The sequence below is a fragment of the Triturus cristatus genome, chromosome 5_1 (genome assembly GCF_964204655.1).
Source record: "Triturus cristatus chromosome 5_1, aTriCri1.1, whole genome shotgun sequence".
NCBI lineage: Eukaryota > Metazoa > Chordata > Amphibia > Caudata > Salamandridae > Triturus > Triturus cristatus.
In genome coordinates, this window is record NC_140587.1 from 638930936 (window position 1) to 639003024 (window position 72089).

Below are 72089 nucleotides of genomic sequence, written 5' to 3' on the forward strand. Positions count from 1 at the left end.
CAACAGTCCATGCCAGCTCCACCACAGCAGCCTATTGCTGCCACACAAACAACGACACAACAGATGTACCAGACCGCACAGTATGACTATCCTGATTATCAACGATACTCATGAAACAGCCTAGAGAGGGAACTTGGCTTACCCCTTATCGAGGTCCCTGTAGATCAAGAAGGACCTTATGTACACAGTGAACTATTAGGCCAAGATAGAAAATTTTTACTTGATACAGGGGCAAGCCGAACGACAATAAAACGTAGTGAAGTTCCAGGGGCACCCCTCTCAGGCTCACAGAATATTTCCCTTGGGTTTTCAGGAAAACCTATCGTTAACGAAGTATCACAGCCTCTTCCCCTTACGATTGGTCCTTTGACACGAACTACAGATTTATTGCTTACTAAATCATGCTCAGAAAACTTGTTAGGTATAAAAACTTTGAAAGCTCTAGGAGCTATAATATGTTGTTCTCCGGAAGGAGTAAGATTGTTTTTACGTGATTTCAAAGGGCACTATGTGTCCCGAGACATGGATTCCCGACTGCAGACTTTACCCACACATTTATGGGCACAAGGCCCTACAGATGTTGGTTGCATGAACATTACACCATATCGAGTCACACTAAAGGCAGGAGTGGTACTACCACGAATGCGACAATACAAGTTACCCCCAGATGCTGTAGTGGCTTTACTGCAAATCATTGACGAGCTTATTGGCCAAGGAGTGGTTGTGGAGACCGACTCCAATGTATGTAATTCACCGATAATTCCGATTCTTAAACGAACTGATCCAAAGGCTCCGCCAGTATATCGATTGGTTATTGATCTGCGCGAATTAAATAAATGTATTGTACCACAATACCCCGTAGTTCCAGACATTTCTTCATTACTGACAGCTATTGATTCCGAAGCAACATTCTTTACTGTAATTGATCTCAAGAATGCCTTTTTCAGCGTCCCAATAGATCCGGAAAGCCAATACTTGTTCGGATTTAGTTTAAATGGACGAAGCTTTAAATTCACACGCGCACCTCAAGGATTCACAGAAAGCCCCAGCATCTATAGCCAAGCACTGAAACGAGAACTTGACAGTATACACATGCCAGTCAACACTGCCCTGCTTCAATATGTCGATGATCTGCTGATCACCGCTAGAAGCGAACATGAATGTGAAAAAGCCTCACTGACGGTTTTACATTTTTTGGCCGAAAAGGGGCACAAGGTGTCCCCTTCTAAGCTGCAATTCTGTGTCCAGCGAGTTGTTTACCTTGGTCACTCGCTGTCCAAGGAGGGAAGGCAGCTTACACCAGATCGCATCCAGTTAATTGCTAACATGCCAATACCCAAGACACAAAAGGAGGTGCGGGCTTTTATAGGCCTCACTTCATATTGTAGGCAGTGGATCCCTCAGTATGCATTTCTAGCAAAACCACTCATTCAATTGACAACACAGGAGGCAGCCACATCGACTGTCCTCCCTTGGACTCAGGAACATACACACGCTTTTGAAAGTTTAAAGAAAGCTTTATGTCAAGCACCTGTTTTAGCAACACCATGTTACTATAAACATTTTACACTCTTTGTTACAGGACGCGAAGGTACTGCTTTGTCAGTACTCACACAGGAACAAGCAGGATCACACAAACCGTGTGCTTACTTTTCTAGTACATTAGATCCCGTAGCCCAGGCTCTGCCTGCGTGCCTGAAATCAGTGGCAGCAACAGCTTTAGCAATTAGACAAAGCGATGCCATAGTGTTAGGACACCAATTGACAGTACAAGTACCACATGCAGTAGAGGTTCTCTTGAACCGCACACAGACACAACACTTGACTATAGCACGACTCACTGGTTACGAGTTAACATTGTTTCAGCCACATATAGAAATCAGACGTTGTAGTACATTGAATCCTGCCACACTGTTACCAGTAAACGGAACAGACCCACTTGCACATGATTGTATTGAAGTTATCACTATCACGATGAAACCTAGACAAGACTTGACAGACGTCCCATTGTCAGATCCAGACCTGACGTTGTATGTAGATGGTTCATGTATGAGAACAAGTACAGGAGAGTTAGTGGCCGCGTATGCAGTCACAACAGACACTGAAGTCATTGAAACAAATCGTATTAATACCTTGTCCGCTCAAGCAGCAGAGCTCATCGCTCTGACACAAGCCTGTATTCAAGCTACGAATAAGAAAGTCAACATATATACTGATTCACGTTATGCATTCGGAGTTGTACATGACTTCGGCGTGCTGTGGCGAGAGAGAGGTTATTTAACTTCCCACGGTACCCACATCCAGCACGGACCCCTTATTCATGCCTTACTAGATGCAATACATCTACCTACTGCAATATCAATTATGAAATGTAAAGCTCATACGAAAGTTACTGATATCATTTCCCAAGGCAATGATTTAGCTGACAGAACAGCTAAACAGACTGCTCAAACCCACACGTCTGACATGACAAAGACAATAGTTCCGACACCAACACATTGCATGACGGTTAAGGATCCCGCTCTTGACGTAATCGACATACAGACACATGCTACACCAGATGAAATAAAGAAATGGACTGAATTAGGAGGGACCCAAACGGATCAAGGATGGATGACGAAGGAAAAATCTGTGTGGTTCCTTCCTGATTCAATGGTCCAAGTTATCATTAACACTGTACATAGTCCAGCGCACCTAGGAGAAAAAGCTATGCTAGACAGCATTCAACACATTTGGTTCAACAAACATTTACGAGCAGCAGCTAAACAAAAAGTCCGTACCTGTATGATCTGTTGTCAGTTTAACCCAGGTAAAAGCATTCCCGTAGAACAGGGTGGATTTCAGCCTCCTGATCACTCTTTTGAAGTCCTCCAGATGGATTATATCCAGATGGAACGATGTCGAGGATTCAAATATGTTCTCGTAGTTGTTTGTGCTCTTTCCCGTTGGACAGAGGCATACCCGGTTTCAGATTACACTGCCCCGACTACTGCCAAACAGTTGGTTCGAGAATTCTTCCCACGATACGGTTTACCACGTGCTGTCTACTCAGATAACGGCCAGCCGTTCTCCTCCGAACTAATGAAACACGTTTCACTTTTGTTAGGCTATCAGTGGAGATTCCACTGTGTCCGACACCCCGAGGCAGCAGGTCTCGTGGAACGACATAATCAAACTCTGAAAATTAGATTGTCCAAAATATGTAGAGAGAAAGGTGTCGACTGGGTAGTAGCCCTACCAGTTGCACTCTTTTACATGAGAATGGTAGCACACTCTCGAACAGGGCTATCCCCTTATGAGGTGATCTTCGGTAGACCACCAAATATGTGGGGGACGCCTATACCTCGTAAAATAACTGACATTGACTGTAACATGCTGACAGATTACTTGGCTTCCTTGATGTCTGCACTACAATCTTGTCGTTCACAGGTAGCTGCAGCCTTTCCCGACAACACCGAGGTGAAACCCCATGACGTAATTCCAGGGGATCTGGTGTTAGTGAGGAACTTTGACCGGAAGTCCCAGCTGGATCCTAGGTGGAGATCGCCTCAGCTCGTATTGTTAACAACGAGGACAGCCGTGAAGATCGAAGGTCGAAAAGGCTGGATACATTCAAGTCATATCAAGAAATTTCATGGACTACCATCCGATATAGAGACTAAACCCTGTATTTCCTCAAAGACAGACTCAAAGCTTCCTTTGGTTGAACAAAATAACTCAGAACAATATAGACTAAAACTACGGTCCAACAAGTCAGACAATTTGATTGTTTAAGTCCTCTCCAAGGTGAATCGGTTGAATTTGTCTCTGACATGTATCCTCTGGACCGGAATAGAGAAGGAGATAATCAAACCCAGTTGAAAAAACATGCGTACTGTAAATCACTGCGTAGTCATTGTACAGTGACGTTATTAATTTTGTTTTTCTTATGTCTTTTAATAATAGCTGCAAGTATATTGTTGCACATATATTATCCTATTTCTAAACATGTTCATAATGTTACTGCTGAACATTCTTTTAGTGAATTTCCCCCGCATGAGTTGTCATATAGATTTGCGCTGCGCAACAACACTTTTATTAGTATGTTACATCATTCCCATCAGGTTAGCAATGCTACAAATTGTTGGATATGTGGCCGACTCCCTCCCTATCAGAACTATCAAGGAATTCTGCCTCTCTTTCCATATCCGTTCACACACAATGGCTCCTGTGGAGCATGGTTTAGTTTAATTAATTCCCTAGATTCGGATTCCGCAGTTTATCAAGACAACTGGGTTTGGGGAAACCTGAACTTAGTCTTGCTTAAAGTCTGCTACCCTGACAAGAAGGGACTTCCCAAAAGAATAGGAACTGATCTAGAGAATGAAGTATATGGATTAGGTAATTTCACGCTTAATCTCATGATCCTGAATGTTGAATCCGAAGCTGCACCAATTTTGCCCGCTATGTCAGTACTTCCAGTTAAAGGTGAATTATGCATAAGAAAGAATGGCTCTATACACATGGGCCACAGTAAATGCACCACTGTAATATAATTCAGTGATCAAGGCAAGTCTACATTTAGAGCTTCTCGCCATTCCTACTTTGTATGTGGTCAGACTGCATATATACGTTTGCCTCTGGATTGGGATGGTACCTGCTACATTGGATTCCTTTTGCCACCTGTTTTTCTAGCTCCTCCTGATTATCATAGAAATACTCATTTAGTACACAATAGAGAACGGAGAGATCTCCCAATAGTCGATTACACTGAGACAGCATGGGAAAAATACACAGATTTCAATAAAGGTCTCTTTCCCTATATAGGTACAGTTACCAATAGTAAGCTGATACGTAGATTAACCAGAACCCTTGAAGCAGCAGTGAACGAAACTATTTCCGCCTTAGGCAATTTAACAGAAGAGCAGTCTGCTATGCGGATTGTTGTGCTTCAAAATCGTCTTGTCCTTGACGTCATCCTGGCCGATAGGGGCGGAGCTTGTAGGGTCATCGGATCAAGCTGTTGCATTTTCATACCAGAAAATTCGCCATCTGTATATAAAGCCATAACTCGCCTTCATAAGATTGTAAGCCAGATACACCAGAATCCAGGCACCTGGACTTGGTCCAGTTGGTTTTGGAGTGTATTATCTACCTTTGGATGGAGGGTCCTATCCTTCCTAGGTATTGGCTTTCTCATACTATTCAGTTGCTGTTTATGCCTACAATGTGGACCAGCGATTTGTGGTCTGTGTGCCACCTCGTGTATCCCACATCCAAGTTTTCATTCAAGATTCCGGAAGAAGAAAGAAGAACAAATGATGTTATATGAACAAATCAACGGATTGATGAAGATTGATATCTCTTAAGGCAAGTAGGGGACAAGGAGGGAATGTGGAAATATGGATTTTTATGATCAGTTATGTCCCCTATCTTGGACCCCAACGGTTTCATGTATAAATCACAAGTACATGTATGTTCCCTCCAGTTCCAGTTATGAAGACGCAAACACATGTGCGTCCACCGTCAACATGTCCTCTTTCAGATCCGCCATGAATGGGCCGGATATTCTATTTCGAAGTATGAAAGGCCACCGGCTTTATATGGTTCACTTATCCCATTTTACAGTTCAGACGAGTAGGCCCTGATTCTGCCATCAAGTCTTTTCTGCCTTCTGCCTCTGAAAGCTCCAGTCTGAGCTCGCATCTGTACCCATGAACTTTGTCCTACTCCCTGCGCGGCTAACGATGCCTGACTCCAGCCTGTTGCCTGCCAAAAACTGTATTTCACCTTCAAGATTATCTGCTTTGCTCCGCTCCCTATCCAATGCATTCCTGTCTAGTAGTTTAAGTAAACATTCTTTCAGCTACCGAGCAAAAGGCCCGGCTTCTCTGTCTTTACGCAAGTAATTCATAGCCCTGTTACTATGGAAGATTTCTGCCCTCGCATCTAGTGTAGACACTTAGACGCTTGTACACGCACTAACGGACAGTATAGTCAGTATAGAATAAGATTCTATCCTAAGAAGACCTTTCTTTTTGGATAACACAGTTCTTTAAACATAGGATATTAGATATGATTTGGGATTAGGTTGACATAACCCCAGACTTCTGTCTCCACATGTAGAGCTAAATGTCAAGTTCCCTTCATCCCCTAGTTATACGTCAATCACACGTCATACTGCTGCGCGCGCATCTCTGCCAAGTATTTCTGCTGACATTGCGAAATTCTTCCGTGGAACCACCCATTTATGACGTCATATCCAATGACGTTCTTTAAGCTACGCCCAGTTACACCTACTTTAGTGACGCATGTATGTTCTTATCTTTACTATCAACTGTTACGCCTCCTGCATTTGTTTCACTGTAATGCCTATTGTATAAAAATGATTACCTGTCAATAAAGTTGGTCCTTCACTTCCTGAACCTTCGTGGTGATGGAATATGGAGTCCTCGATTCGAATCGATTTTGGAATAAAGCCCGTTCCGAACCTCTAATACCACGGATTCTGCCTCTTATTTTACTGAGCTATTATTATAGATTTTCCGCAGCAAATTAAGTCCCGGTAATTAAATTATTTACCACAGGAGGATTCATGTTAAGAATAACTGAGATTCTTTTCTGTGACACTTTCCTTGTTTCTTTCTCAATGTGATGTCCCAAGTACAGGACTTCTGTTTTGCAGTCTGGGATACTTTGTGTCCATTTTTTGCAGAGTCATTTAGTAGTGCTATAGTATCAACTCTGCAAGCTTCTCTTGTATTTGACTCCACCAGTAGGTTGTCAAATGTACTTCACTAACATTGAGTGATTTGTTATCCAGAGACTCAAGATTCTTTTTAAGTATCTGGTTGAAAACTGAGGGGCTCTCCATATACTATTGTGGGGCTCTGCAGCATGCATAAACACGGCTGCTGAAATAGAAAACAAAAAGGTATTGGCTAGTCTCAAGCAATGGAATTGAGAAAAAGGCCTGACAAATCGATAACAAAAAAACATTTGCTTTGCATGGAATTTGAAACCGTATCACAGCTGGACAACACGGAACAACAATTGAGTGTACCCTGTGTAAATCCTGTACAATATGATACTTGCCATTCAGCTTTTGTAAAATCAAAATTGGAGAGTTTCATGGACTTCCCATTATCTCCTTTAAAATCCCTTGCTCAATTATTGAGTCGATCACAGGAGTAATTCTGGCAATAGTATCTGGAGTCAAATTGTACTTGGAAATTCTGGATTTGGTTTAACAGTGTTTCGGACAGGGTTCAACACCTCTGATTAGTCTGATATCTTTACCAGTAAAGTCCCAGACTTTAGGTAACATGGTGTCTCTCAATTCAATAGGCAAACCCTCACTTGTCAGGAGAGGATACATTCCTACATCAGATTTTTGTTGGGCAAGTTTAAAAACAACGTCCTCATAATTTGTGTGGCAATTAATACCTCTTGGTGGCCAGTAGATGGAACAATTTAACTTGCACAGTAAGTCACATCAAAGCAGGTTCACTAGACTTGTATCATACACCACAAATCGATGTTGATCTTTAAAGGACCCTATTTTAACTGCATCAGGTTCTGAAATTGGGGTGGACACCTTTATGTTCATAACTCCTACAACTTGGATACTTTCCCAAGAGGGGTAGGTTGGGAACCTTTGTAGAGCGGGTAGCACCAGTGTCGACCAGGAACGAGATATGATTCCCATCTACTTCTCCATTCACATAGCGATCACTCTGGTCTACCTCTAAGGCTGCACCAAGAACACCGGCCTACTCCCCTTCTTTCTAGAACCAAAATGTAGCACAACAGTATTTGACTCAGTTAGAGAATTTTGACCCTTTAACTGAATCAAATACTGTTATGCTACGTTCTGGTTCTGGAAAGAATTTCTGTTTGACTGCTGATTCTCGTTGACATTGTACCTTTGCACCTGAACGTTCTGTTGAGGCATCCGAGCTTGGGCCATTTGCATTGACTGAGATACATTAGGATTTTGCATTCTCTGACTTTGTACCTGCCGAGTCTGTACCATGTTATTTCCTTGAGACTGTGCATATTCTACATTCTGCATCTGATTTCCTGTATTATTCATAATTGACTTACACAATGCCCACATTTTCTGCAAGCATGACATGGATTAATTTTCTTCCAAAGCGACATACCAGCACCAGTTCTTGATTCTGCTGGATTACCACATCCTCTACCTTGTGACTGAAAATTCTGTTGCGGTAAACCATTTACATCCTGCATCATCGGAACTTGATAATATCCTCCGTGGACCGGAGTTGTGTTGTCAAAACCCATCTGATTCTGCCCGTTCAGCATCACTCTTATCTGGGCAACCATCAACTTCTCATTGAGCGTCTTCTGCTTCATCTCAATCTCGTCTCCACAAAAAGATGCAAAACCTCATCTAATGCTTTGCTTTGCCAACAAAGCAAATGCTGTTAAACCGTAGAAGTCTCAGGTTTCAAACCAAACTTGAATCTGTAAACAAAATGTCCCATATCTATCAGCAATATTATCCAATCCACTATATTGTTAGAAACCTGACCAATCTATCATAATAGGCATCTACTTTCTCCTTTAGTTCCTGGGTTGTTCTGTTAATCTGCACCCAATCAATCTCTTTGGGGGAAACTTAGTCTTCGGGTGATTTATTACCTGCTGGTGTTTCTTCACCTTCTTCTTCCTGTTCTAGGAGCCCTTTCTTGTTCTGTCTCAAGCCAATCCACAGTAACTTTACATTCAGCCCACACATCTCCTATAACCACAATGTCAAACAGAGTATTCAAATCAATCCACAAAATCTTTGAAATCTTTACAAATCTTTCAATCTATCTATATACCCTTCCACTGGATGTTTTCTCACTTTTGAGAAATCATTTGAAAATGACAAAATGTCAGGTTGTGTCCACTGCACATGGACATAATCTCCAGCAGGTACTTCTCTCATTTGGAGCATCTGTATTTCGGTGCTTCTTCCGCGAGTTATTGGGGATCCTGTGATTACTTTTTTGGCACACTTAGTAGGCCTTTGTGGGTCCCTGGGCTTGTGTGATTTCTCGTGCCACTCTCCAAGCACCTCCGTCGGGCAGCATGGCAGTCACTCTGGACAAGGAGGCCTACTATGGGAGGGTGAAGTACCTTTACAGTAACTGGAAGAACGGTGAAGATTAGTATGAGAGTATTGATGCCATAGTTGTCAGTTGGAGTGGATGAAGATATTGTCTATGCCAAATCTACTGCACTGAAATGTGGCTCTTTGGCTATGAGCTGACAGACACCATTATGGTCTTCAGTGAAGACAAGATCATCTTTATGGCCAGCAAGAAGGTGGAGTTCCTGAAACAGATCGCCAACACCAAGGGCAATAAAAATGCCAACGAGGCTCCTCCCATCAAATTGTTGGTCCGTGAGAAGCAAAGTGACATCAACAAGGCCAGCTTTGACAAAATGGTTGAGACCATCTGCACCAGCAAAAATGGAAAGAAGATTGGGGTGTTCGCAAAGGACAAGTTCCCTGGGGACTTTTTGAAGAGCTGGAATGACAGTCTGAACAGGGAGGGCTTTGAGAAGGTTGATATTAGTGCAGTGGTGGCATACACAATTGCTGTGAAGGAGGAAGGGGAGCTTGTGCTCATGAAGAAGGCCGCCAGCATTACCTCAAATCTCTTTAACAAGTTCTTCAAGGAGCGAATGATGGCAATTGTGGATGCTGATGAGAAAGTGTGTCACAGTAAGCTGGCTGAGTCTGTGAAGCAGGCTATTGAAGACCAGAAATACTTGGAAGGAACCGGCCCCTCTACAGTGAAAATCTGCTACCCCATATTATTCAAAGTAGCGGCCACTACAATCTCAAGTTCAGTGTGGTGAGTGACAAAAACCACATGCACTTTGGTGCCATAACCTGAGCCATGGGAATCTGTTTTAAGTTCTACTGCGCCAATCTTGTGTGCACACTGATGGTAGACCCTCCACAGGAAATGCAGGACAATTACAGTTCCCTATTGCAGCTTCAGGAGGAGATCTGGATGAAATTCAAACATGGTGCCAAGCTCTCAGATGTTTACGGTCGTGTCATGAATGTGGCCAAGAAGCAGAAGCCTGACCTGATGAGTAAGATCACCAAGAACCTTGGGTTTGCTATGGGTATTGAGTTCCGGAAAGGGCCCTTGGTTATTTACAGCAAGAATAATTTACAGCTAAAGAAGGGAGTGGTTTTCAGCATCAACCTGAGTCTGTCAGATCTGACCAACAAGGAGGGGGAAAAACCAGAGGAGAATACCGACTCTTTATTCCTCTGCGACACTGTGCTTGTCAACGAGGAAGGACCAGCAACAATTCTTACCACTGTCAAGAAAAAAGTGAAAAACATTGGCCTCTTTTTAAAGCATGAGGAGGAAGAGGACAAAAATTAGGCGGAAGAGCTGCTGGGCCGTGGTGCTCGTGGTGGAGCTGCACTGCTTGCAGAGAAGAAAAGGAACGAAATTACAGCTGAGGATAAGAGAAGAGCTCATCAAAAGGTGCTTGCTAACCAGTTGAATGACGAAGCTAAACGCAGGCTCACTGAACAAAAGGGAGAGCAGCAGATACAGAAAGCACGCTAGTTAAACGTCTCCTATCGGAATGCCTCAATGATGCGAAAGGAACCAGAAATCCATGAAATGAATATTTTTATTGACAAGAAGTATGAGACGGTTGTCATGCCGGTGTTTAGCATTTCTACACCATTTTATATTTCCACCATCAAGAATATCAGCATGTCTGTTGAGGGTGACTACATCTACCTCTGCATCAATTTCTTCTGTCCTGGCAGTGCTGCTGGGTGGAACGTCTTCTCAAATCCAGATGCTACCTTTGTCAAAGAAATAGCATACCGGGCCTCCAACATAAAAGTCCCTGGAGAGACTGCGGTTCATGCCACAAATCTCCAAAGTGCCTTCCGCATCATAAAGGAAGTGCAAAAGCGCTACAAGACACGAGAGGCAGAGGAGAAAGAGAAGGAGGGTATTGTGAAACAAGACTCGGTAATCAACATGAACCGCAGTAACCCCAAGCTGAAGGACTTGTACATCCAACCCAACACTGCACAGAAACGGATGCAGGCGGCAAGGTGGACATCCTATACAACAACATCAAGCATGCTGTTTTTCAGCCCTGTGAAGGAGAGATGATCATCGTACTTCACTTCCACCTCAAGAATACTATCATGTTTGGTAAGAAGAAGCACACCAATGTCCAATTTTACACCAAAGTGGGTGAGATCACAACCGATTTGGAAAAACACCAACACATGCATGACCGAGATGACCTCTATGCTGAGCAGATGGAAAGTGAGATGAGACAGAAATTGAAATCGGCTTTTAAGAACTTCATAGAAAAGGTGGAATCGCTGACTAAAGAGGACCTCGAATTTGAAATCCCATTCAGAGAACTGGGGTTCAGTGGCACTTCCTACAGGAGTACATGTCTTCTGCAGCCTACAAGCAGCACCCTTGTTAACACAACAGAATGGCCCCCTTTTGGTGTGACATTAAATGAGGTAGAACTTGTGCACTTTGAGCGCGTTCAGCTGCACCTGAAGAACTCCGACATGGTCATAGTCTACAAAGATTACAGCAAGAAAGCGACCATGATCATTGCCGTCCCTGTGGTATCCCTCAACCCAATCAAGGAATGCCTCAACTCCTGTGACTTGAAGTACACCGAAGGGGGCAGTCCCTCAACTGGACCAAAATCATGAAGACAATCATCGATGATCCAGAGAGTTTCTTTGAGTGGGTGGCTGGGATTTTCTGGAGCCAGAGGGTGAGGGAAGTGATGCTGAGGGAGATGGCTCAGAATCTGAGCTGGAAGACAAGACATTCAATCCTGAGGAAGATGGTGATGACGAAGAGGAGGAGGATAGTGATGAGGATTACTCAAATGAGGGAGAGGATGACTATCTACAGCGGAGAATCCATGGCCAGTGAGGAAGAGAACTGGGAAGACTACGACTAACTGGAAGAGGAAGCCAGAAGAGCTGATATTGAGAGAAGGTATGAGGAAGAAGAGAGCCAAATGTCTCAGAAAAGCTAGAAGAGGAAGAGCACAGGCCATGTCATCGTCTCACCAGCAACGAAGTAGAGAAGTCTCATTCTTTCTTTGCCTATACATTCTTACTCCCCACAATATCTTTGCACCCTCTTCCCAAACAAACGTCTTCAATGGAAAGACATTTTGCTGAACTCATTTTGTGGCGTTTTTCATCCTTCTCACAATGTGTTCATGGACCAATCTTTCTTAACTACAACTACAGCCATCCTACCCTGTCTTGACACCCAGCCCCCCCACAAAAAAGCCTCTCATTTTGGGATGGTTCTTAAACTACCGAGGCTGCTCCTGGAGAACCTAGTTTAAGCTGCTATTCCCTGCCAAGAACTTTCCAGGATGGACTGGAGCACTTAACTGGGGGCAGGACCAGTTGAAGGAAGGGAAGCACTATCCTTGCGTACAGGATATTACCTTTTTTATCATGAGGGAAAAGGTTAAGACTGCACATCCTTTCTACTGCTCCAAGGGGATATGTTTCAGCCTCATCTGGCCTGAACATTTGTATAAAAATCTTCTTGAGCCTTCGTCCACCTGGTTTATCATACACCTTAAAATCCAGTATCTCACTGATTTTGTTGTTGACACTAGAGGGAATTGATCTTGCATCATTGGAGGCCTTCAGTTTGTGTATGAGTGGGTCACTGCGTTACTGTCTCAGTTCTAACTCAGGTTCTTGTTTGGTTTTCTGTTGATTTAGATGTTTTTTATATGTACTATATTCCCTTCTTGTGATATTTATCAGCAGGTCCACATTTTCCTATTGTTTTAAGTTCTTTGAAAATAAATAACTTAATTTTTGAGTTTGTTTTCTTTTATTTCAGGATATGTAGCCTTTCCTTTTTGCCTTCACTGCTCTCACATTACCTTCATATGCACACCCTGCTTTTTGCCCCACTTCAAGACATGGCCAGCAGAAAGTATGTTTTGAGGATTTGAACCTCTATTGGGTTTTTATTCGTTAAAGTGGGTAGTCTGGGTGTTTCTCTTGTAGTTGTAGAAGGTCTTGGACTTTAAATGTATGTTTTTTTTCTTTATCTTAGCAGTGATTAACAGCATTTACAAACTTTGGAAAGCCTAGAAAGACAAATATTTTATGTTTAAAAAAAAAAAGAAAGGGAGCATCTATATTTCCCCTACACTTCCACTGAGGACATCTGGTAATGACTGCACCCTAACTCTTTTCATCTCTTCCTTTTTCTACCATTTACCTTCCCATTTCTCTCTCTCACTCCATTTCTTGATCAATGTCATAAGTCATTTAATCTGCAATTTCATTCCAGGAACCCTCAAATTCACAATATCTATCACTACAGTGTAATCTGTATGCCGTTTGTAAAACGTTTGATTTTTAAATACCTCTATCATATTTTTGAGCCAATTCAGTCAATTTCTCATGTGTCAATCTTGCTCGTCGAGTAATGTCTTTACAGAGAAACAATAGTTTCTCCTCTTGGTATGCATCCAGTCCTGAAGGACTAATTGTTACCAAAATTATTTCTTCCCAATTCACTTTTTGCCTGCTCACATCAATCGGATTTCTTTTTTCCTGTACTGGATTTTGAATTGAACATGAACTTGGAACTGAAATCAAAGCTGGAGCTGCTAAACTGGGGCTTGTACTGGAACTGAATCTAAATTCGGGACTGGAGCTGAAACTGAAATGTCTTCAGCATTCTGATTATTAATCTGAGTACCATATCCTTTAAGCCATTCTTCAAATTCTTGAGTAAATCCTGATGGCTCTCTTGGAGTATTTAAATTAAATCCGCCATTGCTCAAATTTGCACTCGTTCCAGGTTGCATATGTAATGCAAATGTATCTAGAACTGCATTTCCCATTTGCATGGTCATGTCAGAAGCATGGTAATGTCATTTCAGAAGGTCCAATCGGTCTGGGGCTATAAAAAGATGGACCCCTCTGAAACATTTTACATGTTGGGTCAAATTGAGTCTGCTTTGGAACGCAACCTACATTTCTAGCATCTGTAGCAGTATTGCTCCAAGTCGGAACTATAGGTGTTTGAAGTAATTATCTTGTTGTCAATTCTAATGAATTACCTTGTGCTGTATTTATTACAGTAGGTACAGCCAAATTGTGAACAGTATTTACCTGTAACCCAGACTTGTAAAGTGGTACAACAGGTCCAGTAGTAACAGGAACAGTTAAAGCGTCTTGAGCATTCAAATCAATCAGGTTCATTGGAGCTGTTATGTCTTTCCTCCCTTTTACAGGAGTAACAAGTGCATGTTCTTTGGGTATGCCATGTATTAAAGGTGCATTCAGAACCTCATCCCTACCAGTGTTTGTCAAACCTTCACTCTGAGATTGTAAATTGGTGGACGATTTATCAATAAGTTAGTCATCTGTCACTCTCTTTGCCTTCTTTCCCTGTGTTAATCTTTTCTGTCTCTGTATAATTCATTTTTTCTTTCCCTTGCCATCTCCTTCGATTTCGATATAATCATGTGCCATGTGCAATATCTGCTCTCCACATTTTTTGTTGTGCATCCCATCTAGCTTCTGCATAGTGATCTATAGTTCTCCTGTATCTCCCTTGATACTTTCCTCTCTCTCTCTGATGAGCCATATGTTCCCATGTATGTAATGCTTCAATTACAGTAGGTCTAGGAGGTGATCTCATTTCGTACATTCTCCTCCTTAATTCCTCAATAATTCTAAAGTTGAATTTCCCATAGCCAGGAAATTGTAAACTCTTGTCTCCCTCTGTAAGTTTGTTCCAAAATTCAAGCCACAGACATGGATGTAATCCTTTGTCCATCATGATCGTGTATCCAGGCGTACCCTCAGGTGGTGCCTTTGCTCTAACACCTATTATCTCATCTTTTTTCACCAACTTCTGTAATTCATTAAAATTTCATTTCAAAATTTGTATTCACAAATGTCTTTCGTAAGTTCCAGGAAATACATTTCTCTCACAATTCACCTGTCCAGCCATCTCAACCAATAACAGTGAGACTATTATGACGTAGTCAACCAGTCTCAGGGTGACATTACACCAAACCGACCAATCACAGTGCAACACACTATGACGCCAATCTCGCTCCCTGCAGCAACCCGCCCTCCTTTACAATTTTTTTCAGTGCTTTTTCACTAAGCAAATTCCTAATACAAGGCAAGCAACAAAGAAAACTGTGTACTCCACTAAAGGAAATACACTCTTACAAGGTAACTGTCAGACTCCAGACTCTGGGAGGGCCAAAGAGAAGACATTTCTGGCTAGCGGTCTCCTCTTTCCCCCACAGCTACCGGCAACAGAGGACGAGAACAGCCAAGGAGAAAAGAATACCTGGCCCTTTAAGGATTTCCCTGCAGGCACAGGATACACCCCCTGGAGGGCGGACGCACCAATCCCGGGGAGTTCTTCAAGCCGTGACGTTGGGAGAGGCGTCGTCAACGACCAGGAGGAGGAGAGACGCACCAGGAAGATCCCCTACGGGAGGAGAATCGGCGTTCACGGAGAGAGACACTCCTGAAGATGACCGGTTGCACGGGACCCGAAACCCACAGGAGGGCGCATCGCCCCACCACGGCCCTGGAGGGTCGTGGCTACAACAGGTGCGTGTACGTCTCCGGGGATCTGGGAGTCAGGTGGGTTTGGTAGCCCCAGAGAAAGGCGGGGAAAACTACGCAACGACAACCTCCTAGGAACCGTCCACGTGTAGACCCTGCCCCGTTGTTGCTCCGCTTTCCCTGGTGGTGGCTTCCCCCCGCTTCCCGCACTCAAGCATTAGAATAGGAGACGGTGAATCCCTCACTCCTTTCCCCAGAAGCTTGCAGATAAAGCGTGCAATAATACGTGCTCCTTTTCCTTTTTTTGAGCCCTCCCTCAACGCTGAGAGGAAAGACGTGCTGGTGGAAAAGACAGAGACGATCCCTGACAAGAACATCAAGGGACCCCAGACACCGGAAAAACGGCTAACTTTATTCTTTGTACATTCCAATAAAAACACATACGCTTAGCAACTCTCATAGTCGTCTGGACCTCCGTTATCTCCTAGTGACAAGTGGTGTTTCTGCCCTGTTTCTGTACCCTCCATTGGGAGCCCGGAAATGTAGAACATAATACAACACATGATTGAGGGTCAGAAAAAACTGGAGTGGGTTGTGGAAAGACAACTCACATCTGCGCAGGCGGACCGTGAAATGTTCAAATACCTCATGAAGGGACAGATGGAGGCCATATTGCGGTTTGGGGAGTAAGCAGCCCATCCCTCTGCTGGCCAAAAGACTAACAGGACCATGGCTTATGTTTCCACGGTGGCACTCCAAAAATACGTAGCGGTCGAGGACCCCGACGCCTTCCTGTTGAATTTCGAACGGGCAGCAAGGGCTTCGGGTTGGCCAGTGGCCAAATATCCGTTTTTTTTGGCACCCCTTTTAACTGGGGACGCCCAAGCAGCTTACCAGGTGGCTAACCCCGCTGGAGTCACCCCCTACGAAGAAGTCAAGGCCATTATTCTGGATCACCTTGGCCTCGACGCTGAGACATACCGGTTACGCTTTCGAAAGGAAAGGGGGTCCCCCGGGGATTCGGTGAAAACTCTTTATTTTAAGCTAAAAATAGCCGCGGATAAGTGGCTCAAACCTGAGGTAAACACCAAAGAACAAGTCATGAACGCTATATATTTAGAACAATTCATCGAGGCGTTGCCATATCCCACTCAGCGTTGGCTTTGCCAACAGAACAACCTCAGCCCAGAACAGGCTGTCGAAATGGCTGCTTCCTTCTCTAGGGCGCAGATCAGAGGATCTTCGTGGGAGATAGAGAAACACACAAGGCCCTTGCCTGTTCCACGAAAACCCCTTCGACCTATCAAAGAACCTGACTGAGTAAAGCCTAGATATGAGGTCCCCATTAACCGAGGACCTCAGTGTTTCGAGTGTGGGGACTGGGGCCACATTTCCCGTTTGTGCCCAAAGAAACGAACGGAGGAACCGATGGATGTCAGTTACGTACCCCGTCCTCTGCTGTACACCGAGGAGATGGGAACTTTTTTTTCTGTAAGTCTCTCTGTCAATCACAGACCCGTTACTGCCCTCCTTGATTCCGGATGCAGACAGTCTGGTCAGAGGAGACTTGGTTTAACCAGGGCAGGTGTGTCACAGGAAGCAGGTGTTTATGAGATGTGTTCATGGGGATGTGAAAGCTTATCCCTCTGCAACATTGCCCCTACAGTGCTCGGACGGGTCAGTACTCCGAGTGACTGTTGGGGTTCTACCATCCCTACCTGAGGAACTCATCTTGGGTACTGATAATCCCAGATTCCTTTCCCTGTTACGGACAAAGGTTGGAAACCCCTCTCCTACCAGGCCTAAAACGACCAAAACAATCCCCAGAGCCCTTTTTTCCCCAAGAGCCATGGGAAGGGGACAAAAGCTTCCGCTGGGCACAACTCAATGATCCCACCCTGTATCAGGCCTGGCAACAGGCCCGCTTGCCTCAAGACCCCACTCATCCCAGCTTCCAGATAACTAATGGCCTGGTATATAGAATCGGGAGTGCAGAAGACGAGCCCCAGCTCCTAGTACCGAAGCAATACCGAGAACAAATATGTTTTTTTGCACACTCCCATCTCCTAGCGGGACACACAGGGGCCCAGAAAACTACCCAAACACTATTAAGGAATTTCTACTGGCCTGGTATCTACGTACATATAAAGCGGTATTGCCAGGAGTGTTCGATATGTCAGAAAAAGAATTCCTATAAACTCCCTGGTGTCCCTCTCCAACCCCTCCCCATTATAGGAAAACCGTTCGAACGAGTAGGTATGGATCTCATCGGACCTCTTCCCAAATCCAGCAAAGGCTACCAGTACGTCTTGGTGCTGTTAGATTACTGTACCCGGTTCCCTGAGGCTTTTCCATTGAAATCCCCTACTACGGCCATCATCGTCAATAAACTCCTAGAATATTTCTCACGGTTGGGTTTCCCACGTCAGATTTTAACCGACCAAGGGACCCCATTTGTCTCTAAACTCATGGCCCAGGTTTGTAGACTATTGGATGTCCAACAGTTACGCACATCGGTTTATCACCCCCAGACCGACGGCCTGGTCGAGCGATATAATGGGACCCTAAAACTGACATTAAGAAACATGTTAACAGAAGAAGGGAGACACTGGGATAGACTCCTACCCTTGGCCCTGTTTGTTTTTCGGGGTCAGGTACAGAGCAGTCTGGGTTGCTCCTCCTTCGAGATGCTATATGGCAGACAACCCAGAACACTCTTAGAGATGACCAAAGAAGCCTGGGAGAAAGACACTACTACCTCTAGTACAGTCCTTGACTACACACAAGACCTAAATAAACGCCGAGGCAAGTTGAGGAACCTGGCCATGACAAACCTTGAAAAAGCCCAAAAACAACATAAACAGCAATATGATAAGGGAAAAAAGTGTAGGACCCTCCAACCCGGTGATTGGGCCTTGGTATTGTTACCCGTGGCCTTGGACAAAGCAAAAAACAAGTGGACCGGCCCCTATCTAGTAGTAGACACAATAGGGAATGCCACCTACCGACTACAGGCTACCCCACACCGCACACAGACCTATCATATCAATCTTCTGAAAAAGTGGATAGGCCCCCCCCTGCAGGCAACCATCTAACCCTTCCTCAATCATCTGTCTCAACCACTCTAGACCTTCTAGTGGTGAGTGAGGACCTGTCAACCCCTCAGACAGATTCTCTTTTGGAAGCATTAGTTCCCTTTGCATCCCTCTTCTCAGACCTACCCGGACGGACCTCCTTGGTCGAACACCACATAGATACCCCTCCTAATCAAACCATTCGGATAAGACCCTACCGAATACCCGCCGGACGACGAGAGGCTATCTCTGCCAAAATCAAGAACATGCTAAAAATGGGGGTGATACCGCCGTCCCATAGTAATTGGGCCTCTCCCATCGTTCTGGTACCAAAACCCGATGGAAGCATCAGATTTTGCATCGATTTTCGCCAAGTCAATGCAATTTCCAAATTGGATGCCTATCCCCTACCTCGGGTGGATGAGCTGATTGAACAATTAGGAGAAGCACAATACATAACCACTTTAGATTTAACAAAAGGGTATTGGCAGGTCCCCCTACGCCAGTGTGACCAAGAGAAAACTGCCTTCATCGCCCCGATGGTCTCTTTGAGTTTACTGTACTGCCTTTTGGGCTCCACGGTGCCACAGCAACCTTCCAACGCCTAATGAACAAAGTACTACAACCCTTCAAGGCGTTTTCCTCTGCCTACTTGGATGACATCATTATCTTTAGCTCATCCTGGGAAGAACACCTACAACATTGCCAGCGGGTGTGCTCTGCCTTGCAAGAGGCCGGGTTACACATCAACTCCCGTAAATCCAGAATGGGGTTTTCCAAGGCTAGGTATCTGTTAGAGAATGGATGCATCGAACCACAACAAGAAAAGATCAATGCCATCACCAGGTCCCTTTTCCCACCACAAAAAAAGAGGTCAGGGGCTTTTTGGGACTCCTAGGCTATTATCGGCGATTTATTCTCCACTATGCAGAGATAGCTGCCCCCCTAACGGACCTCCTAAAAAAGGGAGTCCCCAACCGGTTCCAAACACAGATACCACCCGCAGCCTTAACAGCTTTCCAAAGATTAAAAGACTCCATAACCCAAGGACCAGTACTTGTGTCTCCCTACCACAACCAACCTTTCATACTCCAAACAGATGCCTCCGATGTTGGTATCGGGGCTGTCCAGTCTCAGACAGCGAAGGATGGCCTCGAACGCCCCGTATTATTAATCAGCAGGAGGCTCGTTCCTCGAGAGGAATCATACCCCACTATTGAAAAGGAATGCCTCGCCATTAAATGGGCCATAGAGAAGTTGAGGTATTACTTGGAAGGACATCAATTCACCCTCTACACAGACCATGCCCCTCTGGTGTGGATGTGTTGAAATAAAGGCCATAATCCACGGGTAATGAGGTGGTTCCTTTCGCTCCAACCATTCACTTTTAGGCTCCTCCATCGCAAGGGTACACAGAACGTGAACGCTGACTTCCTATCCCGACATCCACTCCTCCCCAATCGGGAAGACTCTGGGGGTGGGGTGTGTCAGACTCCAGACTCTGGGAGGGCCAAAGAGAAGACATTTTTGGCTAGCGGTCTCCTCTTTCCCCCCACAGCAACAGAGGACGAGAACAGCCAAGGAGAGAAGAATACCTGCCCCTTTCAGGATTTCCCTGCAGACACAGGATACACCACCTGGAGGGCGGACGCACCAATCCCGGAAAAGTTTTCAAGCCGTGACATTGGGAGAGGCGTCGTCAATGACCAGGAGAAGGAGAGACGCACCAGGAAGAGCCCTGACGGGAGGAAAGAAGGAGAATCGGCGTTCATGGAGAGAGACGCTCCCGAAGACGACCTGCTGCACGGGACCCGAAACCCACAGGAGGACGCATCGCCCCGCCACGGCCCTGGAGGGTCGTGGCTACAACAGGTGCGTGTACGTCTCTGGGGATCCGGGAGTCGGGTGGGTTTGGTAGCCCCAGAGAAAGGCGGGGAAAACTACGCAACGACAACCTCCTAGGAACCATCCACATGTAGAACCTGCTCCGCTGTTGCTCAGCCTTCCCTGGTGGTGGCTTTCCCCCTCTTCCCGCACTCCAGCATTAGAATAGGAGACGGTGAATCAATCAATCAATCAATCAAGGAATTTATAACGCGCACTACTCACCCGGAAGGGTCTCAAGGCGCTGGGGGAGGGGGTCTGCTACTGCTCGAACAGCCAGGTCTTAAGCTGTTTCCTGAAGGCGAGGTGGTCCTGGGTCAGCCGCAGGTGGACGGGCAGGGAGTTCCATGTCTTAGCCGCCAGGTAGGAGAAGGATCTTCCTCCGGCGGTGGCTCTCTGGATGCGAGGGACGACGGCGAGGGCGAGGTACGCGGATCGTAGCTGTCGGGTGGGCGTGTAGAAGGTCAGGCGGTCGTTGAGGTACCTTGGGCCCAGGTCGTGGAGGGATTTGTGTGCGTGGGTGAGGAGTCTGAACGTGATCCTCTTGTTGACAGGGAGCCAGTGCAGGTCTCTTAGGTGGTTCGAGATGTGGCTGCGTCGGGGGGCGTCCAGGATGAGACGGGCGGAGGCGTTCTGGATACGCTGAAGTCTTTTCTGAAGCTTGGCTGTTGTACCGGCGTAGAGGGTGTTTCCGTAGTCTAGTCTGCTGGTGACGAGGGCCTGGGTGACAGTCTTCCTGGTCTCAGTCGGGATCCATCTGAAGATCTTGCGGAGCATGCGGAGGTTGTGGAAGCAAGATGAGGAGACGGCGTTGACTTGTCTGGTCATCGACAGGGAGGAGTCCAGGATGACGCCCAAGTTGCGTGCGTGGTCCGTTGGCTTGGGTGCGGTGCCCAGGGCCGGGGGCCACCAGGAGTCGTCCCATGCAGAGGGCGATGGTCCCAGGATGAGGACTTCTGTCTTGTCCGTGTTCAACTTCAGGCGGCTGATGTTCATCCATTCGGCGACATCTTTCATCCCTTCGTGTAGGTCGGCTTTGGCGGTGTCGGGGTCTCTGGTCAGGGAGAGAATCAGCTGGGTGTCATCGGCGTAGGAGATGATGTTGAGGTTGTGTTGGCGTGCGATGGCAGCGAGGGGTTTCATGTAGATGTTGAAGAGAGTGGGGCTGAGCGATGATCCTTGCGGGACGCCGCAGATGACTTCGGTGGCCTCAGAGCGGAACGGAGGGAGGCGTACTCTCTGTGTTCTGCCGGAGAGGTATGAGATGATCCATTCCAGAGCAATCCCCTGGATGCCGGTGTCGTTGAGGCGTTGGACTAGGGTGCGGTGGCAGACAGTGTCAAATGCTGCGGAGAGGTCAAGGAGGATGAGTGCCGCTGTTTCACCTTTGTCGAGCAGGGCTCGGATGTCGTCGGTGGCTGCGATGAGGGCGGTCTCTGTGCTGTGGTTGGCTCTGAATCCGGATTGCGATGGGTCGAGGGATCCGTTCGTCTCGAGGAAGGCGGCCAGCTGCTTGTTGACGACCTTCTCGATGACTTTGGCAGGGAAAGGAAGGAGCGAGATAGGGCGGAAGTTCTTGAGGTCGGTCGGGTCCGCAGTTGGTTTCTTCAGTAGTGCGCTGAGCTCGGCGTGCTTCCAGCTCTCTGGGAAGGTGGCTGTGTCGAAGGAGGCGTTGATGATGTCTCGGAGGTGGGGTGCGATGGTAGAGGCGGCCTTGTTGAAGACATGGTGGGGGCATGGGTCGGTCGGAGATCCGGAGTGGATGGTGTTCATCATGCGTGTCGTGTCTTCGAGGGTCACTTTGGTCCATGTCTGGAGGATAGCGGCGGGGTGCGTAGGTTCGGTCGATGGGTGCGGGGGTGGAGCGCCAAAACTGTTGTGGATGTCGGCGATCTTGCGGTGGAAGTACGAGGCGAGGGAGTCGCAGAGGTCCTGCGAGGGAGTGATGTCGTTGTTGCTGGTGCTGGGGTTGGAGAACTCCTTGACGATGTTGAAGAGCTCCTTGCTGTCATGGGCGTTCTTGTCCAGTCGTTCCTTCAAAGATTTCTTCTTGGTGGTGCGGATGAGCTGGTGATGTCTGCGGGTGGCGAGTTTGAGGGCGGTCATGTTGTCGGTGGTCTTGTCGAGGAGCCAGGCCTTCTCGAGGGTGCGGCAGGCCTTCTTGGAGTCCTTGAGTTCATCGGTGAACCAGGGGGCCTTCTTGCTTCTGGGCCTGGTGAGTGGGTTCTTCAGTGGGGCGAGGTCGTTGGCACAGGAGGTCAGCCATTGCGTGAGGTCGAGGGCTGCTGTGTTAGGGTCCGTTGTCCGGACCGGTGGGTTCTGGCTGAGGGAGGTGGTGAGCTGGTCGACGGTGATCTTGCTCCAGTTTCTGTGGGGAACCTGCTTCGGGTGGTGGTGGACCGTGTTCTTCTTGAAGCTGAAGTGGACGCAGCTGTGGTCAGTCCAGTGGAGTCCGGTGCAGTGGCTGAAGGTGATGTGCTTGCTGGATGAGAAGAGGGGGTCGAGCGTGTGGCCGGCGTAGTGGGTGGGGGTGTTGACCAGTTGCTGGAGTCCGAGGTTGGCGAGGTTGTCCAGCAGGGTGGTCGTGTTGCGGTCGTTGTTGTTCTCCAGGTGGAAGTTGAGGTCTCCGAGGAGGATGTAGTCGGTGGAGGGGAGGGCGTGAGGGCTGATGAAGTCCGTGATGTCTTCGCAGAACTGTGCGCGTGGTCCCGGGGGTCTGTAGATGAGGGTGCCTCTGAGGGTAGTCTTGGGGTCGGTGTGGATCTGGAAGTGCAGGTATTCGGCGGTGTTGAATGCGTCGGTGGAGTCAGTCGAGATGCGAATGGTGCTTTTGTGAACGATGGCGATGCCCCCTCCGGTCTGGTTGTTGCGATCCCTCCTGATGATCTTGTAGCCGTCCGGGATGGCTATGGCGATGTCGGGGGCTGAGGAGTCGTTCATCCAGGTTTCCGTGAGGAAGGCGACGTCTGGAGATGCGGTGTCGAGGAGGTTCCAGAGTTCCACGGCGTGTCTGTGGATGGAACGGGTGTTGATCAGGATGCACTTGAGGTGGTTGCTGTTGTCCGTCTTGGTGGGCGTGGTGCTTGTTCGGAGGCAGGAGAAGTTGCAGGATCGGCAGTCGAAGGGTCCATGGGTGCGTCGCGGGGACGCTCGGTGGCATCCGGGGGCTCGGGCGGGTTTGAGTGCGATGAGCGTAGCGAAGTCGTAGGTCCTGCGGGGGGGCTGGCGGGCGCGGGGGCCAGGGGGTCTGGCGCTGGGCGCGGTCCAGGCGCGGACGGGCGCAGACGGGCTTACCTTTGGCGCACCTTCGGCGCTCATTCGGCGCTCCCGCTGCGCGCGTCCGCTGCGCGGTCGCTGGGGGGGCGTCATAAGTAAGGAGCCGGGAGGGAGGGTCCGCTGGGAGGCGGGAGGCTGGGTGGCCAATGGGCAGGGAGGAGAGGCGGGACTGCGGGCTCAGCGGCGGGAAACCAGGAAGGCGAGTGACCGGGGCAGCGGCGGCGGCGAGGAGGCGAGGAGAGTGGCCAGCAGCAGCAGGAGGAGAGCGGCGTGAAGCGGAGGTCAGCGCAGGTGAGGAGGGAGCGGCGTGAGCGGGGTCGGTACCAGCAGGTGGGCGACAGGCAACAGGCAGCAGCAGGCGACAGGCAGCAGCAGGCGACGGGCAGCAGCAGTGAGAGGTGAGCGACCGTCTGTGTGGGGCACAGGGGTCACACTGACCAGCCCGCCGCGGTCACCTTAAGTAAGGAGCCGGGAGGGAGGGTCCGCTGGGAGGCGGGAGGCTGGGTGGCCAATGGGCAGGGAGGAGAGGCGGGACTGCGGGCTCAGCGGCGGGAAACCAGGAAGGCGAGTGACCGGGGCAGCGGCGGCGGCGAGGAGGCGAGGAGAGTGGCCAGCAGCAGCAGGAGGAGAGCGGCGTGAAGCGGAGGTCAGCGCAGGTGAGGAGGGAGCGGCGTGAGCGGGGTCGGTACCAGCAGGTGGGCGACAGGCAACAGGCAGCAGCAGGCGACAGGCAGCAGCAGGCGACGGGCAGCAGCAGTGAGAGGTGAGCGACCGTCTGTGTGCTCCTTTTCCTTTTTTTTAGCCCCCCCTCAACGCTGAGAGGAAAGAGGTGCTGGTGGAAAAGACAGACGATCCCTGACAAGAACATCAAGGGACCCCAGACACTGGAAAAACAGCTAACTTTATTCTTTGTACATTCCAATAAAAAGACATATGCTTAGCAACTCTCATAGTCGTCTGAACCTCCGTTATCTCCTAGTGACAGTAACTAAACTTTTTCCTACAATCATTCACTTCAATGAAATCTTAAACAGCGGGATTTCACTTTAATTGATACAGTAAATCCCTGTACATCTGAGATCAACTATACCAACCATTTACCAATAACCCACAAAGAGGACCCTTTACCAAGATGTTGTTGACAACGTCTCAGGATCAACACCACAAAACAGCAGACAACTTATTCGTTGTCTTCTACACTGAGACAATCAGATCTTAGGCCACAACAGACCCATTTACAAATTCAGCGTTTTTGCATCAAGCTCCACAATCACACATGGACTTTAACCATATGGACTTTAAACATTTCACTCCGCTCAACAACACATAGTCATTTAAAAAAACAAAATCTTAGCATAAGCAATAGCAACGCACATCCCTATTACTACTTACACTCCTTTGCTGCTACACGTTGACCTTATCCAGAACGATACTCCATCAATCTCTCTCTTTGCCAACAAAAAGTTTGGACTCGGACAAGGAAACTATTTCTGGCACCCTAAAACCGCACATCTGTAGGCAAACACATAGATCTGCTACCAAAGATTTGATCCAGCTGAAGTGTTATTACAGTTTTAATTGTATCTCTCACTTCTGCTACTTACTCATTTATCCCTCTAACTGTACTGGGCCCTTCATAGTTAGACAAATCACAGCATTATCCTTACAAAAGAGGCAAATGGTCCTCTGATAGCTCTTTCACTGCCTATAGGAGGCGTTGGAATTAGGCTGTCCAAAACAGTGTTAGCCACCCAGTATGGACCATTAATTTGTGGCTGACTCACATGTTCAAGATAAAGTTCAAATACACCACTCTCAGTACCATGGAGAAGTGTGGCTCAATGGTTAGAGCAGGCAGACCTTGATGCAGAGCTCTGGCCAGGGACCAGGGTTCGATCCCTGCCTCGGCGGGTCTCGGGCTCATAAATTCCTCTGACCGGATATTCTCGCCTCAGTGCCTATTCTAATCATGGGTCCCACGCTGCAACTCTGGGCAATAGCTTGCTTAGTCTCCACAACGGCCCCCACAGCGCGAGGGATGCCTGGTTTCACCATGGGGGTGCCCAGGAGTGGACACTTCACAAGGAAAACCAGGAAGGGTTCCCTTGCGGTATTCGTACAAGCGCCGGGAAACCCACTGCGGGTAGCTGTGCGCTATACAAGTACAAAACATTTACATTTACCATGCTATAGAAACAAAGTATTTCAATGGGAAATCCCAACCTCCTGACAAAGATAAGTCTAACTAAAATCATGCGCATACGAAGCTCTGCTACAGCAACACAGAATAAAAGAAGCAGAACTTGATGCCCTTAAAAGATTCACTGATTCTCTCTACAATGCATTTAATATTAAATGAAAAATAGCACAGTTCACTGAAAGAACATCACTTCAGACAGAAATAGTCTCAGACTATTTAGGTAGTTCGGTTATTGTATTATTGTTCTGAAATCAATACAGATAAGCAATCTCTTAAGCATTTCAGTCAGGAATATTTCAGCATGTTATACAAGACTACACATTTAGTCAGAGTTGCAAATCCAAAGAGGATGGTTTAAAACCATCATCAGATACAGGTTACAGATTCCTATCACCATTAAAGGCAAACGGATGGTTCATTTCTCTAACAACCAAAGGTTCCAGAGCAAAAAAGGATAAAAAGAAGGAAAGGGAGAGCCCATAAGCATGGGCAAAAAGATGAAATGAGGAAAAATCAAGTAGTTCGGCAAAAAAGGATTCCAGCTCAACTGCTTAAGACAGCAGTATCGGAAAAAAGCAGTCAAAAATAAGAGCTCAAGAATGGCTTATAAAATCATAGGAAAGCATTCAGTCTTCTTGTATAGAAATTTTTTTATGAATGAAATCACCAAATATACCTCAAATATAACATAGAAATCTTCACAAATCTTTCAATCTGTCTGTACCATTCTCATAGGGAGCATCTGTATTTCTCCTACACTTCCATCAAGAACATCAGGTTACGCCTACACACTAACTTTTTTTATCTCCTTTTTCAACCATCTACCTTCCCATTTCTCTCTCTCACTCCAATTCTTAGTCAATGTCATAAGTTCTTTAATCTGCAATTTCATTACAGGAGCCCTAGGTGAACTCTAAAAGAATGTCCTTTAAATTTAAGATGATGCATGTACAGAACAAATAAGGCAACATTTACAGAAATGCCAAGGGACCATTGAACTTGGCTAAAGGGAAAATTGCAACTTAGGACAGAACATATTTAAAAGGTCTTTAAATACATATGTTAACTTTAAATGAATTAAACAGAATTAGAATACAATGCTTTTAATCAAACATTTCATAATAAGAGAAAAATTTTAATGCTTCACCAATGTAGCTTGACACAAAATTAATTAACGTTAACTATAGACTGCTGCCACAATTTTCAACATTCATACATGTAAATTATGAAGCCTTTTACTAAAATTGTTTCTGGTTTTCTATGATCATTATGCTCTCTCCTATCACATTTGTAAATTACAGCTTTCTAACTAATTTTATCACAAAATTGCACCACAATCTATTCATGAGGCGTTTCAATTTAAGGCTATAGAAATGCTAAGCCACAACATTAGAATCATTAGTTTCAACAGAAAATGAATAATAAAACATTTTCATAAATTACCCTGTTATGGAAACTATTAATAAGCATTATAATCAGCAATTAATTTTTCATTTTCTAACACTTTCAAACACGCTTTTACGGTGCTGTTTCTTCACTCGTCTCAACTGCTGGGTCACTTCATTTAACACGTGCATTGTGCACGTTCAGATTTCTGTGTCCAAAATCGGTAAATGTGTTTTGAAATATTTAGCGTCATCAGGGGTGAAGTAAAGACTCTAAATATCTCATCGGCTAGATAGGTGGAGCAGAAAAACATGTTCTAGCTTTGAGCACAGGGGAGCTGACTGGAGGCCATAATTGAAATATGAACTTTAAATACAGGGGCAAAACGGGGTCTTGCTTCGCTTTTCAGATAATACAAATTCTGCCACACGGTAGCTTAACCCAACGAAGCAGGAGACATTAACACAAAACAAACAACACCTTTAGAAAAGGATTTTATTTTACAAAATGCAAAGACTCTTTTTAGAATAAGGCTTGGGATTTTATTTTACAAAATGCTCTCTAACAGAAAGGCTTTCCCAGATGCCAAATGCACAAAATTCAAATACACAAAGAGATATACATGTTTATATGGAAGCAATAATAACACACTTGGTAAATGCAGCAGTTAAATGCGTGAGTAATACCATGAATAAACAAGCAGCAAATATTATGAGATAACACTCAAGAAAATATAATATGCTGGACGTCCTGCAAGAGATCAGAAAGATATATACACACTAAATACATCAAATGATTACTTTGAATGTGCACCTCAACTCACTCACACATCACAAAGAAAACATCTCACATGATCAAAGCCACTGGCCAAACATCACAATGGCAATAATCAAAACTCAACACTTCACCTGGTGCAAACACTGCATCTTAGCCCACTCCTGACCGGGGGAATTAAACAGCCAGGGATAAGAGCCTCAGCAACCAGGGTCCCGAAGTGGACGCCTCCGTTCCCGTTTGGATTCCAAAATCCTGGTTTCTAAGTCAATAACCCTCAGCTTTATAATCCCAAAACACGAGAAGGTTCGAGAGAAACCTCCCCCTGCACCAGAGGAATCTTACCAGAACTGGCCAGCTTCCAAGCAAGCATTCCAATGGCAGGAAGGAGTTCCCACGTTCCCTCTCCAATCTCGCATGTTCCAGCCTTTATCTTGACGAAGCTCACGAAAGCCTTCCAGGGTACATTCACAAAACAATCCTTAAACGTGATTAACCCAAACAACTTGCAAGTGCTGCTGTGCATGCCGAAAAGCTGAAGCCAAGCAGGGTCAGAAAACAGGATGACATGAGGCCATGTCAAAGCCAATAGTAAGAACTCCATAATTATCATCAATGTACAACACAATGCACATTTGTGAACACACTGCTTATAGCATCACATACTTCATCTCTCAATATACACCACAGTGTACAATTGTGTACCACTGCTCACAACACTGCACTTTGAGACCAAAAACTGCATTCCACACCTCTCTCTCGCTCATGCTTTCAAATGCGCATCCCACAAGTTCTGTTCTTGGCAAGGCTGTTCTACTCCATGACAGCTCCCACTGAAAGACTGCAAGATCACAAGAAAGAAACTTTTAAGAGATGCAAGGCATATCAGGACATCGCACATTCAGGCTAGGATAAAATAACACACCAAAGTCAATTAAAATAATGGTAGTCAAAGGTCATCACAGGGTGTCAGACCACAAGAGTGCCTCTAGCACTACATTCCACCCCATGACCTTTGACTATCATAACATACATATATTAAAAAAACGGAACTTCTTAACTGAAAGCACAACTATGATAGAAGCACATGTTAAAACAGTAACTATATAGACTCGTGCTGAACTGAAAGCATAAACATAATTGAAACACTCATTAAAACAGTGAAATCATAAAAGCATGTAATAATCATTTCAAAGCATGTAAAATAGCTCATGCATATCTGGATACTCAGCAAAAATAAATGTATGATGGATGCTAAGAAATAAAAGCTTTAAACTAAAAACATCTTCTTCAATTTCGATTTCACAACATTTTTGTGGATCTCATTGATCAGCATTTGCAGAACAAATAATTTCCTGTGCGAAAGACACACAGCCTTCTTGCATTCAAAATTATAACTGTACATTTTACTTCATATTTATGATATGAGTTCATGATTCGTGGCTTGGTAAGTTCTGTGGGTTTGTTCAGCCACAGGATGTCAGCTTGCACCGTCCGGTGATCACTCAGGGTTGAGGGAGAGGAGGAGTCCCACACCCACATGGGGCACAGTCAGACCAAGGCACCCACTCACAGGACAGGGACATCAGGCCACAGTATGATCTGGAAAAGAAACAAGCATCACTCTTCTTGCAAAAACTTTTTTTTTTTAAAGCGCACATTTTCCTTTCTCTGTTTTGAGTCTGAAGGCACAATATTATCATTCCTGCCTGCACGGTTCTCTGCTGGCTCTGGGGAATTATCTGAGAATTCTATCCACACTTTGGCCTCTGAATTCTTGGTATTGGAGTGAAACTCTTCTTTTTCCTGCACAGTAAGAAGGGCTGGGGCAGTCTCCTTCCTGACTATTTTTCAACTCGCTGCTGAATACGTGCTCCCTTTATCAATCGGCAGAAGCCTAGGGCAATCCATCTGGTCTGTCTGCTCTGGTAATTTTGCTTTCTTCAACTCGCCTCTCACCTTCTGTGGGACTGGTCTGGCTTGTGCATACTGACACATAAGAATCGCAGTTCTAGGTAAATCTAGGGGGATATGCATCCCTTCATTCTCTGCCCACCTGTTTGTATGGTCTTTCTCTCCTAGGTGCTCACACTTAGTCATGCACACCAAATCAGAATTGTGAGTCACCACCTCTGTCTCCAAGATTTTAGCCTTTTCATCTGTAAGGAAATTAAAGGTTCTGGCTAGTGAATTTTTAGGACCATGAGCAGGCACAGTAGCTGCGCTTTGCAGTACAATCTGCCACTTCACTGGGAAATCTTGGGACCTGCACCAACTGTTCATGAAAAAATGCAGTTTCTGTCTGTATATGCCATTTGATTACAGTTGCTTCTTCCCATTGCATTTGAGAAAATTCAAAAGTAAAAATCACATTATGTCTTATTGTCATCTGCCCAGTGTCTCTTAATGCGCAAAAGCACAAAAGCATCTGTATTTGTCCAGCATTTGAAAATGCTTCAGTCCACAAGTTTAAATGCATACTCTTCTTTCCCTGTTTTTCACAATTACTAAAAATAGCATACTGCTCTTGAACTGGCACGCAATATACACTGTCTCCTTTCTGAATTGACCACACTTTTAAAACACACTGCACAGTCTGTTGTGCAGATTCAAAAGCACATTGCTGCATTTCTTTTTTCAAAATAGCGTCTTCCATGTAGAGCAAGATTCATCATTCACTGACATGTCTGATTTATACCTGCAACCAACGATCGCTAATTCTAGCAGACTGGTCTGTTTATCTTCCTGCACATTTACATTTTCTCAGTTCAGATTCATTTCTGACTGAGCAACGTCCTCAAAAGAATTAATTAAAACCTTTTGTGAGACCTGCAGATTAACTGGCAGCATTTCTAAGTTCACATTTTTCATGAATGACTCACCCTGGCTATCTGAACAGCTTGGCAAAACAAACGGCTTCGGAGCTTGGTACATGTTTAACTCTTTTTTCAAAGACTTGTTTTCAAACTGAGCGTCAGCTAACTCTCTTTTCAGTTCACTACATTCTTTTTCCAAATATTCATATTTTTGATATATGCTAAGCAATCTATTCAAAATATCACTACTATTTTGGTCTGAAATGCCAAGTTGTTTTCCCTCTTTAAGAGAGGCATATCTCCCTCTCAAATAACTCAGTTGGCATCTGGGACTCTGCAACTGAAAATATAGGCATTTTAGAGAGCATCTTCCCCTTTTAATTTTCTTTTCGTATCTTGACAAGTGACGCCAAAAATGTCTTGCTTTGCTTTTCAGATAATACTGAATCTGCCACACGGTGGTTCAACCCAACGAAGCAGGAGACATTAACACAAAACAAACAACACCTTTAGAAAAGGGTTTTATTTTACAAAATGCATAGACTCTCTTTTTAGAATAAGGCTTTGGGTTTTATTTTGCACAATGCTCTCTAACAGAAGGGCTTTCCCAGATGCCAAATGCACAAAATTAAAATACACAAATAGATATATATGTTTATATGCAAGCAATAATAACACACTTGGTAAATGCAGCAGTTAAATGCATGAGTAATACCATGAATAAACAAGCAGCAAATAATATGAGATAACACTCAAGAAAATATAATATGCTAGACATCCTGCAAGAGATCAGAAAGATATACACACACTAGATACATCAAATGATTACTTTGGATGTGCACCTCAACTCACTCACATATCACAAAGAAAACACCTCAAATGATAAAAGCCACTGGCCAAACATCACAATGGCAATAATCAAACCAACCTCAACACTTCACCTGGTGCAAACACTGCATCTTAGCCCACTCCTGACCGGGGGAATTAAACAGCCGGGGATAAGAGCCTCAGCAACCAGGGTCCTGATGTGGACGCGTCCGTCCCCGTTTGGATTCCAAAATCCCGATTTCTAAGTCAATATCCCTCCGCTTTATAATCTCAAAACACACTAGAAGGTTCAAGAGAAACCTCCCTCCGCGCCAGAGGAATCTTACCAGAACTAGCCAGCTTCCAAGCAAGCATTCCAATGGCAGGAAGGTGTTTCCCACGTTCCCTCTCCAATCTTGCATGTTCCAGCCTTTATCTTGACGAAGCTCACGAAAGCCTTCCACAATCTCTTACAAAACAATTTGTGAACGTGATTAACCTAAACAACTTGCAAGCGCTGCTGTGCACGCAGAAAAGCTGAAGCCAAGCAGAGTCAGAAAACAGGATGACATGAGGCCATGTCAAAACCAATAGTAATAACTTCATAATACTCATCAATTTACAACACAATGCACATTTGTGAACACACTGCTTATAGCATTACATACTTCATCTCTCAATGTACACCACAGTGTACGCGTGTGTACCATTGCTCACAACACTGTACTTTGAAACCAAAAAGTACATTCCACACCTCTCTCATGCTTTCAAATGCACATCCCACACGTTCTGTTCTTGGCAAGATTGTTCTAATCCGTGACAGCTCCCACTGAAAGACTGCAAGATTACAAGAAATAAACTTTTAAGAGAAGCAAGGCATATGCAGGACATCGTACATTCAAGCTAGGATAAAATAACACACCAAAGTCAATTAAAATAATTGTAGTCAAAGGTCATCATAGGGTGTCGGACCACAAGAGTGCCTCTAGCACTACAAACGGTATGGTAGTGTAGAGAGACAAATTACCATCCTAATTAAGGATCCTTAAGCTTTACAAAAAGATGTGTCAAAAAGAGATTATTAAGTGTAAAATTGAAGAGACAGCAAGGTCCTCCTCACGAGAGGAACTGCCATTTGGTGGCATTGTTAAGCTTGTTTGTGTCTGTTTTCTAGCAGAACACCTCTCTTTGATCTTTTCTCAGTAGTGTGCTTGTGACATCTTGTGTACAATACTTTGGTATAAGCTGCTCAAGTATTCCACTTCAAAAATTGTCAGGTGAATTTGTGGGGTAAGTTGTTTCTGTGTTCCTGCTTTCTGATTATAGCTGGATGTGTGGTCTTTCCTGTGAACTATAAATTGCAGAGATGCGTGACATTTGCCAAATTGTAATTGATGTTTTTCATTTGGTGCTCTGTGTGCGCATCTCAAATGATCAGTTCTGTGCTTCATTCTGTCTGTCTGCAAATACTACATGGATAGTGATCTACAAAAGGGGGGTTTCTTTCCTAAAGTGTTAAGTCTAGTTTAGATTTTTTGCGAGGGTGGTAATCTCTATTAAAGTTTCACTTCATTTAAATGCAAAATCGAGCATTTCTGAATGAGCCTAATGATTCTTTTAGTGGAGAAAATGTGATCACTGTTAGATGATCAGTTTAAGGGCAATCAACTGGTTCTAAAATGGCCTCTTCAGAAGACACCTTATTTATAAGCCTTTTAATGTTGTTGGGTGGGTATCAGATATTGGCGCAACCTTGCCATTTGATTGTACATTTTGTTTGCACATGCAGTTTACTGGTACTTAATTGAGCAGAGTGTGGGTAGGGCTTTTAAACATTGTTGAGACGTGGGAAGGGACAGTTGGTTTGATATCTAGTTACTCTTTTTCAGTGATCCTTGAGCATTAATTCCTCTTACCATAAGCAGCTATGCTGCATCATAACAATATCAGAAACTGCTGCTTCTCTACCATTTTGGGAAGATTTTATTTACACAGGTGCTCTACTGGGTCATCATTGGGACTAAGAGTTGATAGGGCTATCAAACATTGTTTGATTTTTACTTTAATGACTTATGTGATGGAGACCGGTTTTCTGAAATTTTAGATCCGGACACTTGCTCTTTTTTTGATCCTCCCTGAGTCCAACTCCCACCAAGAGTGCTGTTAAAAATACATTCTAACAATCTGATAGGAAACTGCTGCTTCCTTGCTGTTGGACGTGGCCCTCTCTTCAGAGTCACTCCCAAACTTTTGTGCCTTCACCCATTCTAGTTTTCTGAATTCGTTTTTGTTGGCCTTTGGAGTCGGTGCCCTATACCACTGCTAACCAGTGCTAAAGTGCTTGTGCGCACTCCCTAAAACATAGTAACCTTTTCTTATGCTCGGTTGGCATATTTAATTTTAGTATAACTTCCTAGTAAAGTATACTATGTTCCTACATTGGAATTTTAAAAAGAGGGACTATAGTGCTCCCTAACGTTAGGACTGGTGCATGCGCTTCATTTTGTGATCAGGCTGTGCATTATATCCGAAATTGTTGAAGAATAAATGTTACCAGTACAAATACACTTCCAATTAAGAAGTTCTTTCATGCTAAGAATGTTTCTCTTCTCAAAAGGATGCAGTGTAAGCCATTAAGTTAGTATGCAAACTGAAGTTTCACATTCATTGATTAAAATCAGCAACAACCTCCCCTAAACTTTACAGCCATAGATGTATTATTGATATCTCCCATACCCAACGGAAAAACAGAAACAGTATCTAGTCACTCAATTATACCTTGCCAGATGTCAATACAACTAGTTTGCTTGCTTGGAGATGTTTTAGTATGTGAACCTTATCCACCTGCAGTTGTTTCTACTCCATTTAAAGTTTTGTTACATTGAGAGGCTGAAGTAAACTTGTTTGTGTTCCCTCTATTAAGTGAGTTGCCTTTACTTCTCTTGGAAAATATTGTTTCAAGTTCATTTTCAATGTCCTAACGTATTGCACCCTAAGCAGAGTATTGACTTTAAAATTAACGCTATTTAAAAATGATGGATACTTGTACATGCAGATTCCTCACCTTATGAATGTTCCTTCTGGGCTTCAGATGGGCCCATAGTACCTCTCCAATATGCCAGGTGGCTTCAGCAGTGACTCTGCCTTCAGATTTAGTGCAAGTGGAGTATGATAGGCACCATCTGACATGCTTGCTAAAGTTCCTGTTTCCGCAACTCTTCGTGTGTCCAGAGCTTTATCTCTATGTCTCGCTGATGAGGTTTATCAGCATTTTGGTAGTGACTACATGAAATGTCTCCTCTGAAATTTTCAGGCTTTAAGCTCTTTCACAAGTACCACAAGATGTCCTTGTCAGGCCCACATGACATTTTCATGTGCTGTCTGGGTTTGGAATACACCATTGCAGCCTGTGATTCCTGTGCTATTGTACACCCAAAGGCCATCAGGTGGAAGGAAGCCAATTATTTTTGGCAATGCCATAGTGCTCTCCTTCATCTTCAGGTAAATCCCCTGTCAGGAAAGGATCTCCTCAAAGATATTCCCATAAGAAACACAAAGCATCAAAGGAATTAGTTGCCCTCTTCTTCCTTGAGGAAATAGTCCAGGTCCCAGGACCATTTGGAGTACTGAGACCGTTTCCCTACTCCAGACTCTTCCTCAGTGATGGATAAGATTATGATACTGAAAAAGATGGCACTGGAGTTTCCGTCTACATCAGCTGACCCTGCGTAGGTAGAGGCCTTCCACCTGGCAATGCTGTATCAATCCACAACAAATCATGCACCCTCCTTGGTCTTCTCCCCAGTGAGAGTATGTTCCTGCAGGTCTGTTGACTCTAGTTGCCTGATGCCTCTATGAGTTCCAGCCCTCAAGCTCAAGACAAAGTTGAAGCCGCCTTTCAATGTCATCCCCCGTACAGTCAGATCCTCCTTTGGCACTGACATAAACAGTGCCCAAGGATCAGACTGCAATTGCACACTTGAAGCAAATGATGCGCCAAATTTAACTCATTTTACAACACTCAGACAGATCAATACCATCTTAGCACATTCCAAACACGCTAACTGCTTATTCCTCCATCAAGAGTCCTATATCTATATCCTAAGATATACAACTATTGATGGAGGAATAAGCAGTTGTTGTAAATGTTAGGGATGTATTTAGATGTTATGAGAGGAAACTATGTTGTCTGTATTGGAGTAGTGCAATATGTGTTCCATACGTGTCACCGTTTTCTTTCTATACAGTTTTAGCATGTTTGGAATGTGCCAAGATCGTATTGATCTGTCTGAGTGGTGTAAAATGAGTTAAATTTGGTGCATCGTTTTTTGGTTCACTGCTGAAAATGCTCAATGTGCCAAGACTGAATGAGTTGGCATTCGGATACTTGTTGGACAACTGAGAATGCCCCTTGTCTGTTTGAGTTGATAACAGAATTTTCTAGTAATGGAAGTCTGGGTATAACCGAGTCATTGGTGTAGGAGTGTAGGAATGCAATGTAAGTTTTGTGATCACGTGGCACAGTGTGTCTTGTAGGAACTCGTGGTTTTAGATATTGGGCATCAAAAGATGCGTCAACTTTTGATGTAATTGTGGATACAAGTGGTCCACATATGAAACTAGTATGTAGAGCCGGTTATATTATTTTTACTTCGTGTTATCGGTTTCTGGATATCACATAATGTTTATTGTAATTATTCATTTACAGAGAGCTTGTTAACTTGTGAACTTATTATTCAGAATTTGTGAGACTATGGAAACAGATCAATCTTGGTTTATTTTATTTAGTTAGGACATGTTTTGTAAACTATACAGTGGCTTCCTTTTCAATATGTTTTTGGTTTCGAAATCAATGTTTATTTAGAATAATGTATTAGACTGAGATTTTCATATCTAAATAATTAGATATTTACATGTCATATCTAAATAAATCTAAATAATTATGCATTGGCTGTATTTCTCATCTCATTGTGTAAAGAAATAAAGGATAACTTTTGGACATATACCGAGTGTACTGGACTCATAATATTTCTGGTTCAACTTAGTTTAAAATAATTGAATGGACTTATTTTGTGGTGTGCCATTTTAGCAATGTTTTCCTTCTCAGTGGTGAAGTCCTTGTTTCCATTCAATTATGCTGTCTTGGATACTGTCATGCTTGAACTGGAAAATCCCTCTTCAGTCCTAGCATTCTATAGACAGATAGCCAAATGCCATAGACCTGTCCCAGTGTAGTCTGGTAATCCAGACTTTCTCCTCAAAACAAAAACTGAATGTCTTCCCCACAGCACTTCCTCATAGTGTCAAATAAATTAGACTTGTTTTCAGTTTCGGCAGCCTCTCCGTCTGCACTTATAATGCAGCTTCTCTGCTGGCCCGATAAGTTAATGCCTTACAATCCCGATAGTGGCTGACTCTGTGGTTGGGCAGACTCCAGACACGACGTTGCCCTGAGGGGAATGGCTGTTCTTGCCCCTGCTGAGCCGTGAGGTAAACGGCTTATCGGCACACCGAGGACTTAATTTCCCAGACGCCCCATCGCGCACAGCATCCGCGTCACTGTAACGGCGCCAGGAGCCCTCAAAAGCATTGTGGGCATACCGCAGCGCGGGACGCGCGCGGGCGTGCCCGGGCAAAGCCCGGGCCAAGGGCGGGCCCGTCCGCGCACGTCGGAGCCAGAAGGAGGCTGGGCTGGGCCACGTCCCTATCAACTGCAATATGGGCAAGAGAAAGCTGGCTGGAACTCAGGTACAGGGGGGCTCTAATGCTAAAGTTCCTCGTAAATCCTCCTCTATTATTTCCTACCTGACTACAGCAGTGGGAGTGTTGAATAACGAAATTGAGGTTGCGGAAAGGGAGCTGGGCATAACCGCTAGAGAGGGTGAGGACTTATTACATGTTCAAACGCCATCTATACCACTGGACCCCGAGGTGATTGTAATTAATGGTCTAAAAACTGCCTCTGCTCCCTCAGAGACTGTTGGAACTGACATGGGGGAGCGGGACCTAATCTTGGAAGTGCCTACTATTGAATCGGTAAATGTGTCCAAATGCCAGGTTTTTAAGTCACAGGGACCTCGGGCTTCAGTTAAAAAAAACGGTAAAAAACAAAGGGGGCCTAAACCAAACATAGCAAAACCCATTTCCGGACTGGATGACAATATACAATTGGCATTACGGAATATGGTGGAAGAGATTTTCTCGTCGCGGTTTGAAACTGAGGAAGCTTAAACTGTGTTTTCTACCAACAGCAGAGGAAATGGTATTTGGGATATGAAGGATACCCAGCCCCATCAAACTCCTTGCTCCTCCTCCAAACATTACTCAGTTTTAGATGCTATAAAATGTGAGCACAGATTTCGATTTAACATCTGTCCCTTGGCTAGTCTGAACTGCTCATAAGACAAGGCATATATTAAACAGTTTCAATCAGTCATTCAAACAGCATTTGTAAAACACTGGCACCCCTAGGGGTATCTGGGCGCTGTTTAGGTTTAAGACCTCATGTTCTGACTTTCAGTTGTGCTTTCAGGCCATGGCCTAATGGGGTCTCAAAGGTCATCGATATCTCTTGCCCCTCATCAACCTTCTTTACTATACAAGTCATTCAGTGGAATTGCTCTCCTGTTTGTCAAGGTAGTGGCAATTTTCTATATGATTGACTGAGTTTCTTCCACAGAGGCATATTGACCTTGCACATTTGCAGCAGAAACAATAGAGATACAAATGGTAAGCACATTGTTGATCGAGGCAAGACAAGTCTGTGCCATGATTTACCCTCAGAAAGGATCCTTGTGCATGCTGGAAAAAACTTCATATAATGCGAACCCTTGTCTCTCTCTGTCGTCTTGGTAGCATCAAAGGTCTGTATCTCCTTCTGAGAGCAGAAAGAGAAGGCCTTTAAGTTTTATTATGAGATAATGCATTTTTGCCTACAAGCTGGCCTCTTTATAGTGAAGCAGGTATGTTGTGATAAAAGGATATGGGGGCCCCGGTAGATGCAGATGGACAGGGCCCTGGTAGCATGTTTTGCAGAAAAGAGGGCTGGTGGATCATTCCTCTTCCAGAGCTATTTTATCCAGTCCATACTTTAATGTTCTATGCACAAACCTTCAGCCTTCTCTGGAACCCCCTCTAGGCAACTGGTAACAACAGGACCAACCTTTGGCATCTTCACCCTGCGAACCAAAAATTGTGTCTCGTTGGATTGTTTGACAGAGTTCATGAGCTTCTTACCATTTTAAGTGACCTACTGTGCTTATCTTTCCATAGCACTTGACATTTCCAATACCTTTAAAACAGTACTTGACTTACACTAGCGGTGAGAAGGAGATGTCCCTGGTAATCTGAGTGCCAGATAGGTGGTGCGTGTATGAGACTGTCTGCAGCTGGCTTGTGAGCTACGTCAACGGCCCATCAGGGCCCTAGCGGGAGACTCGCAGAGGCCTACCCGCTGCGCTGCATATTCATTAACCGGCGCTGGCCCCTGAACCACATACCGAGTGGCTGAATGCGGCTGAATGCGGCTTCCTGCCATGGCTTCCCTGCATTGACGGCGCTGGGGGCTGAGGCTGCCGCGATCGATGTGGGGCACCTGGGAGGAGCGAGTAGACTTTGCTTCTCGGCTGCTGATTGACCTGTGTTGCGTGGCCGGACGCTCATGGAGTGGACGCACACAGTTGCTGCCCCTTGGTGGAGCTGGGGCTGGGACCCCCGGGGCGTGGGAGGAGAAGGCTCAGTGCAGTGTGCAGAGCGGAGGGTAATTACCGATAGTGGCACCGCACCTCCCTTAAACAGCTGCCATATCTGATCGGGCTCACAATGACTATACAGGGCTCATAGCCCAGCAGGATCCCCTCCATTCGCCTTCAGGGACTCCAGCTCAAAAGTTGGCTCTCCATACCAACGTTGGTAAGGCACCAGAAGCAAAAGGCTGCCCTTGGTACACCTCTGGGGGAGCCTTCTCCTAAGGAATTTCATTCAGTGGGAGAACTCTCGCAGACCTGTGGTGGGCTGTGTTGTTGGTGTTCGGTGTGGCGTGGTCCTTGACAGCCTGCCTGCCTCCCTTCGCCGCGCCGGTCCTGCTGAGCCCGGAAACTACATTTCCCTACAGCCCTAGCGGCGGACCCGGAAGCCGCCGGACGTCCTTTCGCGCCTGGAGGCGCTTAAATTTGAACAGCGCCCCCGCATCGCGGGACCGCGCGCGGGTCGGCGCCGGGAGAAGCCTGGGACAAGGGTAGGACAGTCTGTGACAGTCCGGGACTGGTCCGGGCTGGGCTGAGCCATACCCATTGATCGTTGACTTCCTGGATCGAGAGGACTTTTCTTCGGTAAAGTGTTGATCTGGTTTTGAACTCTTGCAGTGTTATTCTGCCTTTGCTCATTTTGCCGTGCTGGACAATTATTATATTTGTTCGGGTACACAATGCCTATAGGGCCAAGGGACACACCAACGCCAGGGATAGGTCCTCTTGATAATTACCTGGTGAAAAAGGTAAATAAAATAATTAATGAAAGAAGGGCCTCTTTGGGAATGGTCAGTCCCCGAGGAAATATCCAAATTCCATTGACAACAGTAGAGACCCCGTTGGTACATGGCATTTGCGTCCAGGCCCCTACAGCCGCTTCTACGGTTACAGCCCAGGTCCACTTGGATTCTATACCCCTAGATTCATATATACTGAGTGATACTACTCATGAAGTCACCCATGTTGGTAGACCAGTCAGGAACTGTAGGAAGCAAAAAAGCAAGTGGGGGGGGGGGGCTAAATCCACTAAAAGGGTTGACATCACCGAACTAGACCAGGTTAATATAGATGAGCCCTCAAATTCTCGAGCTGATAGTGATGGTACAAACAGCCCTCTACGCCCTGACCAATTTGCCCAGCTACTTAGTTCCCTAGAGGTCATATTAGAATCCAAATTAGAACAGCTGGTGCAACCCCTAGTCCGGAAACTTGATTTGGTGGTCGATGAGGTCAATAGGTTAGGAGGGTTGCTAACTAAACATCTAAAATTATTAGATAGCAAAAATAAAAAGGTGACGGGTGTAGCTGGGCATGAGCTTACAGTAGGCAATCAACAGCAGACATCTCAGCCCCCCATTACTACACTCCCAGTCATACCTTCTTTACCGGCGTCAACCTACGCACAAAGAATTGTTATACCAGTATCAAGGGGGTTGGTTGCGGCTTCTACTAGACAGGAAGAAACGAAAAATTGAGTCATAAATTTACCTCCGGCATGTTCCCCTTATGTTAGGATTTTAACCAATGTCCCGTCCCAGGATAGTGACTTAGATTCACATGACTCCCTTAAACGTAAAACCGTTTCTTGGTTGCATAGGAAGTGTGGATTTCCACTAAATTTTGCTAACGACATCTTAACTACCAGACGAGTGAGTTGGATTGGGTCCACAAAAAAATCTTGCATACGTGAATGTGTAATAGTTAATTTTAGACATCCACAACATGTGGCTACCGTCTTACTGAGGGCCGCTTCTTTGGTACAAGACGTAAACAGCATTCAGGTGCATCCCCTAGGGTTCTTTTATAATCATCCACCTAGACATCCCCCGCATAGTTTAAAAACGAGTACTTTCATTCCACCGACTGCCTAGCCTCCGTCTGTCATCCAGTGTCCTGGAGGAGAAAATTAGTTTAAGTATGGGTCTAACATCCCCACGCGAAATCGTTTTGAGGTTTTTTCTTCCTTGGACACGTGTGATTGACAAGAGGCTGCTGAGGGTACAGGGGATGAGTCCTGCCCCCTCTTGGTTCCTCAGGAATTAGACCAAGTACCTACGATCCCTGTTGACAATAATTGTAGTGAAACGTCACGTGGAAACTCCAAGGGGACAACTATTAAGTTGTTAACCTGGAACGTGGCGGGTTTACGTTCAAAGAGAGATAATTCCTCTTGGTTAAGTTTCTTGGAAGATTACGACATTATGGCACTCCAAGAGACCTGGGAAATTGACTGTGATTTCTGGTTGAACGGTTACACATCCTTTTTTGTCCCAGCATTAAAACCTGTGTCTGGAAGGGCTATAGGGGGCTTAGTGGTCTTGGTATCGGTAAAACTAAGAGGGACAGTTAGCAGGATAACTTGTCTTTCCAATAATTTTCTTATCCTGGAATTTAAATTCACCGATAATACGAAATTATTACTAGTGAATTGTTATAATTCCCAGCAAGGGGACTCGCCGAATGTTCATTTGGTTTGGTTATTGAATTTTTTAAACACTTATACTTTAAAGCAAACCACTTTTTGTCGTTATATTTTGTTAGGCGATTTTAACGTGCATCTATGTAGTCACAACTGTCTGATAACTGACAATGATGAGCCTGATTTTATATCCCCGCAACACTTTGAGCACTCAAGCAAGGGGGAAGCACTGGAAAAACTCTTATCTGAAAACGCATTGTACGAACCAGGTTTCCCCGATCAAAGGACACGGGTTCCTACTTTTAAAGGCAGGGATAATGATACAATAATAGACTACATATTTCTTTCTCTTAGTCTTTTAAAATTTGTTGTTTCATATAATGCTATACAGTCAATTTTTAGTGACCATAACCCAGTGACAATTGAACTGATTGATGGTTTCTCTTTTTTAAATTCTTGCTCCCCTCACCTGACGGTGGTTGATTTGAAGGCAAAGGATCAAGGGAGGAGGTTAAACTGGAGCAAGGTAATTCCAGAGGAGTTTTTTTAATACTATTACCTCAGCTGTGGCTTCGGATCTGGATATTTGTGGAGATGACCACTCCACGGGGAAACAAGTAATATCCTCGTATGAAGCTATCTGTTCTATAGTGGCAAAAGAGCTAACTTGTAAAAGTAGACCAGCCACTGACAGTTCAGTCTTGGGCTGGTTTAATCATAAATGTACTAAATCTCACAGTGATCTCAAAAAAGCTCTTCAGGCATGTCCGAGGAATAAAGGCTTGGTGTCACAGCTCAGAAGAGTTTACAAAAAAACTTTACAAGACAGGAAAGAAGAAATTAAACATAATGCCTGGGTCGAACTTATGGATAAAGCTACCCTAAAAGATAGTGCAAAATTTTGGTCATTAATAAATACACCACTCTTTACTAACGCTAAAAATAGTGTGCTGGAAACCAATATCGCAGAGGCGGACTGGCTGAGCCATTTTGAAATTATATATGGTAGTCACCTTGAATTAGAAACCTTCACGGGACTAGCCCCTGAATCTATCCCCGCGCCAGTTAGGTTTCACATAGGAGAGGTCACAAAAGCGATCGAAGACTCTGCAGGAAGAAAGGCCCCTGGACCAGATGGAGTCCCTACTGATATGTATAAAGCCAACCCTTTGTTCTGGGCCAATATACTGACAAATGTATTTAACCACTCAGCTTGCATTGGTTTCCCTAAATCGTGGTCCCGGTCGGGCATAATACCGATTTTTAAGAAGGGTCAAAGGGCAGACCCCAGATGTTACAGGCCCATATTCCTGCTGGATTCCTCTATAAAAATCTTGGGGAAAGTCATCCTAGCTAGGATAACCCGGTGGGCCTCTGGCAATAATATTCTGTCAGATGCCCAATACGGTTTTCGAGCTGGGCGGAGTACGGAGGACCAATGTTTGAATCTTCTTCTAATAACAGCCAAATACACCAAGGCGACCAGGGGCTCCATTTATCTGGGTTTTATGGATTTGTCCACAGCTTTTGACCTTATCAATAGGTCTAAGCTGTGGACAATGCTCCTGGAAATGGGACTTGATGTATCCCTCGTGCACTTCCTCGCTGAGCTCCACAAAGACCTGAACGCTTGTATTAGGATGACGACCGAGGGGAAATGCACGTCCAGCTTTAAGTCTAGTAGAGGGGTACGACAGGGATGCATATTAGCCCCCATGTTGTTCACATTATATATAAATGCCCTGGAACAAAATTTGCTGGCAGCAACGCCGGACATTCCGCGCATGGGAGGTACCCCGATCCCGGTCCTCCTGTACGCGGATGACGCCGTTCTCCTGGCCAGGACCCCTCTGGCCCTGCAAAGATTGTTGGTCGCGTTTGGAGACTTCATGAAAAGTCTGGACCTGGTAGTTAACAACAGCAAATCCCATGTAATGTCGCTGGGCCCAACAAAGAATAATGTTAAGCCCTTTTTTTGTGGGGGAGAAGAAATTTCGAGAGTGAAGGCATTCACCTATTTGGGAGTAGTCTTCGATGACAAAAGCTCGTGGTCCCCTCAGCTGTCACTAAAGGTTAACTCCGCGAGAAATTCTTCTGCAGCAGTTCTTGGTTTTGCAAAAAGACTGGGTGGAAAACTGGTCGAGGCTATATTAACCATTTATAAAGCAAAAACCATCTCCATTGTAAGGTATGGGGCATCTATTTGGGGCTACATCAAACATGATGTGATCCAGACGGAGGAAAATAAATTTTTGCGCTCTCTTCTTGGCCTTCCACACTCAACTGCTTCCTATTCAGTCCATATGGAACTTGGGATTGGATACATAGCAGACATAATTACATTAGCACCTTTACTGCTTTGGATCAAAACATGGTTAAACCCAAATCTCATCCTTAACCACAAAATCTTGTTGGACTGTATGAGATTAGACAACAGGAACAAAATTCAGTGGTTGGCTAACATTGAGATGTTAGCTGCATACCTGGGGAGACCAGATATTTTCTCCAACCCAGAATCCCTATGCAAGGCTGACTTAGAGTGGGTAAAATCTAACTTTATTAAATTAAAGGAGGCCGAGCGGGAGGGAGTTGAGCTATGTAAATCTTCGGTTAGGGGGCACGTTTTGTTAACTCCATCTTCAGGGATGTCCCTATACCTGTCAACAGTCTCCAATCCCTTCCACAGATGGTTATTGACCAAACTGCGGTTTAACCAAATACATATGGTCCTCTGGGATGTGGAGGGCTGGAGTAGACCGAAAAATGTTGCACCTTGCAAGTGTGATGATTTCTCCCTTCAAGACACCATGCATTTTGTATTTTTTTGTTCATTTTTTAAACAGGCTAGGAAAAAGTTTATTATTCCATTGATGAAAAATATGAATTTTTGTTCAGTGTAAGCCAGCCTTAATGTTTTTAGCTCTATTAGAATGTCCATTAACCATGTTCTGTGTTGCCAGCTTTTTAGCAGCGTCTGTTAGAGAGAGGAGGGTCAGACTAAAAACTGTTCAAGATACTGACCCCCCCTAGCTATTGACAAATGAATTTTCATTAATTGATTAAATTGGTCATGGTCGACTATAAATTTTTTAATGTTATTGGAATAGTTTTTATCTGTATATTTGCTATTATTAAGATTTGTAATACTTTGCACTTGTATAGCTTACTTTTATGATTTTAATTAATCGAATAAAGTGGTTTTGACTGACTGACTTACACAATCATGTTGACAGTCCATATTGCCTTAGAGACCTGTCTTAGAGTCCCTGGAGTGAGGGCTCTCCTTTCCGTCCTGTAGCATGTGGACCGCTTTCTTTATTGTTAACATTCCCTCTTGCCCTTTCAGAAAAGCATATTTGTTGTTATCTGTACATTTGTGGACATGCCTCTTCCTCTTGTCCAATGACTTCCAGTCCCCAAATAGTGAAAGTTCAAGTTGGACGAGTACACCTCAGAGAAAGGACTCTGCAGCAGCAATGGATGATACCAACCACTCTGTTTCCATCACACGTTCTGTCCTAAAAGGGAGTTGCACCCAGCCACGAGAAAATCCGCATTTGGTTCCTGATAATAGATTGCTCACCGCTGAATATTCCACATGGGGCATTCATCTCCGGACCATGACTTAACAAGCAGCATTGTACAGCTGGGATCACTTCTGCCAACAGGCCTTCACACCTCTCCACTCCAGGATTTTCCCATGCAGAAGAGAAGGTAGCTGGTCAGTGAAACCAATCTGGGTGTGGTCCACTGGACTACCAGGCGTATCTCTAGACGCAGCAGTCATAGGAATTAAACTGTTGTTACTGCTTGTCACTGCTTAGGGAGAGGTGAGCTTGCTCTGTTTGCCTTTCCACTTGAGTTAATAGCTTAATCTGTTCCGGCCCAGGGAGTCATTTCCTGGACAAACACCTTCAACCCTCATCAACAAGCCCCATTGCCAGGCCCCAACCAGTATGATTTTGGCACAGCACCAGAGATGACCACCTCTTACCCTTGCTGGGATACTCCATGTGTTGAGCCTAGCCTGCTCTGGTAGTCCACATGTGGCCATTATTTTCTCTTTTTTCACTAGGGGAATTGAAAGTCACACCCTAGGGCATTGATGTGATCAGGTGTCTGACCATTTTCCTTCCACACCATTCTCCCAACAGCCCATGCCTCAGTACAGTTTGTCTTGGCTACATCACCGCTGGGCCCAACATTGCCTCTCTGCTGAATTTGAACTGCCCCCTGGTATTGTGCAAGTCCTGCCCAGCCTCATCATCTCCAAAGAGATTTCAAGTCATCCAACCTCCAGCATTACTGGGCTGTGGGAGATGGAGGGCTACAAAGCCACCTCCAGCCACCAATTAAAACCGACAGAATCTGAGTCACCCACAGAATGGGTTACATTGATCCGTCCGATCTGCTTAGAACTGGCTCCTTTCATCTCTGAACAATCTTTCTTAAGGAATTTAATTTGATTTTTAAGAGGAGCACCTTCAGCCTGAGACCATTTTAGATCTCTGCTAAAATATATTTTTTAAATATTTTATTTTCCATTTTAGTAACATCCTTGCACAATGGGGTTTAAACGACTTAAGTTCAGTGTACACACTGAGTATTCTAAAATTATTCATGCCAGGTAGAAAAAGATAAAACTGTTTCACGTCTCATGTATTGCTGTCAATTAGCTGCTTTGACAATAGCATCTCATATTTTCAAATAATGCGTATGTTCGGCTAAGTAAAGAGTACTCCAGCATGATGTTCCTTGATTTGTACAAGTCTTTTAAAAGTCTTGCGGCCATATGTAGGTAGCCTAACATTTACCACTTCATAAATATCGAATTTTACCGATTCGGTATTTATGAAGTGGTAAATAATATGTAGGTAATCCATCGGTAATATTTACTGATTCGGAATGGGTCGGTAATTTAGAATCGGTATTTACCGATTCGGTAATGGTAAATGGCTTCCCATTGATTCCTATGGGCCAGGAGGCCCATAGGAATCAATGGGAAGCCAGTTACCATTACCGAATCGGTAAATACCGATTCGGTAATGGGGGGAGCACAATCAAGGGTGGCAGGGTGTCACAGTGACACCCTGTTGCACCCCTGATTCCTGCATGTGTGCACATGTGGCACACATACATGCCCTAAGGGCATGTATGTCTGCCACATTGCACACTTCAAAGTGCAAAAAAATGCTTTTTTACAGCTATTCGTCATTTACCACCAACTTTTAGTTGGTGGTAAATAACGAATCCCCACAACAACCACACACTCCCCCTACATATCATTTCAGGATTCGGTATTTACAGAATCGGTAAAATTACCGATTCAGTAATTTTACCGATTCGGTAAATTACCGAATCCTGAAATGTGCCCCCTACATACCAAAAGCCTGAATACCGGTCGGTAACGGGATATTTACCGAAAATCGGCCGTTACCAACCGGTATTGGGCTTCCTACATATGGCCCTATTAGTGTTTGCAAATTTAGAAGTCACATTTCACGGTTCAGCTCTGATAGTTTACCACAGATTGATGGAAAAGGTCAATGATGTCTGGTTTGCTAATGCCGTCTTATTGCTCATTCTGAAAACTTCCCTGGGATGCCTTCTGCCTATTGGTTACTATTGGCTTTGTGGTTTGTAACTCACAGTTGCTTGCTTTCTATATGCTGGCTTTATTTGTTTTAGGCTGTCCAGCTTGAGCTCGTCCCTCCCATAGAGCATCCCCTGTTTGCTATATCCTTTTGAGTACTTGCTTTCTGTAAACGGGCCTTTAAATCGTTTCCTTATCTTGTCACACCTGCTGTGCATTCAGAGACAGAGGTAAAATGTCAGGCTTTGTCATCCAAGGGAGCTTGGTGTTTACCTTTCTTTATCTGACTTCAAAGTCAGAGAATTTATGTGACAATCCTACTGGTTACCCATGTGAGAGAAGAGGCTGTATATTAGCAATGTGGGCATCTAGTTGGCAGTGGTATGCACCCCGTCCAAGCAGGGACCCTTCCTTCTAGTCAGGGTAAGGGAGTTACACACCCAAGATAACGCCTGCTCACCTCCTTGGTAGCTTGATACTTGCAGTTAGTCCTATCACAGAGGCAATGAGTAAAGCATTTGTACATAGACACACAGTATTACAGTGAAAACACAAAAAATGGATGCCACACCAGTTTAGAAAACTAACCAATCTTTATCTAAACCAAACGAGACCAAACAACAAAAATCCAACATACAGGACTCAAGGTATCACTTTTTAAAGGTTTAAGCAATTCTGTCCATAGAACTTCATGGATGCGTTTATTTTAGCACAAAGTACCTTTGATGCGTCAAAAAACCACAGTGAAAAACAACCGAAGAGGCAGGAAGCATCAGAAACCACAGCAATGTGTCAGTTCTGGAGTCCCAGGGGAATGGAGGCGTCAGTTCTGCTGCACGCAGCTGAAGTATTGCATCGATTCTTTACTGCAAGGAGAAGCGATGCGTCGAAATCCAAAGACGGTTCCGGTCTGCGGGGTGATGCATTGGAAACGTTGTGCATAGGTGTAATGTGTGGAAATCCGGGCGTGCTGGAGTCGAGGCGGCGGGGGCCAAACAGACGCTGCGTCAATTCTTCTATTCGCAGACGGGTGATGTGTTGATTTTTTTCAGTTGCACAGAGACACAATGCTCTAGACTGCGATGGTACTTCTGGGCGTGAACAGGCACTACTTCAAGTTTTCAGCTGCTCCCCAGCGATGTGTTGGCTTTTCAACCACACAGCAAGCTTGAAGCAGGAAAAACTGTGCTGGAAGGGTGATGGGTGCATTTTGAGTCTTTAAAGCTGTCAAACCACCTCCAAGGCCCAGAACTGGAATTGGCACCACTTAGCAGGTAAGAACTCCCAGCAGAAGAGTTCAGGGGGGCTGCAAATGAAGTCTTGGATGGCCCAGAGACTTCTTAACAGGAGGCAAGCACACACAAACCCTTTGAGAATCTTCTCAAGCAGGATACTAAAGAAAAGTCCAGTCCTTGGTCTCTCCAAGAGATGAGCAGCAACTCCACGCCAACCCAGAAAAGCAACACAGCAAAGGGGCAGTACTCCTCCTGACAGGTCTCCAGCTCTTCCTCTTGGCAGAGTCCTCTTGATTCAGAAGTGTTCTAAAAACGTGGGGTTACAGGTCCAATACGTATACCCCTTTCTGTCTTTGAAGTAGGCATACTTCAAAGGATAGTCTTTGTAGTTCGTAGATCCTGCCTTGCGCTGGCTCCAGACACACTATGGGGGGGTGGTGACAGCATTGTGAGAGGCCAGGCACAGCTCTATTCAGGTGTCAGTGACACCTCCTCTCACCACTCTAGCTCAGGAAGGCCCATCGGCCGGGTGATGAGCAATCAGGATATGCAGGGCACACCTCAGCTCCCGTTGAGTGAATGCACAAACAAACCAGCTGTCAGTCTAAACCAGACGTTGATTCCACAGGCAGGCAGTGGCATAGGATGGCAAGCAAGAAAATGCCGACTTTCTTAAAGTGGTACAAAAGGGGGTGGTGATGGACGGAGCATCAGAACCAATCAAACATTCACACCCAGTCAACAGATCTGGGTTTGATCCATCACCGTTCTTTAGCCCACTCTGCCACCCCAGTTCAGACATGGCCATATGCAAATCAGTCTGACCCTGTGCCTCATGGGAACAGTCCAGCCCGAACTGCCAAGCCATGCCTTCCCTGGACCGGAAACAAGATTCCTAGGACCGGTTTCTGGCATTTCAGCCGTCTTCAGCCAGGCTTGCTTGAATCCAGTGACAAAGTGAGCAAGGGACTCACGTCTGAGCATACCCTGCCAACTTATGGCGAACAAAGCGGTACAAAAGGGGTTTGTACCGCTTTGTTCGCCATAAGTTGGCAGGGTATGCTCAGACGTGAGTCCCTTGCTCACTTTGCCACTGGATTCAAGCAAGCCTGGCTGAAGACGGCTGAAATGCCAGAAACCGGTCCTAGGAAGCTTGTTTCCGGTCCAGGAAAGGCATGGCTTGGCAGTTCGGGCTGGACTGTTCCCATGGGGCACAGGGTCAGACTGATTTGCATATGGCCATGTCTGAACTGGGGTGGCAGAGTGGGCTAAAAAACGGTGATGGATCAAACCCAGATCTGTTGACTGGGTGTGAGTGTTTGATTGGTTCTGATGCTCCGTCCATCACCACCCCCTTTTGTACGACTTTCTTAAAGTGACATTTCCAAACACACAATTTAAAAATCAACTTCACTAAAAGATGTATTTTTAAATTCTGAGTTCAGAGAACCCAAACACCAAATCTCCATCTCTTCCCAACTGAAAGTTACACTTGTAAGACATTACAAGGCAGCTCCTATGATATCCTATGGGAAAGATAGTCCTTGCAATAGTGAAACATGAAATTAGCAGTATTTCACCACCAGGACACGAGGACATGTAAAACACACCAGTACATGTCCTTCCTTTCACATACACTGCATCCTGTCAATGGGGTTACCTAGGGCCTACCTTAGGGGTGCTTTACATGTAGTAAAAGGGAAGGTTAGGGCCTGACAAGTGGGTGCACTTGCCAGGTCAATATGGCAGTTTAAAACTTCACCTACGGACACTGCACTGGTAGTCCTGAGACATGCTTTCAGGGCTACTCATGTGGGGGGGACATCAGTACCGCTGGTCCACTAGTAGAATTTGATTTACAGGCCCTGGGCACAAATAATGCACTTTACTAGGGACTTACCTGTAAATCAAATATGCCCATCATGGATAACCAATCATAATCACAATTTACAGAGGGGGCATTTTCCCTTTAGGTTTGATCAGCAATGGTAAAGTGCCTAGAGTACATAAACCAGCAAAAACGAAGCCCAGCATACAGTCAAAAAACAGGAAGGCAGAAGCTAACCAGCATTTTCAATGCAATAGGTCTTGCATCTGGGAGAGTTTGAGCTATTAGCATTGTAATTTACAAAGCCTTTTATGTGTTTTTAAAACCTGCAAATGGTGCGTAAACACGCACTTTGTACATATAGTCCTTGCTTACGAGATGCTTGGCTGGCAGTACAAGAGGCGTGGTTACTGCCAGTCTTGCTTCTCGTAAGCAACAACCATAAGTACTGAGTGTGTGTTTACGCACCGCTTGCAGATTTTCAACACACATAAATACACGGTATTTTCATTTACAATGCCAATAGCTCAAACTCTTGCAAATACTTGTTCTTCTCTTGCTCCACCCTTTTTTTATTCCCTTTCTTCACAATTATATACCTTATTACATACAAAATGGTTTTCGAACATGGTCAAATTGTGTACTATGTAAAGGTAAATGAGTCCAAAGGTGTAAGTACAAATATCTGAAAAGTTTAATATAAAGATATACCGAAATGTGCAGTTTTGCTTTGAAGGAAAGAACAGTTGGTGAAACCAGATTTCACTTCCGAAGACACATGCAAACATACAATTGCAAGTTGTTTATTCTTTGGGGGTGGGCCTACCTTACCTCTCAAACAAAACATTTATTCATGCGTGATAAAGACCTGCTATTAATATGTGAACCCCTTATGAAAGGGAAACAGTCCCCTTTACTTGCTCCTAACGGCGGATAGTTGATGAAGAAAACAATTGAGGATTCTGACAAAGAATGAAGTCCTAATTCCTCGGAGTTACGGTTAATAAAAAAAAAAATTCTGCCAAGTGAGAGGAAGTAATTTTTTTCAGGGCTCCACATAGGTATTATAGTGCACAGACTTGAGGGATGCCTGGAGGGCAGGAATGTGACAGGTTTAAAAGTTATCAAATGTCATTGTGTAAGTTTAAATTGCTGTAAGTGTTAAACATGAGGTAATCGTCTTATCAAACCTTCCTTGTCTAAGGAATGTGTGTCTTCAGCTCTCTCGGGAGGTGCTAACCTGAATTATTTGTGAAGCACTAATGCCCACAGATTCAAAACAAGTGTATTGAGCAAGAAATTTTACGTTAAATGTGTGTGGAAAAAAGAAAAGAACACAGAGGGATACAAACAATTCACTCAGGTTTGCCGGTGCAACTATAGGGGAGTCAGATAATTTATACAAGTGAAGTAAGTGTTGGTACATAAAGAATATGGGCACCAATCAGTGGTCGACGTGGGGGAAAAAAGTAAGGGAACAGTGTACGGAGAATTGGAAGGAGGGTATAACCAGAGGATTGGGTCAGTGGGCGAAGGCAGAGATGTGGCCAGAAAGAGCAAAACATCCCAATTTGTAGTATTTGTTTGGCATTTCACTGACCAGTTAAAGCTTATTACGTTATTTAATTAAACTAATGGATACACATGTTTGTTTGAGGTTTAATATGAGTTATTAACATTAAAATGCATTCACAAAGTGGGTTATGTTTCCAATCACAGAATGGGCCAAATACGCTTAAAAGTTGAATTCCAAGCCATTTGTCTGCGAGCCATGCTGTTTGTCATGAGAACTTCTCCTCCCATTTCCCACTAGAGCAGTCAAAGCGTGGATGAAAAATATCTTAATTTGAAATGTTTTCCACATAATTATGGCTATGCCATATTTGCCTGATAGTACATCATCTGCTGCTTAATCTGATGATTTAACGAATAAATTGTAGCTCAAACAGACCAAAAGTAACCAAAAAATGTGTTACGAATTACGGCCACTAGACGACTTCCTGGAATATCACGAGTTACCGTCGGGGCAATTTTTAAACTACCATAAAATACGTGGAGCGGTGGCGGAACTGTGAGGGACAGACATTAGGGAACCAGATGTCCATTTAGCCCTGGAGGCGCTGGCGACCTTGGGCTTGGCCGGACACCTGGTGAGATGGCTTTACCTAGCGATAATGGACGTGACACCGCAAACACTACCTCGCCTACTAGAGAGATGGGAAGGGACGCTAAATAGACATCTGACCGAAAAGGAATGTCCGAAGGTTCTGGGTGGTCTGAAAAAGGTATTGAGGAATACAGCTTTTAAGCTTATACACTTCAATATACTCCATAGGACGTACCTCACCCCGCATCGACTGAATGTGGTGTATAGCAGGGATGACCAAGTCTGTGCCAGATGCTTGCAGAGAGACGCAGACTTCGACCATATGGTTTGGTCTTGTCCACGGCTCACAGATTACTGGCCCAAGATTGTGGCCATAGTCAATGGAGTGTTGTCTCGCGACTTGCTGTGCTCACTGGAGGTTTGTCTTCTGGGTCTATTGCCGAGGCCCAAATCTCGAAGACTGGGGTATAGATTCACAGATCTAGCTTTCATTTGGTGAAGAGGAGGATAGCCCTTAGTTGGAAGTTGAAACACTTACCACTGATGGTTACCTGGGAGGCGGACGTCTGTTGCTGAATTAGGGCGGAGGAACGGGTGTTGCTTAAAGAAGATAGGATCACTAAGCGTCGCAAACCACTAGCAGAACCATGGGCAGACATTGCACAGGCATGGGAAACACAACACACACCAGACCACACGCCACCATGCTTTCCTTTCCTTTTAAATGGCCTATTTCATTCTTATTGCATTGAGTGAATATTGCATAATAGAGAAAGACTGAATCCAATGGACATACACACAACAATGCCAGGCAATGATGTATATGGACCTGAACACTCCCTTATTGTCGATAAGACTACAGCGAGAGGTTATATCAGTACAGCATTATATTTGGAAGCGAAAGCTATCCGGGGCAACACTAAATGTGGGCAACAGATCGGATGATTATTGAAGTCCCTTGTTCTCAATGTGGATGATTGTTATAGTTTACTGAATAACAACTAAATGCATAGAAAGTGGTGCTCCTCTTGTGATGATACTATCTCTATGTCGAATATATGTATGTAATGTATATAAATGCCAATAAAAAGATACTTAAATAAAATCTATGGGTATGCAATCCTTAAACTTCTGAATCACTTTTATGCTTTTGTTTCTAAGCCTTTGCTCAGTTTTCCGATTTCTGAAAACATTTTTATTTTTTGCTCCATGCCATGCTCTTTGTGTAGTTTTAATAAAGAGGGCTAGCTTCTCAGTAAAGAAATATTTTGCGTTTCTGGATTTAACTCCATTCATATTACCTTAATTTTGTATATTTATTGGGAGAAATTCAACATGTCTGCAAACAGAGTGTGACCAGGGCTCCCCCTTTTTCCTAACTTTAAAAATACTAAGGGCCTGATGTAGTAAAACAAATCAGCAAATTGTACACCAACTTTTTGCACCCTGTCTTTGATCTTGTGATGTGCCCTCTGTAGTTAAAGGTCACATTGTACAATGTGCAGTTGCAGTAAGTCACAGAATGGAGTGCTCAATAAATATTTAATAGGAAGGTCTCTATTTATGGCCGCTGTGATTTGTTACACACACAGGGATAGTGGCCTTTAAGCAACAGCAGGCCACCACCCCTGCATTAGTATTACCAAACAATAGAACTTAAAGCACCCATGCTGCTTTTTTGGGGGGGAACATTAGGGAGAGCAGGCAGATGTCACCTGGACCACTGTTGACTCATGTAGGCTGATGACAAAATTCACAAATCAGTTACTAACTCCTTTGAGGTATTGGTAACTGATTTGTGTGTTGCTAAGTTACCAGGAATGCTTGGCTAGTATTTGAGTTACAGGAGTTAGTGGGCAGCAGTTGGAAGGACACAGATGGAGCTGGTGGTGCCTTCCTGCACTCGTCAGCATTAAAGGACTTTACTTTATTCCTGCGTCCTGTGACATTCTACACTGGCGAGGAGCGCCGAGGAGACTTGGACTCTACACGTGCAAGATTTCAAGTGGAACTTATCCTGCTATTTTGAGCATTTTTGGACTTTACGCCTTATCTTCCTATGAAGCTTGCTGTACTGCTGTGGCAACTGTGTGTTGCGGTGGAGCTTACTCTGTGCAACTGCCTTTGCGAATCCTTTACAGTTTGATAATGTTTTGGCATTTCCTGGCCTTGGGAGTATCGCGTCACTCTTCCGATGCGCAACAGTCGTTGGAATATTACCTTGCTGCTAGATGAGTGCAGCATCAGTGTTGTCAGGGAGCTTGTCGCTAAGCTCCTACGTCTCTGCTTCCTTCGTTGCTTGGTTGCCGTTTCGTCTCCTTCATTCCATGTCACTGTGCGCGCTTCACTCTTTAGCACTGTGAATTGTGGGAAGTGACATCACGGCGTCTGCGTCATGACGTCGGGTCACGCTACGTGACCCCACCGGCGGCCAGCTTGGATTTTATCGAGAAGATGGAAATCACTGCGGCTGTCAACTACTTAAAGCATTGATCAACTATTCATTGATATTTATTATGCAGTTTAAAGTCAACATTCTTTCACACAGTATTTAAGGTGGTCCGGTTACCTTTTATAATCAATTTAACTAATTCTTCAGAATACACTAATCCTTATATTATTGCAGATTAATGGTGCTTTACTGTTGACTGTTCTTCTGTGTGGTGAAGATCAGGACAGTGAATACGACACTGAACAAGCCCATACAGCAACATGGCTACCCAGAATTACAACATCAGTGCACCTCAGGCCTTTTGGGCATGTGGATCTGGACCATCTATTCAATGGTTAGAATGGAGGGCATATTTCACTAACTATATTGAAGCTGTGGATGAAGCTGGGAAGATGGCTGCTGCACAAAAGAAAAGATAACTTTTACATTCTTTAGGTCTTGCTGGTTTGAAGATGTAAAATCAAATGTCCAAAGCTACTGTTTCTGGTGATATTAATGTTTTTGACTTAGCTTTACTTAATCTTGATAATTATTTTGTGCCTAAGGTTTGTATTGGCATTACAAGGTCCACATTTTTCCAAAGGAAGCAAGGTAAATCAGAAACTGTGGCTGGTTATGTCTCAGAACTCCAAAAATTAGCGTCGGATTGTACGTTTGGCATATTGCATGATGATTTTATTCGATATCAAATTGTTATCCATGCTTGTAATCCATCTATCCAAGAGAGACTTTGCATCAACAGTGACGCACCTCTTTTTTTTTTTTATAATTATTTTTATTAAACATAACTTATCAGCAATATAGCATGAATCAGATTGACAGTATATACATGTGAGGAAATGACAGTTGTTTCCAGTGTTAAACATAATACGGGTTGAGTCGAGGTGTAGTGATACCTGAAATATTACAATTAAGGCAACGTCGGGTCTGCAATAGAAGAGCCACGAGGTTCGCTACAAATCTCTCCCCGGTAAGTATTCCAGGCCCCCCATATTAATGACCGTTTCCTCGGGCAGCCCCAGGCGAGGTACACCGTCTTTTCACGGAACATGCACCAGCCCATGTGTTTTTTCCAGTCTGTCGCCGTTGGCGGTGTCCCGTGGCCCCCCACAGTTGAGCTATGTTCCGCTTCGCCACCATGAGACCCAAGGTGACCCAAACCTTACCCATCCTATTTAGATCTGTGGGCTCCCATACATTCAGAAGGCACCTCTTCACCTCAAGCCTGATATTAAGATCCAGCACCTCACTCATGACAGCATGCACTCCCCGCCAATATGCCTGGATGCATTCACATTCCTATATAATGTGCATAAATGTGCCTTCTCCTCCAAATTGTCGCCTGCACTCCCCTCCCTGCACCCTCCCCATGCGAACTAGGCACGGCCCAGTGACATATATCCTATGTAGTATTTTCACCTGAACAAGCCTCAGTCTAGCCGAAATCGCTACCTCCCGCGGGGAAGCAAGCGCCTCCTGTCACTCCTCATCATCCAGTTCAATGCCATCCCTCTCCCACCTCTCCCGCACTGTTTGAAGGGGAGTCCCGGTGTTATTTATAAGTTTCTTGTACGTGAGTGAGATCGTTTTCTCTGGTAGATAACCATCGAGTAGTCTATCCTCGAGGGGTGTGTGTTGTGGGGTAGTGGATCCCTTGGGAAAGCAAGACTGCAGGGCATGTCGGACCTGGAGATACCGAAAACACTCTGTCTGTGTGATCTCGTGTTGTTGTTGCAAGGTGGTAAATGGAATTAGTCTCCCTTTACCCAAATGTCTCCAACATTCGAGATTCCGATTAGATCCCACTTGTCAAAACCCTTCATTTTCCAAAGATCCCTAAGTGCCTCCGAGTCCCAAAGTGGTGTTGCCAACGTCAGTTTTCGCTCCCATTCCAGACTTTTTGTTACCGTGTGCCCAACCTGCACGGAGTGTTTAGTGGGTCCGGTAAGCGGAAAACGCCTCGGAGTAGAGTAAAGGCCTCTATTGTAGGTTCCTCCTGGGAGGAGACAGCGATCCATAGCATTGTCAGAATCATCTATAGGGCGGTAGGTGCCGTGGTTAATGGCCACCAGATGAGAAGCCCAGTAGTATTTTTTAAGGTCTGGGAGACCGGTACCCCCATCATACCAGGTGAGGGTAAGTTTGGTCAACGCGATTCGGGGCTTTCCCACCCACAACAAATCTCTTTGTAACCCCTCTATTTCCCTAAAATAACTGGAAGGTATTGGATCAGGATAATTCTGCAGTGCGTAGAGGAAGCGGGGTAAGGACATAATTTTAAATAACGCCTCTCTACCTTACAGGGACAGTGGAAGCGCCTTCCAGGTGGTTTTTGTTTTTGTAGGGGCGGTCGTTGGTTATGGGTGTATCGGAGATGCAAGTTTGACGTCACGAAGACCACCAGGTACTTAAAGCCTGTCGTGGTGATTTGTATATGGCAGCTCTTGGGCACTATTGGTGAGTCACCATAGAGTGCATACAGAAGGGACTTAGTCCAGTTTATGGAATACCCTGAGAATCTACCAAAACTTGCAAATATGTCAAACGCCGCTATCAATGATTTTCGGGGGGAGGAAAGAAATGGAAGGATATCATCCGCGTATAGCAAAATTTGGTCCTCCCATGATTCCGCCCAGCGCAAGCCATGTATGACTGGGTCCCTTCGGATCCACGCTGCAAGCGGCCCTAATGTGAGAGCGAACAGGAGGGGGGACAGTGGACAACCCTGGCGGGTTACTCGACCCAGCTCAAACACTTCCGATTTCTTATTGTTCACCACGACCTGTGCAAGAGGCTCAGAGTACAAAAGCCTAACCCAACCAATGAATTCAGGTCTAAAACCCAGTTTTACCAGTACTGCGAAAAGATATGGCCATTCAATAGTGTCAAAAGCCATTGACGCATCTAGGGAGACGATGACCGCCGGTTCTTGTATTGTCGCCAATCTCCCCATTACCCCATGCACCCTCCGGAGATTCAATGCTGTGTTGCGTTGAGGCATAAAGCCTGATTGGTCAGGGTGTACAACGCTACTGATTACTTTGACTAGGCGGTTGGCACGGAGCTTAGCAAGAATCTTGGGCTCTGGATTTAGCAAGGAGATAGGCTGATATGAGGCATAGCTTGTCTTGGGCTTTCCTGCCTTATGAATGGTGACTAGTGTGGCTATTCTTTGGTCCAGAGGTAGCCGTCCCTGCATTTTACTGTCTGTGTACATGGTTTGTAGGTAGGGAGCCAGCCTGTCCGGGGCCAGTTTATAGAGCTCAATGGGCAGGCCGTTAGGGCTGAGCACCTTACCCGACCTGAGACTTCTAACTGCCAATGCGATTTCATCATTTGTAAAGCCACTTTCCAAAATGTCTCTGTCCAGGTATGACAGGACTGGAAGAGTGATATCTCTAAGCAGGGATTGTAAATCTGCTTCAGTATAGAAAGAGTGTGTGCAATAGATGTCACTAAAGTAGGCGGCAAATGTATAAACTATAGCCTTGGGGTTTGTTATGGATTTCCCGTCATCATCTATCAGTTCTGGCACTAGGCGGGACGCCAATTCCCTCCTGTCCAACCACGCTATGAGTTTCCCTGCCTTATCCCCCAGTCGTACACTGTACCCGCCGTTTCTCTCCCCATGGATTTAGCCCTATCTGTTTCAATGGCCTTGTATTCGTCTCTTTTGAGTTGCAAAATGTGGATTTTTTCTTGCGTGACACCTTCATCCAGTTCCCTTTCAAATTTGGAAACTGCCTCTTCAAACTCTACCAGGTCTTTAATTTTCTCCTTTCGGGCGCCAGCTATCAGGGATAGTGCCTGTCCCCGTATGACGACTTTGAATGCCTCCCACAACATCTGGGGGGAGTCCACTGTACCCTTGTTTTCTTTAAAGTAGTGGTTTATAGCCTGGAGCAATGCCTTGCGTGTTTTCAGGTCTCGAAGGTGCCATGGGGTAATGGGGGCCACTCTCCCCGCCCCACCCTATCCTATTGCTAAGTGAGCCCAGAGCAGGGAATGATCCGAGATCCTTCTCACCAGGTGTCTAACCTCTTGAATATGTGTGACTTGGGTGGTAGGGACGATTAGGTGATCAATCTGGGAAAGGCTATTGTGTGCTCCAGAATAAAACGTGTGTTGAATAGTGTCGGGGTGGTATGTCCTCCATGTATCTGCGAGGCCCAGAGCCTCCAGGAAGTCAGACATCCATCTGTTCGACGTGCCTATGTCTCGGGGGGGGATGTCGGTCTTGCATGCCGGAGACCACTGCGTTAAAGTCCCCCCCCTATCATCCATATTATTCTTCGGGGAGAGACAGCAGCACCCCTCCAAGATTCCAGAATGTGCGGCTTTGCAGACCTGGTGGCACATAGACAGACATAAGATTTAGCACTCGTTCCTCTCACTGCCCTGTCACACCGATGTACCTCCCTAGGTCATCCGACCACTTAGAATGGACCATAAAGGGAAAGGCGCTCCGCAGCATGATCCCCACTCCACACGAACCAGTGGTGAAACCTGCATGTGCAACCAGTTTGTACCCCCACCTATTCAGCGCCTTACAGGTATTTCCAATCAAGTGTGTTTCTTGGAGGAGGACTACATCTGGAGCATGACGTCTGATATACTGCAAAACCACACGTTTAAATTGTCCCCCAAACCGTTAACGTTCCATCTCAATAATTTAATGTTGTTACCTCTGTGCTCCCCCATGAAGTGACGCACCTCTTGAAGAAATCCTTGCCCTGGTTCGCAAGGCGGAGATGTCTAGTAGGTGCTCCATCGTTCTCAAGGATTATGCTCAAGACTCCATAGTAAGCAAAGTTAACTATAGTAATAATGAAAAATGTAACAAGTTTAATCCTGCTAAGTTCTATAGAGAAGGTCCACTTAGATTTGGATGTGGGAAGAGTTAAATTTAGGGAACAAACTATGTGTTTTATAAGTGTGATAGCTTAGATCACCTCGCTCTTAGCAAACGGCCCAGCGGTGAAACAAAAATGTAGCAATTGTGGCATTATCGGACACTATGCCAAAGTTTGCAAACGAAGAAATACTAAAGTTAATTTTGTAAATTAAATTAATGAGGATTCTAGTCTACAGGATAGTGGTGAGGAGGACATTCCTGTTAATGACCTGGTTTTGAATGTTAGAAGCAATTTAGTGCTTAATATTAATGATGCAGTATGTAGGAATAAGCCTGAGTGTTGGATAAGAATTAGAGGTGTTACACTTAAAATGTACACTGATACTGGTTCTCCTTTCACAATTATTAATGAGGACTTGTGGAAATCCTCGTTCATATCAAAGGTTGGTCATCATTTAATTGAGTCAGATATACATCCTGAGGGTTACAGTGGTGAAAAAATAGACTTACCCTGTTATAGATGGTACATCATCAAATTCAAAAACAGGCAAAATCGAGGGCAACTTTATGTGGCAAACACTGGTCCACCTGTTTTAGGTTGGTTGGATCAAAAGGAATTGCATATCATACTGGATTCTAATAGTAAAGAGCAGGTACTCATTGTGGATAAAAGTAGCACCTTGGGTAAAAGAATGCAAGAACAAGTTTCCAAGGGTGTTTAATGATAAATTGGGGAACTTTTTAGGGTTCGAACACTTAATCCGCCTTAAGGATAATGCTATTTCCAAGGTCCATAAATGTAGGAATGTTACCTTAATAATAAGAACTGAAGTGGAGAATAAACTTAACAAACTGGTTATGTCTGATGTAATTGAGACTATTGAAGCTTCGGACTGGATTTCTCCAGTGGGTATCGCTAGATGGAGCAATGGGAAAATTAGGCTCTGTGTGGAACTTCGCCACTTAAACAATAACCTTGTGGTGGACAGGTTTCTAGTACCTAATATTAATGAGATGGTCACTTGTTTGAAGGGTGCAAAGTGGGTCTCCACCATCGACTTTTCATCTGCATACCACCAAATTTCTTTATCACCTGAATAAAGGAAATATTCTTCCATTATAACGCCCTTTGGCTGCTACCAATTTAAGCAAATGCCCTTCGGTTTGGCTTCAGCAGCAGCCGTTTTTTCAACTCTTCATGTTTCAATTATTTAACAAAGTAAATGGCGTTACCTTTTTTCAAGATGATATCCGTGTATTTGGTGCAGATTAAAAGGAACCTGAATCCAGACTGCTCACAGTTTTGAGGATTCTGCAAGAGAAAGGTTTTACAGTTGAACAAATGCAATTTCGCTCAAAATAGTGTTACTTATTTAGGCCATGTAATTGAATGGAGTGAGCCCGAAACCTTCATTTGTGTCTTTAATTGAGAATGCATCTACACCGCTCAGAAAGGATGATGTAAGGTCCTTTTTGAGGATGGCTGAGTTTTGCTCTAAATATGTACCAAATTTTGCGAACAAATGTTACAATATTCGCCAATTGCTCAAAATTTTTTGTAAATTTGTTTGGTCTTCTGAATGTGAGAACGACTTTAAGGGTATCAAGTCAGCTATCGCCAAAGCCACTGCTCTAAGCAGCTTTGACTCCATGGCTGATAGTGTTGTCACTACGGACACTAGAAATAAGGGTCTGGGTGCTGTATTGTCTCAAATTGATGCTAATGGAAAATAACACATCATATCGTATTCTTCCAGATCCCTGTCGCCATGTGAGGAAAAGTATCCTATCATTGACAAGGAAGCACTATCTTGTGCTTGGGCCTTAGACCATTGCAAATTTTTCATTTGGGGGAAAGTATGCACCTTGCATTGTGATCACAAGCTGTTAATCAATATTTTAACCACAGAGGGTTCAACCAATATTTCCTCTAGTCTTGCTTGAATATCCATGCGTATGCAAAGTTTTACTTACAAAATTGTGTATAATCCAAGTAAAAGTAATGTTATGGCTGACTTCTTATCCAGAATGCCAGTCATGCTTGAGAAGTGTGAGGATGATAAGTGGAACGATTTTCAGGAGGCATTTAATCATGACCAGGGTCACTCTACTTTCAAAAAGGACGAATGGGAACAAGAGTTAAAAAAAGATGTGGCTTTGCAAGAAATAGTACGGTATGTTATGAATGGCTGGCCTGCAAAGATACACTCAGTGAGCCACAAGACCTTTTTGGGAAGTCCAATCTGAACTTTCCTTCGGCAATGGGATTTTGTTACGTGGTGAGAAAATTGTTCCACCTGAAAGTTTGCGTGTGGTAATCGTGGAATTGTGTCATAAACGTCATTCTGGCATATATATAACTAAGTCACTTTTACAAAGTTTATTTTGGTGGCCAGGGCTGGACAAAGTAGCAGAGAGAATTGTGAGAGAGTGCACTGCTTATTGTCGTGCTGACAAATCTTTACAAACCTTATGTCCTCCTATGTGTGATAAAACTCTTCCTAAGGAACCTTGACAAGTTGTTTCTATTGACATAATGGGTCCTGTTTTCGATCATTTCCAAGGTTCACACAAATATGTTATTGTTCTAATGGATCTGTTTTCTCGCTGGCCTATAGTGAAAGTGGTGGATACTACAGATACTGATGTTGTTTTGAAATTTCTTGAGGATGTTTTTGTTTCTATGGGCATTCATTTGTGTTTGTTGAGCGATAATGGGGTTCAGTTCCTCTCTAAAAAAGCAAAATCGTACTTTGAAAAGCTTGGTATCAAATATAGGACTACATCATTATACAATCCTTGTGGGAATGGTGTGGTGGAACGTTTTAACTGAGTGTTAAAGGCCACAAACCAAGTGGCTATTGGTGCGGGTGAAGACTGGATCACTCAGATTGGTAAGATGGTTTGGGATGATCGTGTCACCAACTCAGATGCCACTGGGCTACCCCCTTTTTTGATAATGCGTGGGCGCAAACCTTGGTCCAAATTTAATCCTGCGTGGTTATGCACATCTGGTGTGGAACAATGGTCAAGAGAAGAAGTTTGGTCTAGATTGGAAAATGTGCATTTTGATGTTAAGCATGTTAAACCTCCCAGATTTCTGTTGGTGATTGGATACGCATAAAAAAAATGGGATTTGGTTGTAAAGGTGACAGTTCCTCTTTTAAGCCAGAAGAAGTTGTGGAGGTCTTGCAAAATTCTGTCAGGCCACAAAATGGCAAAGTTTGAAATTTAAAGAGAGTGGCCACACCAAGAAGTGTGAAAGATAGTGGCGTTGCCAGTAGTTGTTTTGCGTGGATGGATGACTGTGTTTTAAGTAAGCCTGTACATACTTCTCCAGTCTCAGAGAATTCACCAGGTGTTTCAAGCGAGCCTGCACATATTACTCCAGTCTCTGAGAATTCACCCCTCGCAGCTGAGGTTGGCAATGATGTCACTCCCCTTGCTAACCAGGATGTCGCTCAAAAAGTTGTAAGAGAAAGGAAGGCTCCTGGTTGTTTTTTAAGATTTCGTGGTTAGCAACTCATAATGCCTCAATGTGAAGTACAATGTCAACTGTTCACATTATGTCTAATTATTTTTCTATTGTGCATTATATGTTATTGTTTGGTTTTTTATTTTCAATTTTAAGGAGGGGAATGCGTTGGGTGTTGCTGAGGTTACCAGAAATGCTTGACTAGCAAGCATTCCTGGAATGATAGTATTTGAGTTACAGGAATTAGTGGGCAGCAGTTGGAAGGACCCCGATGGAGCTGGTGATGCCTTCCTGCGCTCCTCAGCATTAAAGGACTTTACTTTATTCCTGCATCCTGTGACTTATTCTACACAGTGAATTTGTAAATCGCAGTGTTTGCAATTGGAAAAGTGCTTGCTACATGTGACCTACATTTCTTTAAAGTTAAATACTCGGTGCAACATGTGCTATTTGAGCCACATACATTGATGTGATAGGGTGCTTTAAATCTATAGCTAAATCCAATCACCACTAAATGTGTTGCAAACATTCCTACATCATACTCGAGGGAATGTTTTTTCTACCCCAACTCTGTTCTTAGCATAGAAATAATTGATTATTGCTACTTTCCCCATTGGTGAGAGGCTACAGTTCCCAGTTGTCATTTGGCAGCACTTGCACCTGAGGGGGAAGGAGCTAAACTGCCGCAGTGCAGGATCCCTCTTCGTCCGGAAGAGGCTGGGCCGGGTCACAGCTCTAGGATTTGCTCCTCGGGGAAACATCTGGATGGTGATGCTGAACTATCTCCTTGTTCTCTCTTTTAAACCTATAGCACCCAAATGGTGTAAAGAATGTGGTGCGGTTCCTGCTGTCAGTGTGTAACGGTACCTGGTGATTGGCGGCAGTAAGATCAATACGGAAAAAACACTTTACATTCTTGGTGTGAGCTAACATCTCATTGATTATCTGTAAGGGGTACTAAGTCAATGCATAACCTTAATTTGCCATTGGCTTTTTAAGAAACAACCAAAGGCACCACTCACTTAGAAGACTCAACTATCACCCCAGCTTATTGTAGTTCTTCCAGCTGAATCAACGCTTTAATCTTCTAAGGAAAGTGGTATGTTCCTAACCTTGTGAATACAGGGTTTGGTAGTAGTCTTTAGTTGAATCTTGTGTTGGAACAATCTTAGTTTTCATATAATATCTGTTAATACAGTGAGGGATTTTGTGGACATTTACAACCCAAATTCCTCTTCTGTGTTTACGATCAGTACTGGATCTGGACTGTTTGGATTCAAGGTTATGCCCAATTTGCTTTGATCCAACTTGCCTTGCCTGTATGAAAGGATAGGTAGCATATGCATACAATTTGCCCTTAGTTTCACTGCTTTGAAACATGAATTTGAGTTTCCTGTAACCAACAATCTCAATGGGTTTACCAGTGAATGTTTTAAGGGTATTATCAGGTTGTACCAACTCTTGTCCTAAAGCATGGCCACATTTCTCACCCCACACATCTTTATTCACTGTAGTGTACGGTGAGCCAGAATCAGACATTATAGAAATGTCTATCCCCCCAATCGACATCTCACAGTTAGATTTCTTCCTTTTACCATTTGCTCCTATAACTATGTTAAGAACACACATATTTATCTCTGAATCATCATACAACAATGAGTTTTCTTCCACCTCCTGGTCTACTACTTTAACTTTACCCCTAAATTCCTCCGGCAAACCTTCTGAAAATGTCCAATAATGCCACACTTGGCTCACTTCTGTTTCGTCGCTGGACATTTCCTGTCATTAGCTAAGTGTCTGGTGCCACCACACCTATAACACTTCCTTGGGGTTGAGCTCTTCACATTACTTCTCCACTCTGTCTCTGTCTTCTTCTTGTTCTTTTTCTTGAATTATGCATGATAAGCTGACAACAGCACTTACTTTGGCTACGACCACCGAGTCCTCCTGTTTTATCTAGTTTTCAGATAGCACAGCCTTTGTGCATCGTCCCATCAATTTTGCTCTTTTGACAATGTCAAACACATCCTGCAGTGGTTTTTCATCTTTCGCCCACAAGGAGTCTTGAATATTTGAGTTGGCGGCTTGCATTACTATCTGGTCTTAATGAGTTTGTCATGCAGATTGCTGAAATGACATGTGAGGGCCAAATGTTTTAGCACGAACACGTGATCTTCTATAGATTCTTCTTTCCCTTGTTTTCTGGGGAAGAATTTATAGCGATCCACCGCAACACATAGAGATGGTTTATAGTAATTGTCCAAGACTTCCAGGGCATTGGCATACACACCACCTTGACCCTCCACACTAATTTCTTTATTAATCTGATTGTACACTTTTAGATCCCCTGCTGCCGAACAATGCAATAATATATTTTTACTCGTTTCAGTAGATAACGCCTCATCTTTGTCATTAAATGTGAAACGTAGTTTGGGATATATTCACAGCATTCCTCACTTAATGCAGGGTTCCCCAGCTGCAGGTAAAAATGCTTGTGGTGGGGACAGATTGTACACATTCCCAAATGCCATAGTGGAAACAAGTATATATAAACAAAATGCGCAGAGTTCGGAAGACTAAGTATGACTTGAATAACATGAATGTATCTCTACTCACAAGGGTTACAACCCTTTATTATGTATTGAAGTACAACAAGCTTGCCGCTAAAGGAAGCACAGCTGGAATGGCACGTGCAGCAAAGACAAGGAGTAGGAGTTTCATATGATATACATTCAGCAATTTCCACCAACCTATGTGACCCTGAGCTAGTTTGCATGGGGTCAGAGTGTGAGAACTGATGTTCAGCTGAGGAGGGATTAGCTCATCATGTTGCTTGGATATGAATTTACCTTAAAGAAATTAAAAGACAAGGATTGTTTGGCGAAAGAGGAACAAGTCTAATTAAACGTAGCAGCCGGGAGATTCTCGACAGAATGCGCCTGAGGAAAGTATCTTGGTGTACAGAGTTGTTGCAGACATTATATACATCATGTGAGGTACAATAAAGTAATTTCTGCATTCCTGAAAAGGCATCTCAGTAATAAATTAGCAAGTAGAAGACATAGATTGCTCTCGACCTCAAGGAGAGCTAGTGTAGGCCAGTGTGTATATGTCCAGATATTCAGCATGAGGAGCGCGTGATCATTACGTGTGGTGTGCATGTCGTGTCCTGATTGGCTAAGCTCTTTGATCTACATGTGGTATCTACCAATGTGGATTTTTTGGGAGAATGCGAGCCTTTGGCCAAATGTCTTTTATTGGGGCCTTTTCCTCAGACATTTTTGTAGATCAGGGTATTCCCTGGACGCACGTTTGTCTTTGGGTTAAGAGAGACCCTACCTGTGATCTGTTGTGGGCATGGGTTGCAGGACCTGCCTGACCACATATCTCTGACTCTGGGTTGATGGGGAGGTCACCTTGGGTAAATCCGACAACACTGATACATGTTCATAGGAGCTCCTGAAAATAATGTGCCAGTGACTGGTGTCATTTTTCTCGACATTCTCAACATTGTGCATTCAGTGGTCATAGCCGACATCGATATAAGATGTTGACATAGTTATGCCTTCCTAGATCATGGCGTACAATGACATTGTTTTTACTGGTAACAACATTGTCATTCATGCATGGATTATGGCATAAATTGTCATTGTTACGACTGTATCAACACGGTTGTGTGGGCTTAGGTGATGACATATGTTGACATGGTAATTATTGTTATTGTCGTTGTCAGGCATGCACATATCAAGTTATTTATTCACATTGTATTTACCCATTCCAATTATCAAGAACATGAGTCGGCGTGTTCACTGGTGGTCAAGCAGGACTCAAGAAAAGTTCCTCCCTTAGCAGCGCAGTGTCCGAGGTGCTATAGTTGTGGAGGGATTAGCTGATTTAATGCTGACACGAATTGGAGTGTGCGCTTATAATTCTGAATGCTTACAGTACCCAGTACCACATTCCGGAACGATGTCCCACAACTGTGACACCAAATCACATTTGGTGCCTCAGATTGTTTTGGTGTGAACGACATGAACAGGCAGAAGAGACAAATAAAACAAAAAAAAATGGTGCCTCGTTGCATGCGAATAATCACACGTAAACTGCCAATTACTTTAATCTTGTGTGCCGAATCTTCTCCAAAGATGGTGGTTCATTATTCTGGGCTCCTGTGCGTAGCCTCATGTGTAGACTGGAGATTCTTCTTGAATAAATGTGCAATTTCTTCTTTCAAGATGGCGGCACGTTACGCTGGAAGGCACGCATGTGCAGGCCACGTTCGGTCCAGTGACATCAGATGAATTGTTGAAGAGGCTCGTTGAGACAGTCGAACGCTGTCAGGTACCGCGTTCAATGACTTTTCAGTAATATCTTCAGTAAGGAAAAGGTCTCCACGATCGCAATAAATTATTAGTACTTGCTGCTATCGCACATCGGTGGCATGAGGCAGAGCCTCATTCGATTTCGAGAAAAGTGTGTGTAGGTTTGTAAGTGTGTTGGTGATTGTCACCAATTTTGTAAAGATCGACTCCACACACAGCGTAGAAGCTTCTCTTTTGTTTGAAGTTGCATACACCAACACACTAAGGAGGACAGCAATGTAATAAACAAACAGTGCTCTGTCTACTCCAGGCAATTTCTTACAGCATATGACAATTGTTCACAGATCAGCTGGCATTCTAGAATGCCAGCTGACCAGTTGATTACATCATAATAGCAGCGATCAACACATGATACAGTGTCCGGGACAGTATGAAAGAGCAGATACCTCCCATCACAACAATAGGAAGCTTGTACATCCCCAGCTAGAGCAGGTAGATTGATTGGTAGAGACAGGAGGGAATATATTTTACACGTAGCACCCACCCCTGTTCCGTAGGCCGGCTATCAATGCAGCAATGCATAGACAGTGGACTTGGGATATGAACAGAAGCAACCTAAATTCCAAAAGGCAGGGAGCCACTGACAATCAGACCCCTCAAACTGCAAGAGCACAGGTTCCAAATCCCACACAGGCCGAATCACTAAGGTGGCAGAAACAGGAGAACACAAATAAAAGGCAATATAATTCACAAATGCAAAGAGTAAGCGGGAGAGACTACAGGAATAGTCTCAACATGGAGCATAGCTCTGTATCCATGGCAAATGTTGCAATTGCAACTACCCCCAAAGAGGACGAGGATTCACTAAAAAAACAAATGTTTCCTTTGGATAAATTCAGTAAGTAAGTGTAACTCATTGATTCAATCTGATATTCTAGGGGGTTAGGTGCCACTTTCACCCTTCCCCAAAAACAAATCATTTGGATTACATCGAATTGCATATAACAAACAGGAAACTTGTAGATAGGCTTTTTGGACTCGATATGAGAACGATCCCTCTCTGCAAATTTATGGTCCAGTTTAAGTACAAACGATTCTTGGACCATATGCCTGTACAAATTACACCCACATACAAGGCAGGTGACAGAACATCAAGTGTGGGTGACTCAGGGCTAAATTATCTGGACTGATTGTAATATTTGTATTGATGTTTTAATGCATCTCGCAGGTAGCGCAAGATGCATTGGAACTACATTGTTTTAATCTTTTGAATGTGGCTCATGCATTGAGTGGTCGCTGGTCGAGGTTCCAATGGCATCTGCCAGTTGCCGTTCGATCACTGGACTAGGAGGCCGCTCCGTGCAGTGGGTGGAGTAAAGTTGAATAAAGTCTTCATCTTTCAAGAAGAGCCTTGTTCCCTTTATTTCATCTGGTGACGAGTGAAGAGAACTACTCCACCCACTAACCCACGCCATCGTACCTGGCTGCTGTTTAACCCCTCGATCCAAACTACGGATCGACCACCGTGAAGCTCCTGTTGATTCTCCGTCTGTTCCACCACCGTAAGATCTCTTTTCTGGATTTTAGACCACACCAGAAGGTATGTGTGTCTATTTCTATATCATTTGGGAGTGCTAAGCACTCGCGCTTTTCATCCTCGCAACCGCCCTGGTCTCGAGCTTCCAAACGCATCATCGTCACGACACACCTTCCCTGTGCTGTCGTCATCACATTACGTGCCACCATTTTGGATTGGGCCTATTTCAACAGGAACGGGAGAAGCTTTTGTATTAGGCTGATTCTGCCAGCGTGCTGCTTTTCTGCAATACGCATGCCAATTACTAAGCTTAATTGTATATTGTGCTATTCCGGCAAGCATGTTGCATCTTCGTATTTCGGCAACACGCACGCCAATTACCTAGCATTTTTACATCTTATTTTAATTTTACCAGAGTGTTGCTTGTGTGCATTTCGGTAACATGCATGCCATTGGTCAGCATAATTGTCATTAAGCAAATAGAGTCAGCTTACTACCCTTTTCATCGCCGGCATGCACGCAAATTATTTAATTTTTTTTTTAAACTATTAAGTATATCTACTGTTTGCAACCTCCTCCTAAAACTTATTTAGCAGTGATTAGAGATCTTGCTCAACGTGTCAAACTTCGGTGACACGCACACCTTGTTTAACAAGCAATTACAGATTTTATCAGCCGGTTACATTTCGGTGACAACTTGTTCTACTTCCCACTGTTCTATAAATGTGTTCTGTTCTTTCTAGAGAATGGCTAATGCACAACAAATTACACAACCCTCTCAATTTTTAAGTAAACCTGGGAGACCAGCTATCATTTGGTCAGAATGGTATACACTCTTCGAAAATCACTTAGTAGCTATCGATGCTGTTGGCTATTCCCCTGTACGAAAATTTGCTCTACTGTATGGATGGCTGGGTCAAGCGTCACAGAGGAATTTCGACAGTATTGTTTCCATTCCACCTCCTGCATCTCATTCTGGCAGTGGGCAATGGAACGTTTACTTAGAGGCTGTTGCCCGTCTAAAGAAACAATTTTCTGACGAGCGAAATATCATGCTAGACCAGCATAACTTTTACAAAAGGAAGCAGATGGAGGATGAGAAAGTTGAAGAGTATATCTCGACTCTCAGGATTTTAGCAACCACATGTAGCTTTGGTCCTTTAACAGACAATTATATCAGAGACCAGTTCGTGTTCAACTGCTCATCCCGGGAAATTAAAGAAAGAATTCTTGGTTGCAAAAATCCACCTTTGACTGAAGTAAGTGACTTAGCCTTGAGAATTGAGCATTCTGCAATTTCTAGTAAAGTCATGCAAGGTGATACCAAACCAGGGGTCAATTGTGTGACGTCTCCTGATCTTGATCAAGAGAGTTTTTGATGTGCTTTTAATGGTAAAAGTAAACCTGTTAAATTTCCTCAGAGGAGGCAATCTATTTTTTGTTACAGATGCGGATCAAAGAACTTTAGGAGTCCTAAAGTTAGGACTCCTAACTTCTGTGAATACCAAAATGAGTAAGTGCCGTCTGTGAATACCAAATGAGTAAGTGCCTTCTGTGAATACCAAAATGGTAGTAAGTTTAGGATTTTGTATTAAGTTAGTTCTGTGAATCGGACCCTGGGTTCTTATTAAGAAACTAGTAAAAGTTAGGACAGGTGAGTCGAAAATCATGATGCCTGAGCAGGTGTGCTAGGTCAGTAAAGGTTCTGCTTTTGTAGGGAATAAGGGGTGGTGGAACAAAAGAGAACATGTTAAAGTGTCCCCTGAACAAGCTGAGATAATGGGTCATAGGAGAAAAAGGATTGAGGATGATCTTGCTTTGGGTCATTGGTTGGATTCGGAGAGACCCTCTGTTCGTCCGGCTCCACCTCTTGAAACTTCTCCATCCCAGGTTGACACTAACTCTACACCCCAGGTTGTCACTGACGTGTATTAGTAGCTCATCCAGGGGGCGTGTCATTTAGACGCCAAAAACGTTTGCAGATTTCATTAGTTATTAAGACATCTCTTTACAGAGCTTTATTCAGATCATTTTGTTTGGTTAGTAAGGTCCATATGTAGGTAATTTCTATTTACCGATTCCTAAATACCGAATTTTACCGATTCGGTATTTATGAATCGGTAAATAGGATGTAGGTAAAAAAATAAGTACATTTTACCGATTCGGTAATATTCGTTATTACCGATTCGGTATTTACCGAATCGGTAATAAGGCATACCTTCCCCTTCATTCCTATGGGCCTGGAGGCCCATAGGAATGAATGGGAAGCCATTCACTATTACCGATTCGGTAAATACCGAATCGGTAATAGGGGGAGCATATTCAAGGGTGGCAGGGTGTCACATTGACACCCTGTTGCACCCCTGAATCGTGCATGTGTGCACATGTGGCGCACATACATGCCCTAAGGGCATGTATGTCTGCCACATGGCACTTTTAAAAAAGCACAAAATTGCTTTTGAAAAGGTATTCGGTATTTACCATCAACTTGTAGTTGGTGGTAAATAACGAATCCTTAAACCAAAAATGCACTCACTTGAGTGCTCCCTACATAGGATTTAAAGATTCGGTAATTTACCGATTCGGTATTTTACCGATCTTCTTAAAATACCGAATCCAGCCTCCTACATCTCAAAGGGCTAAATACCGGTCGGTAATGGAAAATTTACCGATTTTCGGCCGTTACCGACC

At 44.3% G+C, this 72089-nt stretch overlaps 1 long non-coding RNA gene and 1 pseudogene across 1 annotated transcript; one reads left to right on the forward strand and one right to left on the reverse strand.

Annotated features, from left to right (window-relative positions):
- Nucleotides 1–9081: 9081 nt before the first annotated feature.
- LOC146831315 (FACT complex subunit SPT16 pseudogene) lies at nucleotides 9082–12063 on the forward strand (annotated as a pseudogene).
- A 15886-nt stretch (nucleotides 12064–27949) lies between these two features.
- On the reverse strand, nucleotides 27950–55118 carry LOC146831316 (uncharacterized). The gene is made up of 2 exons (XR_014961541.1): nucleotides 54978–55118; nucleotides 27950–29806 (listed from the first exon to the last, which is right to left on the reverse strand). It is a non-coding gene; the product is annotated as an uncharacterized LOC146831316 (long non-coding RNA).
- Nucleotides 55119–72089: the final 16971 nt, after the last annotated feature.